The 72,089-nt window shown below is 51.7% G+C and overlaps 1 long non-coding RNA gene and 4 other non-coding genes across 6 annotated transcripts; 1 reads left to right on the forward strand and 4 right to left on the reverse strand.

Moving 5' to 3' along the window:
- Positions 1-4,297: 4,297 nt before the first annotated feature.
- Positions 4,298-36,068, reverse strand: LOC146839704 (uncharacterized). Of its 2 annotated transcripts, none has more exons than XR_014980701.1 (3): positions 35,978-36,068; positions 8,358-8,408; positions 4,298-4,814 (listed from the first exon to the last, which is right to left on the reverse strand). It is a non-coding gene; the product is annotated as an uncharacterized LOC146839704 (long non-coding RNA). The 2 variants fall into 2 exon arrangements; XR_014980700.1 differs by lacking the exon at positions 35,978-36,068 and adding an exon at positions 34,912-35,144.
- TRNAE-CUC (transfer RNA glutamic acid (anticodon CUC)) lies at positions 34,557-34,628 on the reverse strand. Its single transcript has one exon. It is a non-coding gene; the product is annotated as a tRNA-Glu (tRNA).
- Positions 36,069-36,475: 407 nt separating the features above from the next.
- TRNAF-GAA (transfer RNA phenylalanine (anticodon GAA)) lies at positions 36,476-36,548 on the reverse strand. Its single transcript has one exon. It is a non-coding gene; the product is annotated as a tRNA-Phe (tRNA).
- Positions 36,549-39,030: 2,482 nt separating this feature from the next.
- On the reverse strand, positions 39,031-39,102 carry TRNAE-UUC (transfer RNA glutamic acid (anticodon UUC)). Its single transcript has one exon. It is a non-coding gene; the product is annotated as a tRNA-Glu (tRNA).
- A 687-nt stretch (positions 39,103-39,789) lies between these two features.
- TRNAR-UCG (transfer RNA arginine (anticodon UCG)) lies at positions 39,790-39,862 on the forward strand. The gene has a single exon. It is a non-coding gene; the product is annotated as a tRNA-Arg (tRNA).
- The last annotated feature ends 32,227 nt before the right edge of the window (positions 39,863-72,089 follow it).

The raw sequence follows: 72,089 nt of genomic DNA on the forward strand, positions 1-72,089 counted from the left end.
CCTCCGTGCTCGGTCCCCACATGTCTCCTTCCTGCCAGGCACCGCACCCCCTGCCCCTGTCACCACTGCTGCGGTGAGTGCGGAGTCTGTGGACATCCTGAGGCAGTTGCAGGTTGGTCAGACTGCGATGCTAAATGTCCTCCATGCCCACACCCAGGTGCTGACCCAGATGGAGGCATACATGGAGGGCATGTCGGCTGCGCAGTCTGACCAACGGCAGTTGCTGAGGTCCATAGACTCCACACTGACTGCAGCACTGGATCTCCTGCAGCGCTGCGTAACACCCCCTACCCCTGCCCCATCCACAATTCCCACTCCCGTGCCTGTCCCACGCACATCCAGACGTCAGCGTGCACGCACCCCAACAGACACAGGCACCACACCACCAGGGAAGTCGAAGCGCACACCTCCTGTCACGCACACACAGGGTGAGGAAGGCACACCCACTGGGTCGGGGGGGAAACGTAGAACACGCAGCCACAGTGGGAGTCCGCATTCCACACAACCCACTCCCTCCAAATCCACTCCCCTTAGCTCTCCTGGCCAACAGTCAGTGACAGCATCATCCACTGCGAGTGTGCCCCCCAGCCCCAGGATGACACCACCCCGCAAGCGGTGGAGGCGGGACCCGGCCAGGGGAGTTGAGTCCCCCACCCTGTCCACACCCTCCCCCAGTGGCGCTGCGACCCATCCCTTTGCCCCCCCCCCCTCCTTGGGGCCTGTGGTTGGATTGGGTACGGGGGAGTCGCTGGGGGAACTTGCCGACGTGTGCAGCGCCATTCTGTCCTCCACCTTTGGCGCTGGCACCCCCCCTGTGGCAGATTCATCCCTCCCTGCACCCACAACACCTACCCTTTCCCCTCCTGTCCCTGCGGTGCCTGTTTCCACCCTCCCCCCTGATGCCCCCTCTTCTGTGGATGAAATGGACTTGTGAACTGTGCAGGCAAGCTAGGGGACACACGTCCCGATGTGTACCCCCCCCCCGGACATTGCTGCTGGGCTGGCCCATGGCCCTTGTACATAGTGGACATTTTCTCTGATATATTTTCCTGCTGAATAAAGCCTTTTCTTTTTGTTTTGCACACTGATGCTTTCCTGGACTTGCTGTTGGTGCTGGTGCTCCCTGCGTTGGGGTGGTGATAATGTGTTAGGGGTCTGTGAAATGTTGGAGTGTGCTGCTCATGGGGTGTACCCTGCCATCTGCGTGCCATCACAAAGGTCTCTGCAAATGGTATTTGGTCATGTTTGCTCTCACTGTATGGTGACATTGTCCCAAGGTGTGTTCCGTCCTCTGTGGCCCAGGCCATTTTTCCTGCAGGGTGTCTCCCAAATGCTGTGCTGTGCTGTGTCTACATTTCCTGGATGTGTGAGGGTTGCCTTTCAATATAGCCATGCTGGCTCAGCGATGGCTCCGCCTGCATCTGGGGTATCACCCTTGTAGGTCACTGAACTTGTTGATGGGGTATATTGTCCGATGTCTGGGCACTGCTGGGAGTGATAGGTACACACCCCTCCTGTGTCTGGGCACTGCTGGGAGTGATAGGCACACACCCCTCCTGTGTCTGGGCACTGCTGGGAGGACCCTGCACCCACCCCTCCTGTGTCTGGGCACTGCTGGGGGTGTTTTGCACACCCCATTCTTATAGCAGGTTCGGTGCGTACATGCACGGGTGGGGGTTTGGTGCGTACATACACGGGTGGGGGTTCGGTCCGTACATACACGGGTGGGGGTTCGGGGCGTACATACTCTGCTGGGGTGGGGGTTCGGTGCGTACATACACGGGTGGTGGTTCGGTGCGTACATACACGGCTGGGGTGGGGGTTTGGTGCGTACATACACGGCTGGTGTGGTGGTTTGGTGCGTACATACACGGGTGGGGGTTCGGTCCGTACATACACGGGTGGGGGTTCGGGGCGTACATACTCTGCTGGGGTGGGGGTTCGGTGCGTACATACACGGGTGGTGGTTCGGTGCGTACATACACGGCTGGGGTGGGGGTTTGGTGCGTACATACACGGCTGGTGTGGTGGTTTGGTGCGTACATACACGGGTGGGCGTTTGGTGCGTACATACACGGGTGGTGGTTTGGTGCGTACATACACGGCTGGGGTGGTGGTTTGGTGCGTACATACACGGGTGGGGGTTTGGTGCGTACATACACGGCTGGGGTGGGGGTTCGGTCCGTACATATACGGGTGGGGGTTCGGGGCGTACATACTCTGCTGGGGTGGGTGTTAGGTGCGTACATACACGGGTGGGGGTTTGGTGCGTACATACACGGCTGGGGGTTCGGGGCGTACATACTCTGCTGGGGTGGGGGTTCGGTCCGTACATACACGGGTGGTGGTTCGGTGCGTACATACACGGCTGGGGTGGGTGTTAGGTGCGTACATACACGGGTGGGGGTTTGGTGCGTACATACACGGCTGGGGGGGGTTCGGGGGCGTACATACACGGGTGGTGGTTCGGTGCGTACATACACGGGTGGTGGTTCGGTGCGTACATACACGGCTGGGGTGGGGGTTTGGTGCGTACATACACGGCTGGTGGTTCGGTGCGTACATACACGGCTGGGGTGGGGGTTTGGTGCGTACATACACGGCTGGTGGTTCGGTGCGTACATACACGGCTGGGGGGGGGTTCGGGGGCGTACATACACGGGTGGTGGTTTGGTGCGTACATACACGGCTGGGGTGGGGGTTTGGTGCGTACATACACGGGTGGGGGTTTGGTGCGTACATACACGGCTGGGGGTTCGGGGCGTACATACCAGGGTGGGGTGGGGGTTCGGGGCGTACATGCACGGGTGGCGCTTGGGTGCGTACATACACGGGTGGGGGTTCGGGGCGTACATACCAGGGTGGGGTGGGGGTTCGGGGCGTACATACACGGGTGGCGCTTGGGTGCGTACATACACGGGTGGCGGTTCGGGGCGTACATACACGGGTGGGGGTTCGGGGCGTACATACACGAGTGGGGGTTCGGGGCGTACATGCACGGGTGGGGGTACGGGCCGTACTTCCACGGGTGGGGGTACGGTCCGTACATACCCCTGCCCACGCTCTGCGTGCCTGGGTACGGGCCGTACCCATGCCTTTGGTGTGTGGGTACGGTGCGTCCCACCATTGTTGCGGGCCGTGGGGTCCGCACCGTACACAGGCCTTGGGGGCGTGGCTACGGGTCGTACCACGCGTACCCCTACATGACCCCAGCAATGCTGGTACGAGCTGTACCAAGGCCTTTCTGACGTGGGTACGGGCCGTACCGCTATTGTTGGAGTGACGTAGGGGGACGCGTGGTACGTTCCGTACCCACGCTCTTGCGGCCTGGGTAGGGTACGTACCGGTTCGCGTGACCATCCACTTCCGTTGTGGCGGACGCTTGCGTTGCTGGCCTTGCCCCCACCCCCTGGAAGTGACCAGGCCCTGATGGTCAGGTATGTCCAGGCCATGTGTGATTTGGTACCATGTGTTGGTGTTGTGTGTCCTGCCCCTGCCCCCCCCTTTGCCCCTGGTTGTTGTGCTGACCTTCTGCGGCGTCTGCGTCGGTTCCTGTACGCCAGGTGGACTGCTAGGAGGGCAGGGATGGCACGTAGGTTCGGGTCCATGTCTGTTCGTCGCGTCCAGCTGCTCCTTGCGTGTGTCGTCCTGATTTCCCGGCAGTTTTTGGCAGCCGGTAAATATTTTCCGTGCGGGATGACGTCGGTTCGAATCGTACTTCCTGGTTCGTGAAACGTAGGCTGGATGCGTACCGACGTCACGTCGGCTCCTTTCAGGATCGGAATTGTGTTTAGTTTCTGTTCGGTCGGTGTTTTGTTCGAATCGTACGGAAATGGTGTTTCCGTATGATTCGTACTTGCATTTTCGGATGGATTTCGCACCGGGTACGAGTCGGACGGAGAAAAGGCTCCGTCCGACGGTTCGTACCCGGTTTTTACCGGATCGGAATTGGCACCTAAATGTGCAAATAAAGAATTCTATAAAAGTATATATTGAAAGTGGTATATGGTGAGAAATAGGGTAGTGCCTTGGATATGCTGAATTAGAAGAAAGGTAATAAATATATTGATACATAAGTACATGGAAGGTATATATATGTATATATATATGCATAAGGAAGGTAATATATGTACATTAAAGATGCATTTAATAAACTTTGGCTTTCAAGTGTTGTTGTACTTTCAATTAATGTATTTGTTTTTATTTTTTGTAATTCAATAGTGAAGCAATTGTAGATCAATAGTTATGATAAAAGATTTACTTATTATGCAGTCACCTATATACATGTTCAAACATAATTATTATACACGTGTATACAAAGCAATACACATATGTTGGTATATATCTATAGTCCAAATAAACCATGGTTCCAGGGCTGTTTGCGTGAACAATTACTTACAGGATCTCACCCTCTGCGCGATTGCTGCTGCTACTGTGTGTGTTCAGGGAGGATGAAAAAAATTCTAGCTTTCGCGTCAAGAATTTTCAATTCTATTAAGGACACGGAGGAGAGGATTATGCTTCTCTTTTCTTTACTGACATGTACAGCAGCCAATGAAACTTTAAACTACATAACCCATCAGGCACAGTGTGCCCTGTCTCCACCAATCACCTCTCAACCCCCCGGGCATATAACTTGGTGTCCTCAGAGATCGTCCTCTTTCTTTGCGAACAGTCCAAACAGAACTATAACTTCAGAACCATTGGTCTCCTGACTGAACGTCGTCTTCTGGACCTTCAACAGAAGGAATCCTTGCCTTCTCAATAACAAGCAAATCAGGTGATCCAAACTCAGGTTGTCTTGTCCTCTGCATCTGAAAAGAAAATCAAGGCCATAATACCTCTTGACTTAAGGCTTACATTAACAAGGGTGGGTATCTGTAATCACTTTACACTTGTCAATTCTAAATCATGACATTTCAGCTACTTTTTAAAATTAAATATTTATAATAACATTTGTTTGGGTGGGATAATGCTCGCCTCCGTTTCCTTAATATATTTGATAATTCTTGACGCGTAAGCTAGAATTAATTTTATTCGATATCAGGAAACAAAGGCTTCTGATTATGCTAGTTTTAAAGTTTTTCCACCACATTAGTTGCCACATCCACAATAGGTTTATGATAAAATATTTTAAACGTTGAATCAGACGACCAATCCGCCGCAGTCATAATGTCCTCCAAACAAGAACCAGTCACAAAGGCTTTAGAAGCCATGGCTCCTCTCACTATATGAGCCCCAAAAACCGAGACATCAATCCCGGCCTCACTCAATAACCATTTGACCCATCTAGCCAAAGTCGCAGAAGAGACTGTTCGAAAAGGTTTCTGAAGAAAAATCAATAACTGACCTGCGGTTGTATGACATAATTTCGAAAGACAAAAATTCGACCTACAAAAATATCGCAACAAAAATATCGTGGTCAAGAATATCGACATCCTATCTACAACATGGTAAGTACAAAAATATCGATAATTTAATATCGATGTCAAAAATATCGTAATTCAAAAATATCGTTTTTTTTTAGTTTAAAAATATATGTAAAATAAACCAAATAATACTTATAAATCAAAGAAACATAATTAAATATATTTTATAATATGTAAAATTTATAATAAATATATATATTTAAATGAAACTTTAATTAAACATATATATATAATATATAACATATACACTTACTTAATAATTACTTTTAATAATAGTTTCTGTAACATATAAATTATTAAATATTTATTTAAATTACCAGTACATCTATACACATAAAACAATAACATTAATAAATATTAAATAATTACATATAGCAAATAATAATCAATATTTTTAATTTGAATAATTTTTATTATTAATTATATATTACAATAGCTAAAATATTACAAAACATATTAAATATCAGACACAATAAAACTACTAGTCCAACTTCAACAAAAACAACAGTAAGGAAAATGTTGGATAGCGTAGGGGTAAAAATAACTATTCCAACTCCCGAGAGTGCAACAGTAGGGAAAACATTGGATAGCGTAGGGGTAAAAATTACTATTCCAACTCCAAAGAGTGCAACAGTAGGGAAAGCGTTGGATAGCGTAGGGGTAAAAATTACTATTCCAACTCCAGAGAGTGCAACAGTAGGGAAAGTGTTGGTTAGCGTAATGGTAAAAATTACTATTCCCACTCCAGAGAGTGCAATAGTAGGGAAAGTGTTGGATAGCGTAAGGGTAAAAATTACTATTCCCACTCCAGACAGTGCAACAGTAGGGAAAACGTTGGATAGCGTAGGGGTACAAATAACTATTCCAACTCAAAAGAGTGCAACAGTAGTGAAAACGTTGGATAGCGTAGGGGTAACATTTACTATTCCCACTCCAGAGAGTGCAATAGTAGGGAAAGTGTTGGATAGCGTAAGGGTAAAAATTACTATTCCCACTCCAAACAGTGCAACAGTAGAGAAAACGTTGGATAGCGTAGGGGTAAAAATAACTATTCCAACTCCAAAGAGTGCAACAGTAGGGAAAACGTTGTATAGCGTAGGGGTAAAAATTACTATTCCAACTCCAGAGAGTGCAATAGTAGGGAAACTGTTGGATAGCGTAAGGGTAAAATTTACTATTCCCACTCCAGAGAATGCAATAGTAGGGAAAGTGTTGGATAGCGTAAGGGTAAAAATTACTATTCCAACTCCAGAGAGTGCAATAGTAGGGAAAGTGTTGGATAGCGTAAGGGTAAAATTTACTATTCCCACTCCAGACAGTGCAACAGTAGAGAAAAGGTTGGATAGCGTAGGGGTAAAAATTACTATTCCAACTCCAAAGAGTGCAACAGTAGGGAAAGCGCTGGATAGCGTAGGGGTAAAAATTACTATTCCAACTCCAGAGAGTGCAACAGTAGGGAAAGCGCTGGATAGCGTAGGGGTAAAAATTACTATTCCCACTCAAGATAGTAAAACAGTTGGGAAAGCACTAGATAGCATAGTGATTCTATGAACATTATAACCAATTCAATAATTTCTTATAAAAAATTGCATGTTAACAATGTTTTAAAAAAATAATTATTATTAAATACCAATTATGTAAACTAAATATTTAAATAAATAAATTTAAATTACATCCCACACTATTCCCCCTTTAACACACAACACACTACACATACAAAATACACAATAGATTTAAATATCAATTTATCTCTTATTTACAATTAATAATACATTCTTTATAATTAATATAGTTATTAATTGACTAATTAATACATATTAACTACGAAATTACAAATATTCACCTATTAATTATTAATTAACAATACATTAATTAGCAATAACAACAAATAAAATACAATAATCAATTATTTATATTCACTATATTTAACTAACTAATAACAATTAATTAATAATAATTACAAATAAATAAAATATATCATTATTTATTTTATTTTAATTACATCCCACCCTATTCCCCTATAAACCCACAACCCACTACACATAAAAATTCACATAATTAATTTAATTATGAATTAATCACTTAATAAAATTAAATCACCAATTAATTACTAATTACCAATTAATTAACTATAACAATAAATAAATATTATTAATAAACTAATTATAATGTATATAATTAACCAAATAATAAAATAATTTTACAATTAATAACTAATTAAAAATTAATTAATCTATTAATCAAATTAATTACCAATTATTAATTAATTACCAATTAATTAATCATAAATACCAATTAAACAATACATATTAATTCATTAATTATAATTACATTACTTCCCACCCTATTCCCCTATAAACCCACAACCCACTACACATAAAAATTCACATAATTAATTTAATTATGAATCAATCACTTAATAAAATTAAAGCACCAATTAATTACTAATTAACAATTCATTAATTAACAATAACAATAAATAAATATTAATAATGAACTAATTATAATGTATATAATTAACCAATTAATAAAATAATTTTACAATTAATAATTAATTAACAATTAATTAATCAATTAATTACCAATTAATAATTAATTACCAATTAATTAATCATAAATACCAATTAAACAATACATATTAATTCATTAATTATAATTAAATTACTTCCCACCCTATTCCCCTATAAACCCACAACCCGCTCTGATACTAAAACGCTAAATTAAATGTAAAATAATTATTAATCTCTAAACATTTATTTTTAAATGTATTAAAATACATTACAATAATCTTTAACATACAAATAAAATACATATTAAATGACATTACACTAAATAAATATCGATATTATTGACATCGATATTTTTACTTACGATATTACTTACATCGATATTAATTACTTCGATATTATTAACTTCGATATTACTTACCTTGGGATCGATATTCTGTCCATCGATATTCTTGACTTCGATATTCTGTACCTACGATATTAAAAACACGATATTATTGTAAGTCGAAATTTAAAACTCGATATTTTGGCTAAACACCCTGACCTGCAACATCACTTCTAAATTCACAAGTACAATCCTCGTAACATTTCAAACATTGTACAACGAACCATTTACTATGGTGTGGAAAAGCCGGATAACTTACACACTTGGAATTAGTTTTAGTTTGTTTAGAAATAGTGAAAGAAACTCCTGAAGGACTAAATACTCTACCTGCTAAATCCACAGCTCGTACGTCCAAGACGCGTCTACAGGAAATCAGGCATAATAACATGGTAAGCTTTGCTGACAACGGTTTTGGTCAAAGACCTTCATTTGCCGGCCAGCTTCTGATAAAACGAAGTACTACATCTACGTCTACGAGTAGAATATCTGCGCTCTGATGGTTTCACTAATCTTATACCTCTCAATAACTTATAAATCAAGGGATGCTCCCCAACCAGTTTCCCTTCAATGCGGGGGAGTCCTGCCGAAATTGCAGAATGGAAATTATTGACCGTCATATAGGCCATTCTCCGACTGGCAATATCGGAAAGAAAATTCACAATCAAGGTGCCAATTCCGATCCGGTAAAAAAATTCCCCGTCCGACTCGTATCCGGATTTTTTTCCGTCCGAATCGTCAAAGTAGCGTACAAACTGCCAAGTACGATTCGAACGGAAAAAAGTCCATACGAATCGCATTGGGAAGATTTCCCCACACGTCCTCGGGTCGGGAAAAGTCACCGACACGTCCCCGGTCGAAAAACACACCGTGCGGAAAAATAAAGTCCGACAGCGCAAGTACGATCCCTCCCGTCCTCCCCATTTCACAACCGTACGCAAAAAACACCGTCCGAACCGAACTCCCATAGCAACCATGGAGACATGTGCCCGCATACGCGCCGAACACCCCACCACCCCCCCGCCCGCGTATGTACGCACCGAACCCCCACCCCAGCAGTGCATGTACGCCCCGAACCCCCACCCGTGTATGTAGGCCCCGAACCCCCACCCCAGCAGTGTATGTATGCCCCGAACCCCCACCCGTGTATGTACGCACCCAACCACCACCCGTGTATGTACGCACCGAACCCCCACCTGTGTATGTACGCACCAAACCCCCACCCGTGAATGAATGGACCGAACCCCCCCCCCAGCCGTGTATGTACGCACTGAACCCCCCCCCAGCCGTGTATGTACGCACCGAACCACCACCCGTGTATGTACGCACCCAACCACCACCCGTGTATGTACGCCCCCGAACCCCCACCCGTGTATGTACGCACCGAACCCCCACCCGTGTATGTACGCCCCGAACCCCCACCCGTGTATGAATGGACCGAACCCCCACCCCAGCAGTGCATGTACGCCCCGAACCCCCACCCTTGTATGTACGCCCCCGAACCCCCACCCGTGTATGTACGCACCGAACCCCCACCCGTGTATGTAGGCCCCGAACCCCCACCCCAGCAGTGTATGTATGCCCCGAACCCCCACCCGTGTATGTACGCACCGAATCCCCACCCGTGTATGTACGCACCAAACCCCCCCCAGCCGTGTATGTACGCACCAAACCACCACCCGTGTATGTACGCCCCGAACCCCCACCCGTGTATGTACGCACCAAACCCCCACCCGTGAATGAACGGACCGAACCCCCCCCCAGCCGTGTATGTACGCACCGAACCCCCCCCCCCAGCCGTGTATGTACGCACCGAACCACCACCGGTGTATGTACGCACCCAACCACCACCCGTGTATGTATGCCCCCGAACCCCCACCCGTGTATGTACGCACCGAACCCCCACCCGTGTATGTACGCCCCGAACCCCCACCCGTGTATGAATGGACCGAACCCCCACCCCAGCAGTGCATGTACGCCCCGAACCCCCACCCGTGTATGTACGCCCCCGAACCCCCACCCGTGTATGTACGCACCGAACCCCCACCCGTGTATGTAGGCCCCGAACCCCCACCCCAGCAGTGTATGTACGCCCCGAACCCCCACCCGTGTATGTACGCACCGAATCCCCACCCGTGTATGTACGCACCAAACCCCCCCCCCAGCCGTGTATGTACGCACCAAACCACCACCCGTGTATGTACGCCCCGAACCCCCACCCGTGTATGTACGCACCAAACCCCCACCCGTGAATGAACGGACCGAACCCCCCCCCCAGCCGTGTATGTACGCACCGAACCCCCCCCAGCCGTGTATGTACGCACCGAACCACCACCCATGTATGTACACACCCAACCACCATCCGTGTATGTACGCACCGAACCCCCACCCGTGTATGTACGCACCAAACCCCCACCCATGTATGAACGGACCGAACCCCCTCCCAGCCGTGTATGTACGCACCGAACCCCCCCCCAGCCGTGTATGTACGCACCGAACCACCACCCGTGTATGTACGCACCCAACCACCACCCGTGTATGTACGCACCGAACCCCCCCCCCAGCCGTGTATGTACGCACCGAACCACCACCCGTGTATGTACGCACCCAACCACCACCCGTGTATGTACGCACCGAACCCCCACCCGTGTATGTACGCACCAAACCCCCACCCGTGAATGAACGGACCGAATCCCCCCCCAGCCATGTATGTACGCACCGAACCCCCCCCAGCCGTGTATGTACGCACCGAACCACCACCCGTGTATGTACGCACCCAACCACCACCCGTGTATGTACGCACCGAACCCCCCCCAGCCGTGTATGTACGCACCGAACCACCACCCGTGTATGTACGCACCCAACCACCACCCGTGTATGTACGCACCGAACCCCCACCCGTGTATGTACGCACCAAACCCCCACCCGTGTATGAACGGACCGAACCCCCCCCAGCCGTGTATGTACGCACCGAACCCCCCCCCCCCAGCCGTGTATGTACGCACCGAACCACCACCCGTGTATGTACGGCTGTACCCACACCCCACCAGGGAATGTACGGACCGTGCCCCCACCAGTGCATGTACGGACCGTACTGACGCGAAAAACACACGTACTGAACCAGGACAAACCCTATTTACACAAGGAGAGTCAATTAGAGTTTCCCCACACCACCAAACATGCCCAACAACCCCACAAACATCACATACACTGACCTGCAACTGCCAAACTGCCAAACAGAGGCCCAAAACTCAATCACTCCTCATAACACACCCACACAAATTTCAAACACAGCCACACCCACAAATGGACCAATAAAAATGGACCACACACACAAACCATGAGCCTTTGCAACAGACCCACTGCTGCCAGAGCCCACAGACGACCCACACCACCATACTTGAACCTCACACTTGCATACCTTCACACAACCACCTACACAAACACCCCCTCATCACATTCACACACACACCTCCACTACCACACCCACACACCCACAACCATCCACACCCACACCCCCACAACCATCCACACCCACACCCCCACAACCATCCACACCCACACCCCACGCCATGTCCACCACCAAGAATCCAAAGTTCACAAAGGAGGAGCTGGAGATCCTTGTCGACGAAATCCTCAGAGTCGAGCCACAGCTCTTCGGAACATTGGTCAGACAGACCAGCATAACCGAAAAAACGGCCATGTGGCAGAGGATTGTCGATTCTGTGAATGCTGTTGGGACCACCAGAAGGACCAGGCACGAGTGCCAATCCAGGTGGTACGATCTGCGGAGGACGGTCAAGAGGAAGATGACTGACAATCACAACCAGGGGAACATCACTGGAGGAGGGCCGCCCCCCAGACCGGTACAATACCATCCCTGGGAGGAGAAGGTGATGTCCACGCTGGCAGTGGAGGGACTACACGGACTCCCAGACCCTGGTGAGTACACAAACAACTCACCTCACATGGGGGGGGATGCCATACACAATCAATCATGCATGCCACCCCCCCCAAGCCACCACCGGACACAACAACACTCCACAAACACACACATGCCACTAGCGCCTCCATGCCCCATGCATCAATCAGGGCCATGCCAAGTCACAGGCCACACAAAACACCAACACAACACAGGATGTGGCCGATGCTGGGAGTGGGGGCATCAAAACTAACATTGAGCAACTCACAAGCACACCACAATGCCCTCAGCCCATATGGCCCAGGGCACAGCCATACAAACTGTGTGTACCCACACAGTACTGTCTTGCCTGCAAATGGTGGCTGCCATGCAGGATGACATGGGTCTGAAGGCACAATTTGCACATAACAGCAGACAATGAAGATGCATCGCTCTGATAGAGTCTCAGCACACACCGCCACAGCAGCAGCCTACACTCAGACACACTGCCCAATGGGTGCCCGGAGAACAGGAACTAACTCACATGAACAAGCCAATGGCCATTCAAAGACCGGCTAACTGTGTGTGCCCAGGAAGCTGGCCTGAGGTGACAGAGGGTGACAAATAGAGGGAGGGAGAGGGGGAATGAGAGGGAAGGAGACAGAGGGGGACACAGGGAGACAGACAGAGGGAGGGAGTAGGGTGACAGAGGGAGACCGACAGAGGGAGGAGGGTGACAGAGGGAGGGAGGAAGGGAGACACAGGGAGACTAAATCACCCTTGGGTGGTGTGGCCATGTCCACTCGTCAGCCGGTGGACTGTGTGCATGCAGACAAGGTCTGGCAGTGCCTCAACCCCCCCCCTACCGTAGATGAAGACCGTTCCATGTGTCAATATGTGCACGAGTCCATCCGTGCTGCAGGCACAGACCTAACCACACACCCAGTATACCCACCCACTGTGTCGGTAAGAACCCTGTCACAAATGCTTCAGTCACCTACCTGCAACATCAAATTGCCTTGGCAAAACACCATTTGGCCACGTACAGTGCAACACGTAAGGCGCCTCTGCATGGCTCGCTACGCCCGCACACCACACTGCTGACTGTGTACCCAAATAGATGCATCAACTAAGATTGTGTCACACATGCGTAAAGCCCTGACAGCTGTGGCCAAGGGACATACCCATGCACAAGTGCACTGTGAGAGGAATGCAAGACAGATCCAACTACCCAGAGGAAGAGTGCCAAATCAGAAATGCATGAAACATGGATGCCACATGTAACACTGTTAACATTGTCTCTCTCACACACAGGTCAACGTCGACGATCACCCCCCAACACTGGGGGGGAAGTCTCACAGGACCAGGCTCTGCGGGATGAGGACCCCACCGCCAGCGACGACTCTCACCACTCCCTTGATGACCCAGACCAACCTGGCCCCTCTGGTGTCCAACCACCTGCAGCACCTGCGTCAGGTTCAACTGTGCCAACCACCACCCCCATTCCTGCCACATCCCAGGAGACGTCCAGGAGCCCTGCCCGCACACGACCACCCAGCCAGTCTGCCCAGGAGGGACACGGTCCTCCGGGCACCCAGGAGGAGGCAGGCGGCAACGCAGATGCCATCCCTCAGGGGTCCCGGAGACCCGATGCGCCCACAACGGCAGGCCAGGTGCACGTGGGCAGGGGTGGCGGGAGTGGAGGACGGCGGAGGCGCGAACCTGACCAGGGAGCTCAGGACCCGGTAGTGTCCCAGGTCAGCAACATCCTGGATACATACCGGCGTGACACCAGGGGCATGGACCAGATTGCGTCCACCCTCAATGACATCAAGGGGACCCTCCAGGAGATGAAGACCCTGCAGGCCCAGCAACATGCCTGTCAACTGCAACACCAAGGAAGGATGGAGGATAGACAGGCTGAGCTCGTGGCGGTGCAAACCCAAATGACCGGTGTACTCCGTCGGATTGCCGACAACATGGGCAACCCTCCCTGTGGCACCAGGCGAAGGCCATTACCAGACACAGGGAGGGATCAGGAGGAGGAGGATTCATCCGACGGAGCGTCACAGACATCGTCACGGCCTGCTTCCGAGGGTCCCCGCAGGAAGGTGGGTCGTCCACGAAAAAGACTGTGAGAGTCAGCAGAACATCACCATCTCCCAGGTCACCTGGCCTGGCACCTGGCCCTCTGGCCCAATAGCAGCACATGACATCCTCTGCCACATGGACTTGCTGGTCACTGTCTGACCTATGTTGACGAAGACTGTGGCATGGACTCTGACATTTTGCTACGGCAAGGATACCAACTCCCCCAGTGAACTTTGGATTCTACACTCCCGCTGTGCACCTCTTGTCATCCCCACAAACCCGTACCCCACCACAAATAAATTAATCACACTTACAAGATGATGCCGTGATTCTGCATTATTACAATACATGTGTGTGTCGTAAAGTCAAAGCATGCCTGATCTCAGAATTAACTCCAACCATCCAAACCGTGGGGTCTCAGTCTTGCCCAGGACACACATAGGTCCCAATGTATCATCTGATACAGACATGGAGTACCATACTCACCTGTGCTGGGCCCAACCAGCTGAGTGGTTCCCGCACAACTGTGGCTACAGACACATTCAGGGGAGCAACAGTCATGCGCAGAGGTCAGGGATCATGTGGAGTGACCTGGCTTGCCGTTCCCAGGTATGTCTAGACATGTGTCCCTACCATGTCCTGCATGCTAGCGTCAGGCGGATGTTGAGAATGGTGGCTAGGCCAAGGTTGGATGCATGGAGATGCCAGAATGCAGTTTTGGATCACAGTGCCACATGGTTGTGTTGGGGTTGTGGGCTGCATCATGAGTGTGGGCGTGGATCGAGAAGGTCATCCTGCAGCTGGCTGTGAATCATTCCCCCCATCCCGTTTGGACGTTGATGTGGCCTGGTTGCCCAATGCAGTAGCAGAGCTGTGCAGATGCACTCCAGATATGGACAAGTATCATGGGAGTCGTAAGGCACATGTCCGTAGACTGCAGGGTAGGATTCGACACGGATGTTGTAGTTGCCCTGGGGGATGGTCTATCTTGCCTTGAGGTGGATGGAACTGTGCATCTTGTGCATAATACAGTTTCCACTCCCTGACAAACCGCTAGCATCTTGTCACTCTACACATAGACACATATGCACCACCTCTGAAAACTATGCCAGACATGCCGCACGCACAGTGGCAACAGGCCACCATTGACAGGGAAGAGGCAGCTTGGAGACAGAGGGACAAATTTATTAGTCATGTGTGTTGGAATGACAATGATACTCTGTCAACACATACACAGGTCATGTGGATGAGCATGTGGGAGCAACACTGGCACCCCCCATTGCAACACAGATGCTGGTATTCCATTGAACTGGCACACAAGTGACGGATAACAGCTAAACACCCCCTACTGCCACGGAGAGGCTGCTATACACCATTGAGGCCCTGATGGGGCAATCACACACCATGTGAACCCGGTGCAACCTGTATGTTTCCGAGGCCAGTGTTACACACATTGATGGCCTTATCACAATCCCCAATCCCCTGACACATGACAGTCACCAAGTCTGACCATGGCTCCAGGTGAAGCCTGCCCCATGTCATGTTCCCCATGTAGGATCCACATGTATGCAAATTGACCACACATGAACCGGAGAAGTGCACACAGACTACAAACAATTTACACACCCAAAACGCCGTGAGGCATCCCTTACCCTAAGGAGATTTCCAAACTTGCCCGTGCATGTGACGCAGAATCAGCACATGTTGCTGTGTTCATGAGGAGTAGCAGGAGCACAACAATGCCACCAGCAGACAGCATGCCCATGGAACTGTGGAAGAGAGACACACAAGGAGTCAGCCCAAAGGAGCACATCCGCAAGCATGTACTCAACACGTATCATGTTGTCAACATGACAGGTGACAATGATGACTCTCTGACAACATCCTTCCATTGCGCCATCACTCGAGTGACACTTCAATACACACCACTGACTCACTTGGCAGACATGCAGATGGACACACACATTGCAACACATGCCACACACGGCCCAATGCGTGCACACTCAGACACTGGAACTCACCACTAAGCAAAGAAGTTGCGTATGAGCCGACTCCGCATGTCCTCCACAGCCTCCTCCTCCTCCACATCACTTGCCCCGTCACCAAGGCCTTCATCCTCCACGGGTGGATGGTCCTGGTCATCTTGATCCAGTATGAGTGGAACAGCTTCCTCCACTGCCATGTTGTGCAGCATGCAGCAGACGATGATGATCTTGCACACCTTCACCGGGGCATATGGGAGTGCTCCGCCGGTCTTGTGGAGGCACCGGAATCGGCTCTTCAGAAGTCCAAACGTCCTCTCAATGACTCTCCTGGTCCGCCCATGGGCGTTGTTGTAGCGGTGCTCGGCAGCCGTGCTGGGGTTGCGGACAGGCGTCATCAGCCATGGCATGTTGGGATAGCCAGCGTCCCCTACAAGGAAACATCATGGACAGAAGTGTGTCAGCACAGGCAGTGAGATTGGAAGATGACGCCAAACACTGAACTGCCAGAGTCTAGCCACCAACAATACATGCTCGCTCGTTCCGCAGCTGCAGCATCATTTCAGGCAGCCTGCTACGCCTCATGATGAAGGCATCGTGTGCTGATCCTGGAAAGCGAACACAGACATGTGAAATCACCATGTTGGACAGACACACCACAAGGGCATTAATGGAGTGATAATGTTTGCGATTCCTATACACCACCTCCTGTGCCTGTGGTGGTACCAACGCAACATGTGTCCCATCTATGGACCCAATGACATGGGGCATCCCTCCCAGGGCATAGAACTCACGCTTGACATCTGTCAACTGCTCACGAATTGGGAATTTAATGTACTCATCCAGGTGAACCAACATGGCCTCTAAGAAATCATGCAGAACACGGCTGAACATCGTCTGGGACATGCCCCCGACGTCAGCAATGGTATGTTGGAACGTACCCGTGGCAAGGAAATGTAGGGCTGCCATCACCTTCAACTTGGGTGTCAGTGCACTGGGATACCTGTGGCGCGGGAGGAGTTGTGCTTCCAGCCGGCCAGTCAACTCATCAATCAACCGTTGGCTGAATCTGTAGCGGCGTATACAGTCCCGTCCATGCAGGGCTGCCATGTCTGGCATACGTCGAGGGAGAGGCGGAGCCCTGCAGTGAAATGGAAGGAACACCGAAGAGTGAGCACTGTACAACGACATTGACAATGCACTGAGCACATGTTAAACAGCCAATCCACAAATGGCACATTCTGAGTCAGGTCTGTGCCACATTTCCTGGACACGTACGCCAGTCAGGTGACACTCCTACCAAGGGACAGCCACTAACGGAGTGGGGCAAGCTCACGATGACATGGCATGAGACTAGCTGTGGGCCAGTGTAAGTGAACATGCACACGCATCACAGGATTCACAGACATCCACACATGTGCAGAAGTAGTATGCGTATGGTACAGACAGGTTGGTGGATGCGATATGCACTGGTCACATGTCATAGGAAAAGGACAGCCCACACACATTGCCTTGGAGGAGTACATGTCGAGACAGAACATACATAGAGAGCATGTGGATATGTACTTGTTTTGATACTCCGTGTAGTTGCATACATACACACCTCATGGCAGATCACATATGTGGGCTGGTGTGCGGAACAGTGTGCCATGGCCATCTACACACAGACACATGTTGGCAGCAGCAACTGCTGATGCATTGAACCACACACCTACAGCAAAATCATGGAAACACATGCCACACACATGACATGGTTGCAGCGTGCAACGCAGCCATACACATGTCATGTGTAATATTGCGTGTACCTGGCATCAGGGGACAGGTGCGGGTGTCCGTGACAGGGACATGCAAGTGACTCATGGCTCCACTAGTGTGTACGACATGCACACATGTCAAAGGAGTGCAGGGGATGTGTGGTACAATGCGCACCATCACACACGACATGTGTACACAGCTAATCGTACATATGCTTTGCCCACACCTCAGGGGTAAAGTGCCACATCACATCCTGACACACCTGTGTCACACACATGTGGTATTGCACAGACAATGCATTGGTGTCCACCCTTGGCAAAATCTGACCGCTCCATTCCTGTCTGTGTGCCGCCTGTCACCACTGACAGGTGTGAAACGCACCGTACATACGCTCTGAGTGCGTGTATAAGGTCCCTGGGCCAATATGGGCGCTGGCGTATGCGTACGCCACAGTAGTACGGACCGTACAAGCGCTTGTACGGTCCGGATCACAATATGGGCGCTGGCGTATGCGTACGCCACAGTAGTACGGACTGTACACGCGCTTGTACGGTCCGGATCACAATATGGGCGCTGGCGTATGCGTACGCCACAGTAGTACGGACTGTACACGCGCTTGTACGGTCCGGATCACAAAATGGGCGCTGGCGTATGCGTACGCCACAGTAGTACGGACCGTACAAGCGCGTGTACAGTCCGTACTACTGTGGCGTACGCATACGCCAGCGCCCATATTGTGATCCGGACCGTACAAGCGCGTGTACGGTCCGTATCACTGCTTGTGGGGTGCCCTAGGGCGTGGAACGCACCGTACCTGTGTGTAAATGTATGAAATCACATAGGGGACACATGAGGGACAAGTATAAGGGCCTAAATGCATGATGGTTGCCATGGAGACTGAGTTAGAATTTTGAATTTGAGCACCAGGTGCCCAGCAGAAGTCAGTTTGAAAGAATCTACATTGTTGCAAAGTGGATGTTGACTTGACATCATCATCAAAACTGAAACCATGCAAAGCCACACACTGGGGTAGGTTTGAAGGGATTGGATGAAACGTAGGATGCAAATGTGACTGACCAATCAATCTGTACTCCTGTACATGAACAGGCCAGCCAGGCATATATAAGGCAGCCAGGTCCCATGAGAGAGCACTTGCCTGCACATCCATTCATCCATGACCACTGCTGCTGATAGTGATTCCTCTGGCACCATGTCCAGGACTGTGGAGAGGTCACAGCCATTCACCCAGGAGGAGAACCTTGCCCTGATAGATGTGATCCTCCCACAGTTCCAGAGCCTGTATGGTCGACCAGGGGTTCAGGTGAGTGCAGACTCCACTAGCTTACACTGTGCCCCTTTTGTGTGACAGTGAATTCTGGCATTGTGTCCATGTGTGACAGACATGCACTGTTGTTTAGAGTGGGTCCCAGGGTGTGGAAGGCCTCATGTCACCCATGCAGAGCATGCTGTGTTTCCTGTGTGCACTTCTCACTTGCATAGTGCCTACTGTGACAATGAATGCATGGTGCATGCCACATTCTGCCTGCATACTCCTCCTGGGGATGTTGTTTCCACAGTCCTGATGTGATCCTGTGTTCCCCCCAGTGTGACAGGTGACAGTACCCATGGATGTGTGTTTGTTCAGTGTACCTGTGCTGTGAGTGTCCAAAGGCCGTGTTCGTCCCCTGCACATTGGTGTGTGTGTAAGTCCCCTGTCATGTGGGTGAGTGCATATGGGGAGTGTTGCACACAAGCAGCATGAGGGATGGATATAGCCTGGCCATCCGATGTGAGCAGGGAGCAGTGCTGTGTGCATGCCGTGCTGAGCCAGCCCCACACCTGTGACACCCCCCGTCTACTGGCACATGGGCAGAGTGAGGTGTGTACCCACAGTTGGCAATGCCATGTGATTGTCATGTACCTGTGTGTGTCTGTGTACTCTGCTGAGGTAGCATCAGTGTGCTGGGGCAGGTGACTGCTGTGAGGTGCTGTACATAATCCTGGTGTAGCCTGTGAGGCACAGTGTGATCCCTGGTCAGTGAGTGTGTGGTGCCCCTCATGCCACCCGTGTACTTTCAATGACACGTAGTGCATTTGGCCTTCCACAGTGGATAATGTCCCTATGACAAAGGTGCAATGAGTTGCATGCATACCATGGCCTGTTCATAATGAGGATTGTACTATATGTGTGTCTCTGTGTCTTTGCTCATGTGGATTAATGTATTCTCACTTTTGCATCCTCACAGGTAGGCGCCATTGCCAAGGGCGAGATCTGGAGGGAAGCCGTCAGTGCCGTGAGGGGTACAGAGGGTCGGAGGCGGAGCCTGTCTCAGGTGAGGAAACGCTGGCAGGACATCCGGTGCTGGACGAGGAGGATTGCACGGCTCCTGCTGGGGGACTCACCTGAGAGCCGTAAGAACCGTGGGCGCCGTCGTCTGACCCACATCCAGAAGCGTGTGCTGGCGGTGGTCTTCCCCGATATGGACAGGCGCCTACAGGAGAAGCAGCAGCAGGAAGGGGGTAGGTACATGTGTGTCAGTTGTGTGTCCCCAGTCAATGTAAGTGCGCAGTTGCATGGATACACTGCCAGGGTTTGATTGTGCAGTGCGTCAACTTCTCCCCAAAGTAGCCCGGTGCTGTTCTCACTCCCTCCCTTCCCCTCCTTGCCATGTGTTCCCTGGTCTGTGTGTAGCCACTCTTGCACAAGGTTATTTAGGCAGGCTGTTTATGCTGGTGCCCAATGCTAGCAGCATCATGTGTGGGGGTGATGTGTCACAGGTCTGGGGACCTTGTGTGTGCCATGGCCAATTTCTGTCATTGTGGGGTCCATGTCACTTGGCAATGATTGTGAATCACGACATAGGGGTGTGTCTCCAAAGTGTACAGCCTTCCAGCATGCATGTCCAATTGTGTGCCCTCTGACATGATGTGCCTGAGTGGGAGGCCTGCTAAGTGCAGGGACGGTTGCTTAATTTGCAGTCATGTCCATCCTGGACCATGGAGGAGTGTGGGCACTACTGTGCCCTGGGGCACCTCTTCCTAGGTATCATGTGCGTCATCAAACAATATGGACATTCACTGTGTCTTCGCCAGGGGTTGGGTAGGGTGGCATTGAACCCTGGGCTCAACTGTTATGACCTACAGGTTGCTACATGTGTCCACTGTACAGGGGGACCCATTTTGCTTGTGCATACTCACAGTGGGCATTACCTGTGTGTGTTTTTAAGACAATCTGATGATGTTTGCTTGTCAATGATGTGTGGACAGGCGCACGAGGGGCAGTGTGTGTACAGTCATGAATTAGTGGAGGCCATGTGTTTTCATCCCAGAGTAAGGGGTGTACATACTTTCTCCGTCTCCATGAGATTGTCTCAGGTGTGGGTGGTTTGTGCGTACAAGGCCTACATGTCAAGAGCTCCATCCTCCTTGCTGGGTTTGGCCTGTGTGTGATGTTTGACTGGACATACGCTCAAGGTGCAGTGACCCAGTCATGTTTGGCATGGTTTCATGTATTGCCTTTGCAGCATGTGCCAAGAGTAAATGGATATGATTCCTGCTCATCCCTTTTTGACGACGCAGTGTGGTGCAGATGCTGTGCACATTTGTCCCCAGAGGCTGGCTCCTCTGTAAAATTTGAAGTGAAGTGATTTGCTGTTGTGTCATGCTCTCCATTGTTTCTCAGTGGCATGGTGGGTCGACAAACTGTGTGTTCCATTGCCTACATGTGTACATTGTTTTGTAGGTGTAACTCCTGTTGCTTTTCAGGCTATGCAATGTGACCTATGTATATTTGACTCATGTGACATATGTGTACAGGTGTCTGATTATCTCCTGTCTCTTCACCTTGCCCACAGCATCGCCGGGGGACACGGAAGGAGACACTAGCAAGGACCGGGAGGAAGGATTGAGCACCAGTGCCAGCAGTGCTGTCCTGTCTGGCACATGGAGTGGCACGGAGGCCGAGGGGAGTGAGGCAGAGGACCTGTTGACTGCCAACACAGACTATGACGCAGACGGGTCCGAGGCTGAGCTCCCAGAGGTGGCGGAGTCTGCCCACCCAGCTGAAGGCAGCCCTCCACATCCCCCCGCCACCTCAGTTTCCATCACCGGCCTCCCACCTGCTCGTGGCCCTTCCCTCCGTGCTCGGTCCCCACATGTCTCCTTCCTGCCAGGCACCGCACCCCCTGCCCCTGTCACCACTGCTGCGGTGAGTGCGGAGTCTGTGGACATCCTGAGGCAGTTGCAGGTTGGTCAGACTGCGATGCTAAATGTCCTCCATGCCCACACCCAGGTGCTGACCCAGATGGAGGCATACATGGAGGGCATGTCGGCTGCGCAGTCTGACCAACGGCAGTTGCTGAGGTCCATAGACTCCACACTGACTGCAGGACTGGATCTCCTGCAGCGCTGCCTACCCCCCCCTACCCCTGCCCCATCCACAATTCCCACTCCCGTGCCTGTCCCACGCACATCCAGACGTCAGCGTGCACGCACCCCAACAGACACAGGCACCACACCACCAGGGAAGTCGAAGCGCACACCTCCTGTCACGCACACACAGGGTGATGTAGGCACAACCACTGGGTCGGGGGGGAAACGTACAACACGCAGCCACAGTGGGAGTCCGCAGTCCACACAACCCACTCCCTCCAAATCCACTCCCCTTAGCTCTCCTGGCCAACAGTCGGTGACAGCATCATCCACTGCAAGTGTGCCCCCCAGCCCCAGGATGACACCACCCCGCAAGCGGTGGAGGCGGGACCCGGCCAGGGGAGTTCAGTCCCCCACCCTGTCCACACCCTCCCCCAGTGGCGCTGCGACCCATCCCTCTGCCCCCCCCCCTCCCTGGGGCCTGTGGTTCGATTGGGTGCGGGGGAGTCGCTGGGGGAACTTGCCGACGTGTGCAGCGCCATTCTGTCCTCCACCTTTGGCGCTGGCACCCCCCCTGTGGCAGGATCATCCCTCCCTGCACCCACAACACCTACCCTTGCCCCTCCTGTCCCTGCGGTGCCTGTTTCCACCTTCCCCCCTGATGCCCCCTCTTCTGTGGATGAAATGGACATGTGAACTGTGCAGGCAAGCTAGGGGACACACGTCCCGATGTGTAACCCCCCCGGACTTTGCTGCTGGCCAGGCCCATGGCCCTTGTACATAGTGGACATTTTCTCAGAGATATTTTCCTGCTGAATAAAGCCTTTTCTTTTGGTTTTGCACACTAATGCTTTCCTGGACTTGCTGTTGGTGCTGGTGCTCCCTGAGTTGGGGTGGTGATAATGTGTTAGGGGTCTGTGAAATGTTGGAGTGTGCTGCTCATGGGGTGTACCCTGCCATCTGCGTGCCATCACAAAGGTCTCTGCCAATGGTATTTGGTCATGTTTGCTCTCACTGTATGGTGACATTGTCCCAAGGTGTGTTCCATCCTCTGTGGAGCAGGCCATTTTCCCTGCAGGGTGTCTCCCAAATGCTGTGCTGTGCTGTGTCTACATTTCCTGGATGTGTGAGGGTTGCCTTTCAATATAGCCATGCTGGCTCAGCGAAGGCTCCACCTGCATCTGGGGTATCACCCTTGTTGGTCACTGAACTTGTTGATGGGGTATATTGTCCTATGTCTGGCCACTGCTGGGAGGACTCTGCTGCACACACCCCTCCTGTCTCTGGCCACTGCTGGGAGGACTCTGCACCCACCCCTCCTGTGTCTGGGCACTGCTGGGAGGACTCTGCACCCACCCCTCCTGTCTCTGGGCACTGCTGGGAGGACTCTGCACCCACCCCTCCTGTGTCTGGGCACTGCTGGGAGGACTCTGCACCCACCCCTCCTGTGTCTGGGCACTGCTGGGAGGACTCTGCACCCACCCCTCCTGTCTCTGGGCACTGCTGGGAGGACTCTGCACCCACCCCTCCTGTGTCTGGGCACTGCTGGGAGGACTCTGCACCCACCCCTCCTGTCTCTGGGCACTGCTGGGAGGACTCTGCACCCACCCCTCCTGTCTCTGGGCACTGCTGGGAGGACTCTGCACACACCCCTCCTGTCTCTGGGCACTGCTGGGGGTGTTAGGCACACACCATTCTTATTGCAGGTTAGGTGCGTACATACACGGGTGGTGGTTCGGTGCGTACATACACGGGTGGTGGTTGGGTGCGTACATACACGGGTGGGGGTTCGGGGCGTACATACACGGGTGGGGGTTCGGGGCGTACATACACTGCTGGGGTGGGGATTCGGTGCGTACATACACGGGTGGGGGTTCGGGGCGTACATACACGGGTGGGGGTTCGGGGCGTACATACACTGCTGGGGTGGGGTTCGGGGCCTACATACACGGGTGGGGGTTCGGTGCGTACATACACGGGTGGGGGTTCGGGGCATACATACACGGGTGGGGGTTCGGGGCGTACATACACTGCTGGGGTGGGGGTTAGATGCGTACATACACGGGTGGGGGTTCGGGGCGTACATACACGGGTGGGGGTTCGGGGCGTACATACACTGCTGGGGTGGTGGTTCGGTGCGTACATACACGGGTGGGGGTTCGGTGCGTACATACACGGGTGGGGTGGTGGTTCGGTGCGTACATACACGGGTGGGGGTTCGGTGCGTACATACACTGCTGGGGGGGGGTTCGGTGCGTACATACACGGGTGGGGGTTCGGTGCGTACATACACGGGTGGGGTTTCGGGGCGTACATACACTGCTGGGGTGGGGGTTAGATGCGTACATACACGGGTGGGGGTTCGGGGCGTACATACACGGGTGGGGGTTCGGGGCGTACATACACTGCTGGGGTGGTGGTTCGGTGCGTACATACACGGGTGGGGGTTCGGTGCGTACATACACGGGTGGGGTGGTGGTTCGGTGCGTACATACACGGGTGGGGGTTCGGGGCGTACATACACTGCTGGGGGGGGTTCGGTGCGTACATACACGGGTGGGGGTTCGGTGCGTACATACACGGGTGGGGTTTCGGGGCGTACATGCACTGCTGGGGTGGGGGTTCGGGGCCTACATACACGGGTGGGGGTTCGGTGCGTACATACACGGGTGGGGGTTCGGGGCATACATACACGGGTGGGGGTTCGGGGCGTACATACACGGGTGGGGTGGTGGTTCGGTGCGTACATACACGGGTGGGGGTTCGGGGCGTACATACACTGCTGGGGGGGGTTCGGTGCGTACATACACGGGTGGGGGTTCGGTGCGTACATACACGGGTGGGGTTTCGGGGCGTACATGCACTGCTGGGGTGGGGGTTCGGGGCCTACATACACGGGTGGGGGTTCGGTGCGTACATACACGGGTGGGGGTTCGGGGCGTACATACACGGGTGGGGGTTAGATGCGTACATACACGGGTGGGGGTTCGGGGCGTACATACACGGGTGGGGGTTCGGGGCGTACATACACTGCTGGGGTGGTGGTTCGGTGCGTACATACACGGGTGGGGGTTCGGTGCGTACATACACGGGTGGGGTGGTGGTTCGGTGCGTACATACACGGGTGGGGGTTCGGTGCGTACATACACTGCTGGGGGGGGTTCGGTGCGTACATACACGGGTGGGGTTCGGTGCGTACATACACGGGTGGGGTTTCGGGGCATACATACACTGCTGGGGTGGGGGTTAGATGCGTACATACACGGGTGGGGGTTCGGGGCGTACATACACAGGTGGGGGTTCGGGGCGTACATACACTGCTGGGGTGGTGGTTCGGTGCGTACATACACGGGTGGGGGTTCGGTGCGTACATACACGGGTGGGGTGGTGGTTCGGTGCGTACATACACGGGTGGGGGTTCGGGGCGTACATACACTGCTGGGGGGGGTTCGGTGCGTACATACACGGGTGGGGTTTCGGGGCGTACATGCACTGCTGGGGTGGGGATTCGGTGCGTACATACACGGGTGGGGGTTCGGGCGTACATACACGGGTGGGGGTTCGGGGCATACATACACTGCTGGGGTGGGGGTTAGATGCGTACATACACGGGTGGGGGTTCGGGGCGTACATACACGGGTGGGGGTTTGGGGCGTACATACACTGCTGGGGTGGTGGTTCGGTGCATACATACACGGGTGGGGGTTCGGGGCGTACATACACTGCTGGGGTGGTGGTTCGGTGCGTACATACACAGGTGGGGGTACGGGCCGTACTTCCACGGGTGGGGGTACGGTCCGTACATACCCCTACCCACGCTCTGCGTGCCTGGGTACGGCCCGTACCCATGCCTTTGGTGGGTGGGTACGGTGCGTCCCCCCATTGTTGCGGTGCCGTGGGGTCCGCACCGTACACAGGCCTTGGGGGCGTGGCTACGGGTCGTACCACGCGTACCCCTACATGACCCCAGCAATGCTGTTACGAGCCGTACCAAGGCCTTTCTGACGTGGGTACGGGCCGTACCCACATTGTTGGATTGACGTAGGGGGACGCGTGGTACGTTCCGTACCCACGCTCTTGCGGCCTGGGTAGGGTACGTACCGGTTCACGTGACCATCCACTTCCGTTGTGGCGGACGCTTGCGTTGCTGGCCTCGCCCCCACCCCCTGGAAGTGACCAGGCCCTGATGGTCAGGTATGTCCAGGCCATGTGTGATTTGGTACCATGTGTTGGTGTTGTGTGTCCTGCCCCTGCCCCCCCTTTGCCCCTGGTTGTTGTGCTGACCTTCTGCGGCGTCTGCGTCGGTTCCTGTACGCCAGGTGGACTGCTAGGAGGGCAGGGATGGCACGTAGGTTCGGGTCCATGTCTGTTCGTCGCGTCCAGCTGCTCCTTGCGTGTGTCGTCCTGATTTCCCGGCAGTTTTTGGCAGGCGGTAAATATTTTCCGTGCGGGATGACGTCGGTTCGATTCGTACTTCCTGGTTCGTGAAACGTAGGCTGGATGCGTACCGACGTCAGGTCGGCGCCTTTCAGGATCGGAATTGTGTTTAGATTCTGTTCGGTCGGTGTTTTGTTCGATTCGTACGGAAATGGTGTTTCCGTGCGAATCGTACTTGCATTTTCGGATGGATTTCGCACCGGGTACGAGTCGGACGGAGAAAAGGCTCCGTCCGACGGTTCGTACCAGGTTTTTACCGGATCGGAATTGGCACCCATATGTATACTGGATCCCATGGGTTCCACTTGTCGTTCACCACACCAACAAATCCATCTACGCCAAGCCGAATCATATTGTTTGTGCATAGCGGGAGCCCATAGATTGTGACAGGAAAAACAGTGCGCCTTGCGAAACTTCCAGCACTTGCCAGCGTCTTCAGAAAGTCTCCAAGCCATGAGAGGCCCTGCATCACCAAGGGAGGTGGACACCCCACCGGATCCTGTAATATCTCTGGAAATGACAGAAGACCTACCGGGGGAGCACAAGTCAATGTCAACGTTACCGGAAACGATGATGGTGCTTTCCAATACTGGGTGATAAATATTCATTATGCCCCATGTCGGCAGACTTGTGCCAACACCCTCTGAATCATGGCGAATGGGGGAAAGGCATACATTGTGCCCGTCGTTAATGTTTGTAAAAATGTGTTTGAGTTGAGCGTTTGAGGATCCGGTCGCCAACTGTAAACTGGGGCAACTGCGTATTCAGGAGTGACGGAAATATATCTTTTGAGCATGGAACCCATTTCTGATTCAATTGCTGAAACACGTTGGGATGCAGTCTCCAATCGCTGGAATCCCAAAGAAATCAGGAGTTCCAATCCACTATCACATTGGAGCTGCCCGGAATATATTCCACCATCACAGAGATCTGGTGCTGAGTACAGTAATGCCAAAAATCTATGGCTATCTCCGCCAACAGGCATGATCTCGTGCCCCCCAATCGATTGATGTATCTCACCACTGACACATTGTCTATGCGCAGGTGAATGCAACAACTCGATATCTGAGGTGACAGAGTCCGATTTGCAAAGGAAATCGCTAGGAGCTCCAGACAATTAATATGTAATTGTAGATCTGCTGGGGAAAATCTGCTTCCCGTTTTCATTGATCCGCATCGGGCTCCCCAGCCCCAGTGGCTGGCATCCGATTCTATCACCACCTCCGGGCATGATGCAAAAATGGCCTGCCGTTCCAAGCATCCATGTGCAGCAGCCCCCAGGAAATTTCTGTTCTGGCTTCGTCTGATAGTGAAATCTGTTCTGAGTAACTCAGACCCTTGCGCAGATGCATGATCTTTAGTGCTGCAGGAGCCCTGGAAAAATTGCCTGAATAGATGATGCTAGGAGACCTGCTAGGTGAGCCAACATCCTCAATTAAATAGTCTGAGAGGCAAGCACTCTCCTCAACTCCTTCTTGATAGCCACCCTCTTTTTCAGGGGAAGAGTAATTGCGTGAATATCGAATTTACCTGAAAACCCAGAAATTCCATCGATTGCACTGGAATCAGGATCGCTTTGTCTGAATTGATGACGAAACCCAGGTCCTGAAGGAGCTGTCTCGTCTAAGGTAAATGAAGTAGCACCAGGTCTTGGCTCTGTGCCATAATCATGACATCGTCCAAATAGATGATCAGGTGAACCCATCTCTCTCTCAGAAATTGTATCATTGGTTTCAGTAACATGGTGAAACACCAAGGGGCGGAGGAGAGACCGAAGGGCATGGTTCTGAACTCGAGCCATCGTTGTCGCCATTGGAACTGGAGAAACCTCCGATGAGGAGGAAAAATAGGTACTGCTAAGTACGCTTCTTTTAAATCGAGACGCACCATCCAATCTTTTTCCAATAACAGGACCCTCAACAAATGTCTGCCCTCCATTTTGAAGCGCCGATACACTATCCAAGTGTGGAATTCTCTGAGGTTAAGGACCAAACGGAAGCCCTCATCTTACTTGACACCAGAAAAAAAGTGCTGACATAACCGTGTGGGAGAGGACTTACATGCGCCCCTTCTTTCAATAAAGCCGTCACCTCGTCGTCTTTGAAAGAACTCTCTGTTATGGAAAAATTTAGAGGATGAGGGTGACCATTTTGTTTTGGGAAGGGGTAAACATCTCGCTGGCATTGTTGTTGTTACCGCCTCGATAACCTCCTCGATTTTTTTCTACCTCTCCTAGCTCTGTTGCGAGTGGGATAGATGTTTGAACTGGTCTGACCCCCTCGACCCCTGTTGTCGGAACTTCAGGAGGCTTGGTAGTATCCTCAGCCAGCCACTAGACTCCTTAAGCGTCCAGCCCGGTAAAAAGGCCAGTATGGAACACCTTTTTGACTGAAGTTTGGTCCTTATCTAGGGCTGAAAAGGTAGCTACATACTTTCCTAAGTCATGGACCAACTTGTGGCCGAACAAAAGCCCATTAGCTAAGGGCCCTGCCTTCGTAGAAGCCAGCTGTACCAATTGAGGATCAATACTCATCAAAAAGGATTCCCTGCGTTCGGTAGATGGAGCGCAGTTGGCATTGCCAAGGAAGCATAAAGCTCTCTGTGCCCACTCCAGAATCTCCGTTGGGTCCAAATTAGCACTTGATTCCTTAGCCCTCACTGCCAAATCTAAAATCTTTGTTAGTGGTCCTGTCACGCCTGTCTTGGCACCCTTTCCAAGCTCTATCTAAACCCTTCTTTGGGTCCTTTGTGACCTTCTTTATAAAAGTTGCATATTCGGATCTAACTCTGGGGTATCAGTAACCTTTCCCAGTACGGAAGGTCTAGGGCATTCCGATCCTAGAGTGTGCCCCTCGCGCTCATTTTACTTGAACATAAGTGCTACCTCCACACATGGCACCCACTCAGTGGACCTTGGGTGTAGAATATTCTTCAGGTCGAATAACAGGTTTTTATTAGTGGTGTCTGGATTAAGGATATGGGACTTCTTCTTGCGTTTTGGCGCCGAACCCGCTTTCTCTGTGTCTTTATCGGAGTCTGATGTGTCATGTGCTGATGAGGGAGTGTCATCTACAGCTCCCAGACTAGACTGAGAAGTACTGTCCCGAGAACCCGATGGGAATGAACTCCCATATCCGTGGTTCATAAAGACCGATGACGCAACCTGTATTAACACCTCTGTTGACGAGCTGAAAGCAGGCCTCTCTCTTGCCAGGCTCTGATCACCCAGACGCACACTCTGGGCTGGGGACTCTCCCCTTGGGATTCTCAGTGCATGTTTCCCATAGTTCTTCAGGGGTTTCATAAAGGGTTGTAAAGCCCTAATAAATGCCCTATTGACTGAGTCTTGAACATGATTGTCAAGGGCCTCCACAAACCGCTCCTCCATTTGGTGCTCATAAGGCAAAGAATCTCTCTCTGAATGGCTATCCGCCCATGCGCAAGCCGGGTAGAAATAGAAAGGGGACGCTTTCTTGAAGACTTGATCCCTCGTCCGTCCCGCTCCCGCTCCACACCAGGGAATTGACTCTTGCACCCCTACACGCCCACAAACATGCAAATCCACAATCAATACGGCTTACAATCAGCACAATACCAACAATCACTGCTTTAAAACATTGCGTAACCAGTAAATAATGTAAATGAAGATGTACTTGCCTTGCTGCTGCAGCAAAGAAAGAGGACGATCTCTGAGGACACGGAGTTATATGCAAGGCTGCCCGGGGGGTTGCGCAGCAGCCCCCTAACAGGGCGGCCGCCTTAGTGCCGCATGAAGGCACTGGGGGCAGCCGGTCTAGTCCCTGGGCTCAGCCAGGGAAGATGTCCGGCAAATAGTTCCTTCCGGCGGAGGGGGCAGGGGTATTTAGGCTGTCCCCGCCCCTTCCTCGCCCTCTTGTCCCTCTCGTCTCGCCTTGCTCGGTCCTGTCCCCAGGAGCTGCCTTATCTTGCGGTGAGTGATCTCCCCCCCCCCACCTCGGCTGGGGTTGCTCAGCCCGGCTTCGGGTTGGCGGCGGCCCGCCAGTGAGGGGGGAAGGGGGCAGCTCCGGGAAGGCTATGGCAGCGGCACCCCCTCCGTTCAGTGCCAGCACTGTGCGGACTGGGTAGGGGGCAATGAGGGGGAGGTATGCGGTGTGCTCCGCGGCTCGGACTTGCGGTCCGACGGGAGAGGATGTGGATGCGCTGCTGACTTATGGTGCTGGAACCAGGGTTCGAGCCTCGTGGTCGCGACCACATCCTGTGTTTTGGGCACACTAGTTAGTCATCCCCCCATCCCGGAACATGTATGTATTTTGGTGCGCTTACACAGCGCTCCAGTCGAGTTCGCGCTAATTTTAAGATGCAAATATAATATTATGGTGGGCCCACAAGCCATGTGGGCCGATTGTGTTTGGCCCCGGAGGTGCTAGTTGTGAAGATTTAGAGGCCTCGAAGCACAGTGTAGGATATGAGAAGGCAGACGTAATCCCCACAAAGCGTAGAGTAATGAAGATGATGTACGCCCCTGCACTGCCTGGTAAATGAAACTATTCCCCTCCACTCGTACTCACTCCGTGCCAGGATTTGGCACTGAGCGATGGAAGGTGGCAGAGGGCGCCTCGGGGCTTGGTATCGGAGAGTGGCATCTAAGATGGCTGGTGCATGAGATGTCTAGCAATAAAAATAGCTGTAATTATTGTCAGTTTGTAGTAAATCGCTCGTATGCAAAGGCGCATGCGCCTGGGCTGCCTCTCAGTGCTTTTTTGTAAAAGCATGAAAAAACACCTCGGAGATAATAAGGACAACTGTAGTATCTATATACACTGAAGTCGGTTAGCACATAGAGTGCGAAAAGACTTCAGAACGATGTTGAGTTTGAGATGTATAGCAGTATTTCCCGGTAGTGAGTCGTGTAAGGTGTTCTAAACTGATGATTTACTGCAGTCTAGGCCAGGCGCTCTGCATCTGTCGTGTTAGCAGCAGAGCAGCGCTGGCCGGTGTTTACACAACACACTGGATGCCTGTGATCCGGATAAGTGTGCATTGCGAATACGTTTGCCCGGCGTTGCAGAAACAGAGCCCAGACCTGCAGGCCCCCCCACAGATTGCCGCAATCAATGCGGGGTGACCGTCACAGTCCCCGCGTGGTCGGGTCCACATCCTGTGATTCTGGGCAAACTAGTTGTTACCTCGGGGGGGGGGGGGCACCCCTGAATATGTAATTTATACGGTGCTTGTGGCGGCGCATTGGAACAGGCGTACTTATGGTCTCGCTACTCGCGGCTAGGCCCGACCGGCAGCCCGGGCATCTGGGCGCGTAATAGCCCCCCCCCCCCACGGAACCCCGGCGGAGATGTCTGTGACGCTGTGGAACCAGGGGTGTGTGTCACTTAGCGGGCCCACAGCTATAGGTAGTGTGTAAAGTTCTGCACTTTTGCCACAGCGTGGCTCGTTTACCGCGAGAGTGAGTTGCATTTTATACTCTGGAGTCGCTTTCAACGCACAGCAGGTACGATGCGCAGCAGAGCGTGTCTGCTGCTTTATGAACTAACTTCTTTCGTGTTATGCGCACGATTGTTGTCCTCGTCGACGCGCTTTACTCGCAGCCGGCTCCTCATGTACTTGGACGTTCAGGGTCCTGCTTTTAAGTCAAGCAAGGTTGGGCCTGGTTAGTACTTGGATGGGAGGCCTGTATTGGGACTACAGGATGCTGAAGCCTTGCAACGAGCTCAAGGCAATTTTTGGGGCAAAATAGGAGCTTAGGCAGGCAGCAATGTATTAGTGGGCTTTCACCTAAAAATTGCGAATTTTTGCAATTTTAGCGAATTGTGAAAGCAAAGTTATTTACTTGTATTATAGTGACGCCATTGCATGTGCTAGTTGCGTGTCGGGCAGATATAGGACATAGGGTGATGGACTAGTGCTCTTTGCGCTGCAAGCGACGAAGCTTGGCGCGCTGCGGTTGCCTTGGCAACATATTAACATGCTCTGCCAGTGAGGGCACAGTCAGTGCGGCTGATACAATAAGGGTAATAGGCTACCCATATACGATGTTTGCCATGGCAGAGCAGCACTGGCTTGGCCAGTTCCTAACGAGGAACATTAGGGAATCGTTACCACTTTTTAACTTAGCATGCCCCTTTCGGCTCCGACATGAGGATTAAGGGACACTTCTCGGAAGGTAGGGGATCGGCAATGGAAAGCGTTCTGGGTCCGGGGATGTAGTCAGTCTCCTCGGTATATTGGTCAGCTGTTATGTGTCAGTATTGGTTCAGTTGCATCGCATTTTTCCACTCAGAGGGGGGGGCAACAGCTATGTGCAGTTAACGGCTGCCATGCAGGTGTTTGGTTCCGGCCCCAGGATTTTACTTTGAGCCAGCTTGAGTCGGGCATTGCAGCTGTGTGTCTGTTAGTCAGGCGCCGCGGGCCGTGTAATTCCCAGTTTCGTGCATTCCGGTGGCGTTAGATGCAATAAGTCTTTCCTTTTCCAACTTGGGCATTAGGGCCATGGCAGGGTCTTGGCATACAATTTGGGTAATGTTCATACTGGCACTATTCTATGGTGGCTACACAACTCCGGGGGAAATGTTATTACTAAGTACAGACACATTCCCCCCCCCCCTTTGTTTTGCACCCGAGTTTCCATTCCTTATGCGCGATTTGGTGGGCGCTCACACTCGCGGTAAGGGCCTGAGTTTGGGGCAGTGGTACTGCTATGGGGGGGGGGGGAGACCTTCATAGGGATGTTTGGTACATGTTTCACTTGGGTCCACATGGCGCAGGTGACTCGAGCAACAAAGGATCTAGGGGAGCCGAGTGATGTGTCATGGCATTTGCCTGGATGGGGGGGCACTGTGGGACGACACAGGCTGGGGGGACTGGGGCATCACGTGTGTTTTGGAGCCGATGCACAGGTTGTTCACAAGCAAACAAAGATCCAGTACTTTACGTTCCAAGTGAATTGATTTCTCGGGGTGAGGCCTTTCTATTGTGTGCTTTGTCACATTAGGGCTGTCAGCTAGGTGTGTCGACGGTGGCTCGCGTTTGGGAATTGACTCTTGCACCCCTACACGCCCACAAACATGCAAATCCACAATCAATACGGCTTACAATCAGCACAATACCAACAATCACTGCTTTAAAACATTGCGTATCCAGTAAATAATGTAAATGAAGATGTACTTGCCTTGCTGCTGCAGCAAAGAAAGAGGACGATCTCTGAGGACAGGAGTTATATGCCCTAGGGGGGTGAGAGGTGATTGGTGAAGACAGGGCACGCTGTGCCTGATGGGTTATGTAGTTTAAAGTTTCATTTGCTGCTGTAAATGTCAGAAAAGAAAAGAGAAGCATAATCAGAAGCCTCCGTTTCCTGGCATAGAATTGTTTCTGTCTTGCTCTGGTTAAACAGCTCCATGTTTGCCTGATTTTCAATGAGGTGCCCATTTATGTGGTGTTTCGCTAAGCAAAGCCCACAATTGAAAAGAAAGATACCACCTACATTTGAAGGGATTATTCCAAATGGTAGGACATCTGTTGTGAAGAATAAGCTTTGTGAACCAGCAGTCACTTTTTTATCAGTGCTTACTGTGTCACCTAAAGGAAAAATGTATCTAATAAAATACTTCTGATTTTAAAAAAACAAATAATAATGACAATTCGAGAAAATAGTTAGGATATGATCAAAATAAAAAACAAACATACACTAAAAGACAGAAAAATAACTCCTTCCCTGACCGGGAATCGAACCCGGGCCGCGGCGGTGAGAGCGCCGAATCCTAACCACTAGACCACCAGGGAATGCATATACTGCGTACAAGCAGGTTCGTTATGACACAGTGTGACGATGCATGCTGGTATAGGTTCTGTGTACTAAGAATACATATCATGCTAACACTCTCAAGCTAGTATTTACTAAACTTAAGAAAACAGACACAGAAAACACACTACTTTGAGGCACACCATGAAGAACGGAATTTAAATACACAGAAATCTGTTAGAGTTTCTAAATGCCGAAGATGTACGAGACCGTCATAACACACAACTGGAGAGGAAAAACAGCAAGAGGGAAAAAAACAATTACCATTCTAGGAGGCCCTGCAGGTGGGCAGCAGACCTTCTCAGCGACCCCTGCAGCTCGTCCAAGGGCTGGACAAAGCTCTCAAGTGAGCCCAGATCCGAGCACCGGCACTTCACCCAACCCAGGTTTTTTTTTGCTTTGGATGCTGGGTCCCCTCGTCCTCAGTTTAGAGAGTTAGAAACGGGACTACAAGTCCCAGAATACACTGTTATAATCGGACCTGGCAGTAATGCCTGGGCCTTGGTAATAATATAATATCTCTCATGAGGACGGCGGGGCGGACACTTCCGGGTCGGTGGTAGTTTTACTTCCACAATGCGCCTGTAAGTTGTAAACCATTAAGTTTATAAAGATAACAAAGTTTCACTTTCATATTAAACACTCTGTCAGAGCCCGCCCCATCATTTCATTTATTTAGCGTGAAAAAAACATGTTTAGATACATTTTATTTATTGCATAGAAACTTTGTTTTTTATGTAAATAATAACCCTCCATTACACGTTTCTGTTTGTCAAGAAAGTACACAGAAGCTTAAAATGAAAAGGCTGCAATCCTTCCCTAAAAGTCTCTCAGTTAAAAATTGCCCGTCATCGATCTTAAAATGTATGTGATTGCATTAGAAAATCTTTTAGTTATAGGAGATGATGTCTTTAATGAAAAGCGTCAGTACTCAATAGCAGGAGTGTCACGTTATAGATGACATTTAAAATAAATGACCCCCTCGTCATACTTTCAACATATAGGCGGAATATAAAAAGTTCAGCCTCCCCGTCGGGGAATTGAACCCCCGTCTCCCGCGTGACAGGCGGGGATACTGACCACTATACTAACGAGGATTCGCTGCGCTGCCTTGTGCTGAGCAGCTCCTTGACGTGTCCTTCAACCCGCACTGTCCTGCTTGTGACTGATCTATTTCTTTTCCCAGCTCCTTCACACCAACACAGGGGGCCAGAGGCTCAACAAACACAAACTCTCCCTCCCTCAAAAGACACACAAACATACACACTCCCTCTCACCAACCTTCTCACCTCCTAGCAGACGCTCTCAGCAGCGCTCTCAGCAGCATTACCTGATGCCAGAGTCTCCACAACCAGCTCCCAGGGCTGCTTCAGAGGGGGCCCGGCCTGGATCTTCAGCACCACCCCCCCCCCCCCGCCCCCAGTAGGAGGAGGGAGCTGGGGTGTAAAGTTGAGGAGAGGAGGCAGGAAAAGCCCAGGTGTGCGAGTGTCCGAGAAAGAGGCGCTTTCTATTTGGACCAGCGACCTAAGGATGTCCGTCATTCCTCTACAGTCCTCCGCTCCACCAACTGAGCTATCGAAGGCTCGGCTGAGGGGAGCGGGAGCTGCGTGGAATGAAGAGTGGCACTGGCAGGGAGGGGGGGAGCTGGGGAATATTTTTTAAATTGTAAGATTTACAGTGAGTAGGATTGCGAGAAACGTGTGTCAATAAAGAAAATAAGGAACCTGGAAGAAATCGCGATTGATGTTGTGTTATTTTACCAAGTTTTAGAGGGTTTAAAATTTAACTATGCAGGTGTGATTGTAATATGTTTCAAACAAAAGGTATCTGCCGAAACCCGGGATCGAACCAGGGACCTTTAGATCTTCAGTCTAACGCTCTCCCATCTGAGCTATTTCGGCGCTTCTGTTCCCAGCGTGTGTCCGCTGTGGCTCCAGAGACCCTGGTGGTTTCCTGCATTATTGGCGAGTTTACAGGGGTTATTACCAGGCGTCCAGGGCTCTCATCACCGCCGCCCTCACACTGAGAGAAGCCTCGCTGGGGGGCGCTGCTGTCCTCCCAGCACTGAAGACCAGACACGGAGCTGGCATTTTAAGCAGTGACGTCATCGACGCCGTGACTCTTCCCTAAACTCAACCACATCCAGGCAGGTAAAACTGCCCCCACCCTAAGGAGCCATCGAGCGTCACTGGCACCGGGACCCGCCTGTGATGGGTGGATGTTGTGAGCAATGGGTCTGTTGGGCGGCTGCTCCGAACTCACACCCAGAGGCACGTGCCTCCCTGGACCATGAATCACAGAACACACACATGACCACAAACAGGATCCTGCTCCTGCAGGGGGAAGTGGGGCGGGAGTCCATCACTTTACAGAATACCCTACATCAAGCTGCTTTTTTATTTTCAAAATAGGTTTATTTCCAGCGTAAAAACGTATAAACCATCCAAGGATAAAGTGTTAAACATTAAAAACACAATTCAGTTTATTCCACATCTTCCATGATATCCATTAAACCCTCCTCACATCACTGCGGACCCCCCATCATTGGGACTCTTCCAATCAGACATCACTTCACTCTTGGTGACAATGTACAACTTTTGTATAATTGTGAATAATGATAATATCTTGTTAATTTCAGTGCTGGACAGGCAGAAAATACGTTTTTTCAGCACGAGCAGCACATGGCTGTGCAGGACTGTATGTATGCAGCGTATTTCCACTATTTGCATGTTCCCGAAGCGCTATGGAACCTGAGTGCCCTTTCTAGCTCAGGGGTTCATGTTTATCAATCAATCAGGAGATTTGTAAAGCGCTACTTGGCGCCCGTGGGGGTTTCCAGGCGCTGGCAGGGACCAGAGTGGGCCCTTGATACAGAGGCGCAACTAGAGCCAAATTTCGGGGGGGGCTGAGCAAAAATTTCGGGGGGGGCTGAACTTTAAGCAATAGGCAGAGTGGAGCTGCAGGGGCTCTTAGAAGGGGTGAAACACCAGCGAGGCCCCATTAACATGCAAATGGTCTTTTAAAGACCTGTGAAGTGCTCGGGTGCGGCTGCTTTTTTGCCCGGAAAGGTGTCTCATCCCGGCTGCCACACACGACGGGGGGGGCTGAAGCCCTGTGAGTCCAATGGGTGTTGCGCGCCTGCCTTGATATATGCATTTTCATTGCCTCTCACATTGTCTACACGTGAGTCTGGGCCGGGTAAGGTTCCATCACACCATCACTCTTCTAAACCCACTTTCTACCCTATCACACTGTCCTCAAGAGGATTTTTATCAATTTAAAGACGAGTATCTTGAACTGTTCAAGCCCAGAGGATTCTCCCACTGCCCCTGGACTCCCACAAACCCTCGAGGACACGTTTGTAGAGTGGAGAATACTTGATTTTACCGCCATCTTCATGTGTAACATACTACGCGCCTTTTTCACTTCACCCTTGAGCGCTATATTGGTGGCATCGCCTGTGCACCTTCACCTGTGTCATAGTCCCATTATGGCACCAGGCCCCACCCTTACCACAACAGAGTATGCATGCATAAATCAATACACAACACAACTTTTGTTTGGGAAAAATATTGCTGCAGGTTTATTTCATACAAAAGTATGCAATATGGTGGGTTATCTTACGGGCGATCCAAGGGCAGGCAGCTGTATAAACCTATGCTGCCCTGCCCGCCTGATGAGCCACGCACTGTGGAGAAACCCATCAGCGCTACCCTTATGGGTTCCCCCTTGAGCGCTATGTTGGTGGCATTGCCTGTGCACCTTCACCTGTGTCATTTCTAGTTTTCCTGTCCCCCAAAATGCAATAAGTATATATACATTATTGATTTTCAATTTCTGATCCCACATTCTCCTCGCTTGTCGGATCTATAATTTTCTGATTGAATTGCTGCTTGTGTTAATTGTTTTCGTCATTTCCTGTAAATCTTCGGGGTCACTTAGCTGCGATCAACATCCCCCAATATCTTAGAGGTCTGAAGGTTCCACAAACCATCACAATAAACACAGACCAGGCCCCTCTGTGAATACTATTGTGTGAGACGTGACAGGGCCCTTCTTTCATGCCACTAAAAAGAGACTTTTCACCCTTGTCGTGGCCTGCGCGGTGCCTTCTTTGGATGGGTGATGGAGGGTAGAAGACAAACCTCAAGGCGCTTCTGGGAGGAAGAAGTGATCAGCGGCTCCTCTTGTGAAACACTCGTTCACTTTTACACTTACAACAGTGCAGGAAAGGGGTGTGGAGATCAGTTAGGTTTATAGGCGGTGGTTTCTGGGTAATATGCCGAAGGTATAAACATACAGAGTGAAGGAAGTGGAAATAAAATAAAGTAAAATGTGTGTAAACCTTTTGTATTCTTAAAAATGTAACAGTAAAAATTCATCTTCCCATACCGGGAGTCGAACCCGGGCCGCCTGGGTGAAAACCAGGAATCCTAACCGCTAGACCATATGGGAGGCGTGTCGGTGTTCGTTGGGCTCGGAGTATTTGTAGTGCAAATGACCGTATCCTCTCGTAGTGTGTTTCTCAGTGTTGAATGCACCACGACTTTCTAAATAAAGAAAATAGCAAAGAATAGAGATAAACTCAGCTGGTCTGGGTCAGGGTGTGTGGGATCAGCTTGGTCATTTCCGCTCTGTACAGGAATAAAACACGCAGACTGCTGCAGGAACACGCGCCTCGGAGGAAGGAAACACCAAAGATAGAGGGTCAGCGAGGGAGGAATCTAAACAGAGGCGACGAGCACCTAAACCACTGAGGCTGAAAAGAAGAATAAGATAGGAAGAGAAAAGAATGAGAAAAACACAGACTTAGAAGAAAAGAATAGAGACAAAACGGATACACTGGAGAGCGGAAGTCAACAATCTGCCCTTGTGATCTTGATCACACGCGAGGATGAGCCCCATTCAGAAATACTACACACACTACAAGGACGGGTTATCAAAACGTAACCTCTGATCCTCTAGGAGCGGGGGACAGTACGCACCGGTGTGGAGCGGACACACATAGCGCCTGTACACAAGTACTTGTGAGTAGAAGGTGCAGCGCCCAGAGAGTCCTCTCTCCGTACTCCATGGACAGTTACCAAGGGCCGAGGATGCTCCCAGCAGCGAAGAGTAGCACTTGCGGCGTGTCACCATAGTGACCGCGTGGCCTAATGGATAAGGCGTCTGACTTCGAATCAGAAGATTGAGGGTTCGAGTCCCTTCGTGGTCGGGCTCTTTTACCTACTACTGAAAGGACATTTTATGAAATCTACAATCCTGCGCACATTTAAATGTTTTTGTTTTTAAATCTATGCAGGATGCTACCAAGGAGGTGGTGATTCTAATAAATGCCCACAAAACCTCGCTTAATAAATATACTTTCTGCAAATTCCTAAATTGTGACTCTTTTTCACAACACGCACAGTGTCTCTCACTAAATCACTGCACAGTGTCTCTCACTTAATCACAGCACAGTGTCCCTCACTAAAGCATTGTACAGCGTCCCTCTCTACAGCACTGCACAGCGTCCCTCTCTACAGCACTGCACAGCGTCCCTCTCTAAAGCACTGCAGTGTCCCTCACTAAAGCACTGCAGAGTCCCTCACTAAAGCACTGCAGAGTCCCTCACCAAAGCACTGCAGAGTCCCTCACTAAAGCACAGCACCGTGTCCCTCACCAAAGCACTGCAGCGTCCCTCACTAAAGCACTGCACAGAGTCCCTCACTAAAGCACTGCCCAGAGGCGTTGAAACAATCTGCGCATAGCGGGGGTGGCCAAGTCCAACAATACCGGCTCCATGGAAACCTATGTTGAACGTTCATTGGGAGACACCTTTGGCAGAGATTGTTTCTCAACTCCGTTTGCGGTGGAGCGGACTCTTCGGTCCCTGGCCCCCAGATCTGCTCCTGGCGCCCCCCCTCGTCTCATCATCGCGCGCCTGCTGAATTATCATGATAGAGATGTCGCGTTGAGAAAGGCTAGGGAAGTGGAAAATCTGCAGTACCAAGGAATGACTCTTTCTCTAGACCCAGACTTCACGGCACTGGTGCATAAGGCCCGGCGCAAGCTTCAAGATATAACAAGCATTGGCGAAGCCAATAGGTCTCGCTTTTGGGACCTTATAAGTATTTAGTTATGCAGCACAATATCCTATAACTGTTGCATGGCCAAACACTTATAAGGTTCCAAAGGCGAGACCTATTGGCTATGCCAATGCTTGTTATTGCCTTGGAAACGTTTCCACTTCCAGGAAACCAAAGATGCCGAGCTAAAATCAACATTTTTGTCTGCAGTTTTGGGAATATGTCCGCGTCAGTTTTTTTTTCCGTATAATTGTTTTACTTTCTTCTTTCTCTGCTATTTGGTGCGCAGCAGGCGGGCAACTAGGGCCAAATATCGGGGGGGGGGGGGGGGGGGAGGCTGAAAAAGATTTCGGGTGGGGGGGCTAATTCTTCAGAGGCAGAGTGGCTCTAAGAAGAGGTGAAAACACAAAAAAGCCTCATTAACACGTAGTGTTCTTTTAAAGACCTGTGAAGCACTCGGATGCGGCTGCAATTAGACGGTCGCAAGCCCGTGAAGCTGTCTCAGCCCAGGCGGACATGCACGATGGGGGTGGGGCTGAAGCCTGGGTGTTGTGCGCCTGGTGAGCAGTGTGATGGGTTGAAGATTCCTAGTGCCGCTGTCAAGCGTGAGGTGACCGCCCATCACCCTTTGCTTTTGTCAGGCTGTTTAACCTGCCTGATGGGTTTGCCGGACTGACACTCTGCAGCCTCATCAAACGGCGATTAATAAAACTCCCAGAACAAGTTACGCTGGCCAATGCAGTCTTCTGAGTAAAGTTGCAAATTATTGCTGTTATTTACGGGTTACAGAACAGGACCCATAATTTAGCCCACTAAAGCTAGCTCGCACGGGCAGGGCACCTATAACAGCGAAGTGAGGAAGGGGGGGCTCTGGCAGTGACGGGGGCCTCCCCAGAGCTGTGGCAGAGTTAAAGGGCGATCTGGAGGCAGAAGGGTACAGTAAGGGTACCTCTGCGACAGTCGGTACAGTAAGGGTACCCCTGTCCGGCACAGTAAGGGTGCCCGAGCCAAGGTCCGGGAGCCGAAGGAGGTTCTGGGAAGACCACGACGGCGCCCCGTTAGTCCTTCGGGCGGTTGGGGGGCCTGACCAACCGGGGGTGTGCCATAACACGCTCCGCCCCCGTTAAAAGGGGCGGGAGTATTAGACAGATCACGTAATCCAAAGGAGGATCTGAAAAATGTGCTGCACTGCCGGGCATCGACCCACCGTGCGTGCTGGCTCGCAAGGCGGGCGGAGCAGCGAGGGGCTGCTTGCCCTGGATCGCCCGTAAGATAACCCACTCTATCGTCATACTTATGTTGTATGAAATAAACCTGCAGCAGTTCTTCACCCATAACTAATGTGTCAGTGTAATCATTGGGTGATGTCTGTGCATACGTGTTGAGTGGAGCGGATGACGGTGTGGTCACTATGGGTAAACTTCAAGGGAACAAGGGTAGGCGTGTTAGTGACGGAATTGAGTTCTGTACATGTTATTATTTACGCAACCCGTGTACGTTGAAGAGCCGTAATTTCTAAATGGGTTACAAAGACGAGGAAGTGACTTTTGAGTATGTTTAGAAGCGCAGCATAGGGGTCTGTTGCCAGCGGGTAATGCTAATTTGCTGAATGGCGCAGGCTTTTGCCCTCCTTCACTGCTCATTTGTTAACTCAACCTGGTGACTCTGGGCTCATGCCGGCAGCTAACAGCTTTGTTCTTTTGTGGCACTCCGGCTTTAGCTGTGAACATCGGAAGCTAAATCACAGGTTCCGCAATTGCTTAAAATGTAAAGAAGTAGGAAAAAAATGTGTTTCTATTTTTTTACTTTTTGAGCAATCACGGCACCCTCGCTTTAGTTTACGATGGTGCTACGATTGTAACAAAAGTGCTTGAGTCACATAGAAGACATTTTGTAACTTGCAAGGCGTTATCACCAGCGCATGGAGGCTGACAAAGAGAGAAGCACCGATATGAAGGATCTGCCCCCATTTCCTAGAAAGAGAATGTCCTGCACCCTTTCGGCGCTGGTGCCAGTAAATGCACAAACTGCAAGTCCCCGTCCGCTGTTTTTATGGCTGAGAGTGAAAAGGCTAGAAGTACAGTGAGCACAAATAGTTTTATTTATTGAAGAAAAAGACACGCACACTTTAAAGCTTTTCAGCAAGCAGGAAGGGGGTGGCAAATGGTGTGCACTTTCACGGCCGCTTTGATGTCCTCAGTGGCCGCATGGCTCACTGAGGACATCAAAGCGGCCGTGAGTGAAAGTGATCACGCAGTGCTTTTCAGGCTGCCAAATAGTGCGCGCGCCCGGCGCACATGCACTGTATTTGGAGGCCTGAAAAGCACTCGTTTGCACTTCCAGATCCCCCTTTAACAAAAGCTCTCGCGAGAGCAGCTCTAAAGCGGTGTCTCAGGCGAGACCTAAAAAAGACGCTGCGTAACGAGAATATGCGCTATTCCATGTTGTACCCGGCACGCCTCGGTGTGCAACTCAACGGTAAAACTACTATCTTTGACACACCGGCGGAGGCAGCTGACTTCTTGAAACGACATAAATCGGACAGAGCGGCTTTCCCTGCAAAGTAGAACCCTGGTCACTGGGAGCATGAACTCACTGTACTGGTGCATATAGTACTCTCGGAGAGGCTCGGACACTGATGCCCTCTCAGGGTTCTTTGCAGCTTTCAACGCTGGAGTGCTCTCCCTCTCTCCCCATTGGTGTGGGAGTTCTTTCTTCTTGTTTCCCCCCTTTTAGCTCTATCATTCACTTAAAAAAAAAGACATGCTTACATATCGATATCTTTCTGAGCTCAGCTTCATATAAATGATGTAGACTTATTATTATAATCGTGGTATGCTTGGGGCGTTGTTGCCCCCCTTGGAGATCTCCTCTTATTCACAATAGGTATGGGGATTGTTTTTCTTGTTCTTTAATCCTATTTAGGTACACTATGTTGGGATTCACCGGATACAGGTTGGGTGGTTATCCGATGTGGGTGGGGGGGCTGGGTTCTTTGGCTAATGATGGGTTTTTTTGCGCCCAGGCCTTGGAACATGGCAATGGTTAGCTATTTGACTGCAATCATTTTATCACATTGCACCTACGGTAATGTCAAAGGAAGGGCGGTCCAGGGGCCTTGAATTACGTTGCATAACGTGGTACGTCAGGGGGTTGTCCAATCCGCGCAAGGGGCGATAAGTACTTGCCTATTTACCCAGACACAAGATACAGGTGGCGCTACTACAGGAGACTCATTACGCTCCGAAATCAGATAATAGCTTTGTAGCCACTTGTGGTAGTAACAGATTTTCTGCAGGGTATAGCAGATATTCTAGGGGGGGTTTGTATCCTGATTCGTAAATCGTTACCCTTTAGTACGCAGACTATGATCAGGGACCCGGAGGGTCGCTACTTACTGGTGGCGGGCTCTGTGGGAGCGCAGCGACTACTTTTCATAAACGTTTACACTCCTAATATAGACACCCGTGGTTTCTTCGCTAATATTTCAGCTCATATTGCTGGCTTATCAATTGATTCTATCATGATTGGGGGTGACTACAATCTCACATTACAGCCTGGCTTAGACACAACGGGCACAGGACACAATACTAAACCATGCTCCACTAGGGAACTATTGGCATAGACAAGCACACACCTTATCACAGACGTCTGTAAGGTTGGGGCGTGGCTTGTAGCCCAGTATGGTGGTTGGTTGAGCGACGTGCTACGGGCCAGGGTAGCTAATGCGTCCAAAATCCGATATTTCCTGACGCATCAGGATACTGGTGAATACATAAGGGATTATCTGCCCGCAGAGGGGATGCTAATGCAAAGGTTCCGAATGGCTGGGATGGCCGAGAGATCGAGTTTTTTGTTGCGATGGAGTCCGGAGCAGCGTGAGGCCTAAGCGGTGGGTGGAGACTACAAGGCAGCGACCTGTCCTACGTTGTGGCAGGGCCGGAGTAGCTTGAAGACGGCTGGCATACTAACGTGAGTCCCCGGCCTGGACTCGCTACACGGAGAAGACCCCTCTGAGCTGAATTTCAACCTGTATTGCTCGAAGTGACCGGGGCGTCCTTCCGGCATCCAGGTACACCCAGGGAGGCATTGCCAGTGGGACCGCCCTGATGAGAATTAGCGGGGGCCACTGATTAGGTGCAGTCTGCCCGTGCTTCCTGCTTCTCCCCTCTTCCTCTCACCAACTGTTCCTTGGCGCGGCGGCCAGGAGTACGCTGCTGTCGACCGGGGACCCAGGGTACAGAGTCTGGAGCGCGGACCTGCTGAAGGTGCCCGACTGTGCACCCAGGGCCGGACTGGCCGTAGCGGGCACCGGGCAATCCCCTGGTGGGCCACAAGGCTCGGGGCCGGTTTTGGGCCCCCGGGGGCCGCTTTTGTTACAGGGCCTTTTTTTGCAGCATAGTTGCAAAATCGGCCCTGTAACAAAATCGGCTGAAAACCGGCCCTGGCAAAGAGCTCAGCCGCACCCCCAACCCCTGGGGGGGGGGGGCGAGCACTTTGCCAGGGCCGGTTTTGGTTCCCAGTCCGGCCCTCCGTGCACCGCCCTGATCAGGGCCCGGAGTATCCTACGCTGCCCCTGATAAGGCTGCGGTGGCACTGTGGATATTTCCCCCTTTCCTTCCTGTCTCCCCTGTAGAGTGTGTGGCTTGGAGGTGGCAGGGAGCCTCCGGTCGGTGACCGCAAAGGCGGCTGAGGACCTGGCTGCGAAGGGGGCCCAGAAGACGACAGATCGTGGTGCTGCAGAAGGGCCTTTCCCCGATACAACCTTGTCACGCACCCGCAGGCTCGAGTAGTTGACATTTATCTTGGGGGCCGTTGGATCTTTTTCACTTGCGCCACCTGGGGGCCCCCCCTTCCCACGGCGGTAGTTGGACACCAGCGCAACTACCATTCTCACTGCAGACTGTGAGTACATTTCCTCTATGTGGAGCTCATTGTTTGAGACAAGGCGGGAAACTCGGTTGGCTTCCTGCTGAGGCCTTGTACTGATATTGAGTGATATATTGACCATTGGCTCCATTTGGCATCATTGACTCCATTTTCTGTGCTGACTCCATCTTGTGCAACAGACTCCATTTTCTGTGCTCGCACGTAGCTGCAAAGTGGGGAGGGCATGTTTATGCTCTTCACTTGTTTTTCGCTCCCCACCGTTCAGAGTGAACTGGAACATGTTGTGTGGGATGCATGCTTGGTACCTTTCAGGGAATGTGTGGAATGTAAAGCTCTGTCTCGGAGTCAAAATACGGGAGCCTGAACAGCCTCCATCTTGAACTTGACACAGACCAGTACAGCCAGCTTGTTTTTTTCCAATAGAAGGGGGTGAGGTTTCTAGAATCTTCGCCTCACGTTGAGTAAAGGTATTAAAGCTGGGGACCTTCAGGGGTGCGGTTAGAAGCTCACCACTGAGTAGATGTACTGCTGTGGAAGTGACAGAATTTGGGTCCCGATCGAAATCCTTCCTGGGCTGTCGAAGGACTTCTCCAGCTTGAGTTGGCAAGGATGTTGCATGATTGATCGGTGAGGTGTTCCTTATTTTATGTACATAATTTTTAAGTTTCTTAGCTTTTTTGCTACATGTATATATACTGCATTTTATTCTGGTTTTGCACTTGAACTATTTGATATCTGGGAGTCTGCATTAACTGATATATATATATTTTGCCTTCCTTTCTAAAATATTGAATTAATAAACATGTGTGTGTCACTTTAAATGCACCTGAATATGTCTTCTTGCCTTGTCTCTTGGGAGAGCTGTTTAACGTGTGTGTTGTTTAAAGGTGCAGTAGTGCATTTTCCTCCTCTTGGGAGTGCAGGATCCCAGGTGTGTCCTATTGTTTCACTACAGGCCCCGGACAATAATATCGGTGGAAGGGGCCGACAGGGGGCGCAGTGCGGCGTGAGCCCAGAGACATAATTAAGTGAGAACAGGATCTGCTTGTGGAGGGTTCGCTTTGCAGCTGTCGAGACATAATAATGTTCATATGTGACTCAAGAGGCTAATGCGGCTTGCAAAAGCAGTCAAGAACGCTAGACATTGAAAGCTTTGGCAGTTTGTTGTGCCCGACTTGATGGCTACAGTGGACAGAGCGACACAGCTGAGGCACTATTCGTCTAGGGAGATCTCACTGCGCAGAGCTGACGTGGTTCATTCTGGATCCCCAGCGATGCCTTGCATCAGCGTGAGTTAAATAGCAGCCTCTCCATTTGGTAAGAAACACTGTTTTCCCTTTCATTGGTGCTCAATATATGCCAAGGCCCCACTGGACCGTACACTGAGCAAATAACAGGTAGGCAATCTGGACTACCCAATCGTATACTCGAATATCACCCAGTCACCCAAGTTAGAGGTAATCATCGGCAGAGGAAAGCCGAGGATGACCTCCAGATCCGGGAGGGCGGGATCTCTCTCACCGACCTCGGAGCGCTCACCCGGAAGTTCACAGCAAGTACAGGACAGAGCGGTCTCTAACCCCCCAGTGGATAAATTGGATTTGATAATGAAGGAGATAAGAGACTCGAGATCTGCGTTAGAAAATCAGCTGGGCACGATTTCTGTGGACCTTAACTTACTCAAGGATGACCACAGAAAATTAGCTGATAAGGTTAAAACTACAGAACAAACACTGGAAACATTAGTGCCACAAGTGAACACCCATGAAGAACAGCTAAGTCAAATGCGACAGCAAATCAAATCCCTACAGACTCGCACGGACGATGCAGAAGGCCGGGCCCGGCGAAACAACATCAGCATAGTCGGATTCCCGGAGGGGTCGGAGGGCCCCAACCCGATGACCTTCATAGAAAACTGGTTGCAAACTAGTGTTGCCCTATGGGTTTGTCCGCGTATTTTACTGTCAAACGTGCTCATCGAGTCCCCACACGACAGCCTGTACCCAATATTGGCTAGGATTCAGAACTATAGAGACCGTGACCATTTATTGCAGGCGGTGAGGGACAATGGCCTGCTACAGGTGGATAATGCTAAAATCTCAATCTTTCCTGACTACACACTAGCAGTGCAGCGGAAATGTTTTTCATTCATGGAAGTTAAGGCTCGATTCCGGCACGCGGACCTCACATTTGCATTACTGTTTCCTGCGAAACTGAAAATCATATATAACCAGTGTTTTGTCTTTTTTGACAGGCCGGACAGTGCCTGGGATTGGCTGGACAGAAATTTCCCAGACACACTACCTGCCAGACGGTTGGACTCTGCACAATCACAAAGTGCTCCCTGGAGACACAGAAGGGGTCTCCTCACGCAGAGTACAGGATCCAGTCCTCCGCCTCATCAACAAGTGATGGGTGGTAGACAGGAGGCCCTCCGAACTGCCAAGGCTCTCCGTGTACCTTGTCCACCTATCAGCACAAGTCCTTCCGAGGAGGTTAATTCGGACTCGGACTCGGGCGGCAGTGTCGCACTGTTCCCATTGGAGCTTACGCAGCTCAGCAATGATCCCTTGGGGTGACCTGTTTGTGTATAAGTTGAAATATGGTACCCAAATAATTAAAATGTGAAATGAACACATAGCGTATAATTTGTAATGCTGATTCCTAAATTTGTATTGGCCAGTATGTACGTCATTACGTAGTATAATGATAATGTTTTCCGAACACATGAAATGGAAGGATTTGTAAGCTCTTTGGCCCGGCCTGTTCTGGGCGTTTTCATTCCTAGGTCACTGTTTTTGATGGGAATGCTATATGCAACCGCCCCCGAATGCGACTGCAATTATTTAAAGTGTATTCTGTTGATGTTTAGTACACAGTTTGGTCGTGCGAAGTTGGATTGTTGGACCCAGTACTGGGATGAAGTTGTATTGTTGGTATTATTGCCGCACAATCCTTTGTTGGGATGAGGGGGCGGGGTTTTTGTGGGCACGATGGGGGGGGGGTGGGTCCTAATTAATGTGCCCTGATGATGTTGACTGCCAAATCTTTTACTATTGTATCCTGGAATGTTCGGGGAATGGGCATGATGCGCAAGCGGCATAGAATAGCTGCGCAATTACATCGCCGTAAAGCCCAAATAGTCTATCTCCAGAAGACACACCTAGTGCCCTCAGAAACTATGAAATTGCAGAGACGGTGGAGGGGGCAACTTTACGCAACAGCCTATTCTGCCTTTTCTGGAGGAACTGCAATTTGGATACGGGCGGGAATCCCCTTCTCCCTTAGTGAGAGTAATATAGATGACCAAGGAAGATATGTATTTATACGAGGAGCATTGGATGGGAGGCAGGTGGTTTTGGGTTGCATTTATGCTCCAAATGTGGAAAAAGAGGCCTTTTTATCACGAGTCTCCCGGGCACTCTCGGACTGGTTGCAGTATCCATGGATGTTAGGAGGGGACCAAAATGCAGTGCTTGATGTAGGACTAGATCGCTCTCATCCCCCCTTACTGAACACGACGGTTCACTCACAAGCGGCCGCTTTAACGCGATGTGTGCAGGGATGGGAATTACTGGATATCTGGAGGTCCCTGCATGTCAACATGTGAGAATATTCCTTTTATTCCTACCCGCACAAGGTACATACCCATCTAGACCACTTCTTATGTACACCTGACTTGTCCCCGACCATTAAGCAATGTAATTATTTGGGCAAGACTATATCGGACCATAATCCCATAGAATTAGTGCTAAATTGGGATCGCTCCCCCGCACCTATCTCCACATGGCGATTGCAACCAATACATTTGGAAGAACAGGTGTTCCGAGCCACACTGACTACAGCCATTACCACATTTTTATGGAGAATGAGGGCACAGTCACGACCAGATTATTAGAATGGGAGGCCTTTAAGGTCACGATGTGGGGTGTCGCCATAGGGTCCCTGGTGGGAATTAGGAGTGAGACGGTTAGAGATATAGCGGAACTAGAAGGCGTTCTGCAAGCGAAAGAGATAGCAGCCCAAATAAGTGAGGAGGGGGCAGATGGCGTACAAGAGGCCAGGATACAGTATGCAGGATTGTTGGAACGGTTAAGGACGATTGACTTGCAAGAGTACACACTTCGCACACATGCAGGAGCTGCTAGAGCTAGCACATTTTTAGCGCGATTGATTAAACCTCAAATAACCCCCATACTGGCGATAACTAATGCCCAACGAACATTGGCCACCTCCCAAGCTGGTATTTATCACACATTCCGAGAATACTACACTAACCCGTACACTGCTTCCCCTCTAGACATGTCAGAAGCAATCACTCGCTTTCTGGCAGAGGTCGAACTTCCTACTATTTCAGACTCACATGCTGAGGAGCTGGAGGCTCCACTCACTTCAGTGGAGATCCGTGTGGCCATAAAGGCATTGGTCTGCAATAAAGCTCCGGGCTCAGATGGGCTTCTTGTTGAATTTTATTTAACATTTGCAGAAACATTAGTTCCCAAGTTGCTACAGCTCTATACGACCTCCCTCACGGAAGGTTCCTTGCCTCCCACCACTAGGGAAGCACTGGTCACATCCTTGTGAAAGCCTGTCAAAGTCCCTACTGAACTTACGTGCTATAGTCCCCTATCAATCCTTAACACTGAATACAAAATACTTAGTAAACTTTTGGCATCTAGATTACTCCCCCTACTTCCAACACTAGTGCACATAGATCAATGTGGGTTCATACTCAACCGTAGCACCTCACTAAATATTCGGCGTCTACATGCTGTGATCCATGCGGCTTCGTCATCAGCACCATTCGCTGGGTGTCTATCATTAGATGTACGCCAAGCATTCGATACTTTGAGCTGGCCATAAATGTTAGCCGTGTTGGCTAAATTTGGGCTTCCCTCATTATACTGCAATTGGATAAAATTGCTTTACACTAACCCTATAGCCCGTGCCAAGACTGGGCTCACTATCTCACCAATGTATTATGTTTATCGTGGTACGCGCCAAGGATGCCCCTTGTCGCCCTTATTGTTTGTGCTAGCATTGGAGCCTCTAGCTCAACGTCTGCATCAAATTGTGGCCCCATATAGTATACCGCTGGCTGGAACAGTCCATTCTGTGTCCCTCTCTGCAGATGACATGTTGTTATATTTTAAAGATTTGAACGAAAATATGCATGAAACAGCAGCAAAGTTTTCACGGTTCGGGGAAATATCCAGATTATCCCTTAACGTCTAAAAATCGGTGGCATACTCCTTTTATGACACATATAATAGACCTCATGTTAGACGGACCGGGAAGGTCGGCCGAGGACAAGGGGAGAGGTCTACGGGGAGAGCCGTCTCCAGCGATCGTACAGACGAGTAACTTCCCCCCCACAGATGTACACCACACAAAGATAAGGTTTAACGTTCTTTATAAGCAATCTTTAGGTACGATAGAATGATACAGGGAGGTCAGGACTCAGGGGTCCCCTCGATTCTAGTCTCTTGGTTGGGAAAGGGGGTAGCGGGACAGTCTTATTACCAATCTGGTAGATGCGATGATATGATGGATAGCTCACAATCCTCGAGCTCGGTGTTCTAGCTGGACGGGCCGCGGCAGCGCCAGCAGGTCCCGGTGAAGGTGGTCGTTACACGGTCCGCGGCAGCGCCAGCAGGTCCCGATGAAGGTGGTGGTTACAATGGTCCGCGGCAGCGCCAGCAGGTCCCAACGAAGGGGGTAGTTACAACGGTCCGCGGCAGCGCCAGCAGGTCCCAATGAAGGTGGTAGTTACAACGGTCCGCGGCAGCGCCAGCAGGTCCCGACGAGGATGGAGGATGCAGAAGGCTGCGGCAGCGCCAGCAGGCAGGATGATAGTTCACAAGGCAGGGCTACGGCAGCGCCGGTAGTCCGTCAAGGATGAGTTCTTCTCGGTGTCTCTCGACTCCAGGATACAACTGCCTTCCTGCTCTGGAGCTGCCCCAGTTATAGGTCTGGCGCCCTTTGATGTCCGGACCCTCGCACTTGGAGGTCGGGAGGTCCGGGATGAGGGAGTCCAGACACCCAGCAGGGGGGTGGAGCCAGCGCCCGGGGGAGCTGGGGGGCGATCGGCACCTGGCGGGGGAGAGCCATCGACACTTCTTTCTCCCATCGACCTGCCAAGTGGTCCGTTCACCTCCTGGGTGGATGGTGGTGCCGGGATGTCGGGGCCTGGCCAGGCCCAGGGTTAGGGTCGAGCTGAGGCCACGCGGCCTCGTGGTGCAGTGTCCAAGATGGCGGCCGGGCCGGGCGAGGGAGCCGGTAGTGGTTCGGCCCCATGATACAGAGATGTCCGGGGGCAGGAGTCCCGTCTGGAGACGGGGTGCGGGTTGTTTCTGTGGGTAACACCTGGAGGGCCGGGGCTCAGGCCCTGTCATGCGGGGAGGGAGCAAGCCCTTCATGTGGCCTGTCCAACATGCGTCCCCCCCAGCTGAAGGCGGGGAGAGTCACCCATCCTCTTGGGGACTCTCCTCGTCGAGGCGGAAAAAGCGTGACAGGCCATCTGCGTTGGCGTGGTCTTGGCCCGGTCGATGTTCCACAGTGAAGTCCATCCCCTGCAGGGAGATGGACCAACGCAATAGTTTGGGGTTTTCCCCCCGCATCTGCATTAGCCACTGCAGGGGTCGATGATCTGTTTGCACCCGGAAGTGGGTACCGAAGAGATAGGGCCGGAGCTTTTTGATGGCCCACACCACTGCGAAGGCCTCCCTCTCGATGGTGCTCCAGCGCTGTTCTCGGGCCAGGAGGCGTCTGCTGATGAAGGCCACCGGTTGGTCAAGTCCCTCGGAGTTCAGCTGGGAGAGGACCGCCCCGATGCCATGGTCGGAGGCATCTGTTTGTACGATGAATTCCCGACTGTAGTCGGGGGCCTGGAGCACAGGGGCAGTGCACATGGCGGCTTTCAGCTTCTCGAAGGCCGTTTGACAGTCTGGGGTCCAGTTGATCTTCTTCGGGTGGTTTTTGGATGTGAGTCCCGTGAGGGGCCCCACAATGCTGCCATAGTCCCTCACGAACCGCCGGTAGTAGCCGGTGAGCCCCAAGAAGGCTCGGACCTCGGTCTGCGTGACTGGGGGCTGCCAGGACTGGATGGCAGCGATTTTGAGTTGCAGAGGGGCAACCAGACCGCTTCCCACCTGGTGTCCGAGATAGGTCACGGACCCCTGACCAATTTGGCACTTGCTGGCCTTGATTGTGAGGCCGGCCCGTTGGAGGGCCTGCAGGACCTCTCGGAGGTGGTGGAGGTGGTCGGACCAGTGGCGGCTGTACACAGCGATATCGTCCAGGTAGGCGGCGCTGAACTCCTCGAGCCCCGCCAAGACCTGGTTCACCAGTCGCTGAAAAGTAGCTGGGGCATTCTTCATGCCGAAGGGCATGACTTTGAAGTGGTAGTGGCCATCGGGGGTAGAAAAGGCGGATCGTTCTTGGGCCCGGGGTGTGAGACCGATCTGCCAGTAGCCCGCTGTCAGGTCGAAGATACTGAGGTAGCGGGCAGCCCCCATGCGGTCGATCAGTTCATCCGCTCGGGGGATGGGATGAGCGTCGGTTCTGGTAACAGCATTCAAGCCCCGATAGTCGACGCAGAATCGGAGCTCAGGAGTGGTGCCGGGGGCAGCAGCTTTGGGGACCAGCACGACCGGGCTGGCCCAGGGGCTGTCCGAGGGCTCGATGACCCCGAGCGTGAGCATCTTTGATACCTCCTCTTGGATGCAGGCCCGTACCCGATCTGGTACGCGGTACGCCCGGTGTCTGATAGGGGGACTGTCCCCAGTGTCTACGTCGTGCAAGCACCAGGGGGTGACCCCTGGGGTGAGGGAAAACAAGGTAGCAAACTGCAGCAGGAGGTCCCGGCAGCCTTGGCGCTGTTCCGGGGTGAGGGCATCGGAGAGCCGGACCCCGTCCACGGAACCATCTTTTTCACGAGTCTTCAGGAGATCAGGGAGAGGCTCGGAGTCTTCTTCCGCTCCACTGTCTGTAGACATCAGGAGGCTGAGCTCCGAGCGCACAAAGTGGGGTTTGAGTCTGTTGGTGTGGAGGACCCGGAGGGGGTTCCGTGGAGATTCCATATCGATGAGATAGGTGACGGGTGTTGGAAACAGCCCACTCCCACTCCGCAGGGTGGTGATGGACTCCCCGAACACACTGGGGTAGCTCGGCTCGAGTGGTCAGGAATCAGGCTCCGTGCTAAGCATACAACATACCCAAACAATAACCATGCGTGCATCCGTTCCAAAAACGACTCTACACCGTAAAAATTATGAAAATATTCTTCTTTATCTTTTTCTCTTAGTTGCTGATTGGGAAAAATAAATAACAATCACAATATACAATTTTAAATAGTGCAGGTTAAATAAATATTATCTGTAGATTCAATAAATAGGGGTGATCATAACTACAAGGGACATAAATATCAGTGCAGGTAATACAGGCAATTAAGTATTCTGAGGCAATAACTACTGTACCAATAAATATTGTACACCATCAAGTCCTGTGGACCTATAAATATAGTGAAGCAATAAATAGGTAAAAACTCAATAAATACAGTACCCCCAATAAATAATTAAAAGTATACAGCAACACTCATGTAATCAGTTGACATTTCAATTCCTAAGGGCTGATTTGGCCCAGGCACAGCTTGTAGGGTTGTGGAAGGCTTGAGGGGGGCTACTCCCTGGCTGAGACAAGGCTGAGGCCTAAACTGAGGTAGGTCAAAGGGGGGAATACCAGTGCCCTGGCTGTCTCTCTCCACACCACCTCTCTAGGTTAGTCCCAGTTCACCCCAGGCACAGTCAGGTTGGTTTCAGCACCTCCCTAGCCCCTTAGAGCAGTCTCTCAGGTCTCCACAGGGCCTTAGGCGCCCTCTACTCCACTTACTGCCCTTTTTCTGATGTTCCGACGCCGCTGGAGTCGTGTCGACGCCGTGAGGCGGTTCCGGTTCGGTCTCGGCGGCCTCGGCACAATGTCAGTTCTTTGACGACGCCGGTAGGCGGTTCCGGTCCGATGTCGGCGGCCTCGGTTCAATCTCGACCTCCGATTCGACGGCGTCGGCAGTCTCTACTCGGTGTCGACTTCGGGCGGCTCCGGTCCGATGGCGCCCTCGGCTTCGATGACGTCGGCCGACCTGGCCTGGATGTCGACTTCCGGCGACTCCGGGGTGCGATCCTCACCCCCGACCTCCGGTGCTCCTCCTCTCAGGTTCCGGGCGACTCCGGAGTGCGATCCTCACTCCCGACCTCCGGTTCACCTCTACCTCGGTCTCCGACGACTCCGGAGGGCGGACTTCACTCCTCCGATGACGCCGCTCGCTCGACCTCGGTTCACTTCCTCCTCGACCTCTGGAATTCCTCACGACCTCCGGCGGCGCCCTCTCACGACCTCAGGCGGCTCCGGGTACGACGTCTGCTACTTCAGTCAGCGCCGCTTCTCCACCTCGGGCTCCAGGTCTCAGGCTACTCGACGCCGGACTCCAGGGAAACCAGTTTCCAGGTCAGGATCTTGCTGCTCTCTGCTTCTAAGGCCTGTTCCTGCTGTTCAGGTCCTTAGGATGAGTTTTTCTGTCTTCTTCCCACACAGGGCTATAGGCTGGGATCCATCAGTAGGGACAAGTATCAAGGGTGGGTTTATGGACCCCACTCCAGGCACAAGTTTCCACCCCTGCTGCTTCACTCCTTCCTCCTTCACTGTTGTGCTCCTCTCTCTTCACCAGTCAGGTGCCAACTGCCAGCTCCAACTGCCAACACTCTCTCTTAACCTCCCAACATTCCAAACCGCCTCCAACTGTCACAGGGTTCTGGAATCTCCTGGAATGTTCTGGAAGGTGCTGGTAGGTTCCAGTGGATGCTGGTGATGTCACAGGTGGCCACCATCTTGTGCTCCAGGCCCTCAGACAGAAGTTTCAGGGGTAGCTAAAATGGCTCCCTGAATCTGTAGCAACACTACAAAAAGTCTGGTGGTTCCCAAAAAGGAAAAATTCACACAGGGTTTGAGGCAAAAGTGGGACAAAATAAATAATGATGAGGAGGGACCACCCAAAGGGCTGACAGGTCTAACACGCGTCCCCCCCAGCTGAAAGTGGGGAGAGCTACCCAACCCCTTGGGAGTTCTCATCACTAAGGCGGAAATACCTTGAGAGACCGTCTGCATTGGCGTGGTCCACTCCAGGCCGATGTTCCACCTGAAAGTCCATCCCCTGTAGGGAAATAGACCACCTCAACAACTTGGGATTCTCCCCCTTCATCTGCATCAGCCAACGAAGGGGTCTGTGGTCGGTCTGAACCAGGAAGTGCGAGCCAAACAGGTATGGTCGCAACTTCTTCAGAGCCCATACCACTGCAAAGGCTTCACGCTCTATTGCACTCCACTTCTGTTCCCTGGGAAGCAGTCTCCGGGATAGGAAGACCACGGGTTGATCCAGACCCTCTTCGTTGAGTTGCGATAACACTGCCCCAATGCCATGTTCTGATGCATCTGTCTGGACAATGAACTCCTTGGAAAAGTCTGGGGCCCTTAAGACCGGGGCCTCGCACATGGCTTTCTTCAATCTCTCAAAGGCTTGCTGACAAGCCTCCGTCCAGACTACCCGTCGAGGTTGTTTCTTGGACGTGAGCTCCGTGAGGGGGGCTACGATGGTACCGTACCCCTTCACGAAGCGGCGGTAGTATCCCGTGAGGCCCAAAAATGCTCGGACCTCAGTCTGTGTCTTGGGGGGTTCCCAGGCCATGATGGCCACGATCTTCGCCTGGAGGGGTTGCACCGCTCCCCTACCCACCAAGTGTCCAAGGTACACTACCGACCCCTGCCCGATCTGGCACTTGCTGGCCTTGATCGTCAATCCAGCTTGTCTCAGGGCCTGGAGAACAGCTTGCAGGTGACGCAAGTGATCCTCCCAGCTGTTACTGAAGACGGCTATGTCATCCAGATAAGCAGCAGAGAAACTCTCCATTCCGGAGAGGATCTGGTTTACCAGGCGCTGAAATGTGGCAGGGGCGTTCTTGAGCCCAAAGGGCATCACACAGAACTGGTAGTGGCCATTGGGCGTGGAGAAGGCTGACCTTTCCCTTGCTCCATCAGTCAAAGAGATCTGCCAGTACCCAGAAGTAAGGTCAAAGGTACTTAGATATTGGGCAGCTCCCAGCCGGTCAATCAATTCATCCGCCCTAGGGATCGGATGAGCATCAGTTTTGGTCACTGAATTCAGTCCCCGATAGTCCACACAGAACCTCAGTTCTGGTTGGGCACCCGGTGGTGCAGCTTTTGGTACTAACACCACCGGACTAGACCAGGGGCTGCTAGAAGGTTCAATCACTCCTAGCTCCAGCATCTTAGTGACCTCACTATGAATGCTGGCCTTCACCTTGTCTGACATCCGGTAGATCTTGGACTTCACAGGTGGGCTGTCTCCTGTGTCCACGTCATGGACGCACAGGTGAGTCCTACCCGGGACAAGGGAGAACAACGAAGAGTACTGCCCCAGGACCTGGCGACAGTCCTCCTGCTGTTCAGGAGTTAGAGATGGGGAGAGAATCACTCCCTCCACCGACCCATCCTTTTCTTGAGACGCAAACAGATCAGGGAGAGGCTCGCTTTCCACGTCCTCTCCTCCGTCAGTCACCATCATCAAGATGACTTCGGGCCTCTCGTGGTGGGGTTTGAGGCGGTTGGCATGCAGCACCCGCAGGGGCTGACGAGGGGTCTTCAGGTCCACCAAGTAGGTAGCCTTACCCTTCTTCTCCAACACCTCAAAGGGTCCTGACCAGCGATCCTGGAGGGCACTAAGCTCTCCTGGTTCGATCACCCACACCTTCTGGCCAGGCTCCAACTCCACCGGGTGAGAATTGTGGTCATACCACGCCTTCATTACTGCTTGGCTGGCTTCCAAGTTGTCAGAAGCTTGCTTCCACAACTTAGCCATTTGGCTCCGGAAGGCCAGCATGTAGCTCACCACATCCTGGGGAAGCTTTCTGGGAGTTCTTTCCCATCCGTCTCTCACCAGGTTGAGAGGTCCACGTACAGGGTGCCCATACAGAAGCTCGAAGGGGCTGAAGCCCACTCCCTTCTGTGGCACTTCCCTGTAGGAAAAAAGTAAGCAGGGTAGGAGGACGTCCCATTTCCTCCGCAGGCTTTCAGGCAGACTTCTGATCATGCCCTTCAAGGTTTTATTAAACCTCTCCACCAGACCATTTGTCTGGGGGTGGTAAGGAGTGGTGAACCGGTATGTCACTCCACACTCCTTCCACATCGCCCGCATATACGCTGACATGAAGTTGGTCCCCCTGTCGGACACAACTTCCTTGGGAAAACCCACTCGGGTAAAGATTCCCATCAGGGCCCTTGCCACAACAGGTGCTGTTATGGTCCTCAGAGGTATTGCCTCTGGGTACCGTGTGGCATGATCCACCAGGACCAGGATAAACCTGTGACCAGCTGATGTTGGCGGATCTAACGGACCCACAATGTCGATGCCCACCCTTTCAAAGGGGGTGCTAACGACAGGAAGTGGTTCCAGGGGAGCTTTCAGCTTCACCCCTGTTTTCCCACTGGCTTGGCATGACACACATGTCCGGCAGTAGGTATCGGACGACACTTTCATCTGAGGCCAATAAAAGTGTGGGACAAGACGGGCGAAGGTCTTGTCTTGCCCTAGGTGTCCTGCCAATGGTATCTCGTGAGCCAACTCCAGAAGGAAGGCTCGATAACGTTGAGGAACTACCAAGGCTCGTGACGATCCATGTAGGGGTGCCTTGGGTTCACTGTAGAGGAGGCCATCCTCCCAGTAAACACTGTAGTTCCCTTCAACGTTCCCTGCTGCCTGGGCTTCGGCCTGTCTCCTCAGCCCCTCAAGGGTAGGGCACTCCCTCTGGCCCTGGCAGAATTCCTCCCTGGACGGGCCTCCCTCCACGTGCCACTCGGCCGGGATGGGTAGGTCCTCCAGGTTGGTAACGTCCTCCTCCGCAGACTCCTGGTCCACCACCTCCGGTGGCCTATCCGTCCTACGGGGTGGGGACGCCGAGGCAGGCTCCTCCTGTCCTCGGTTCTTCCCTTGACTGGCAGCTGGCTGGGCCTTTGTTCCAGGCTCCAGCCGAAATGAACTCCCTCTTCGGGTAGTCGTGGACCTTGTGCTAACACAGGCCCAGTCAGGTGTACCCAGCATCTCGGTGTGAGTCCGGTATTCCACCTCCTTCCAAGCGTTGTGCTCCATATCATTCCCCAGCAGACAATCGACTGGCACGGCAGGGCTTACGGCAACTCGAAGTGAACCTGCAACCCCCCCCCATTCAAAGGGAACCTCGGCCACGGGATAGTGACCTGTTCTGCCGTCAGCCATCGCGGCTGGGTGGAGTACATCGGGAATTACCTGCTCTGGAGACACCAGTTGACTACGCACCATAGTCATACTGGCTCCTGTGTCTCTCAGAGCCTCCCCTCTTTGGCCGTTGATGGTGACCCACTGCCCATACTTTGCGGTATTTGCGGGCACCTGGATCTTAGGAACCATCTCCCGTTCTCCCAGGGACACTAAAGTGACACCCGCCCACTCCCTTCCCTTAATTAAAGGCATCTCCTCCCCGAGCACTACACTAGCTACTCCGGGGGTCTTTCTTCCAGTGGGAGGGGGTGGTCGTTTCTGGCACTTCGGATCTCCTTTATAGTGTCCAACGCCACCGCACTCGTAGCAATGGACAACCCTTGGCTGCTGACTCTGGCCAGGATTAGGGTTTCTGGGTGGGTTAGCCTTGGAGGTGAATCCTGTTCCCTTCCCTTGGAAGTTATTTTGGGGGCCTTTGGAGAACTCCTTTTTCTTTTCCCCTCCCTCTTTCTTCTGGGGGGCGCCCTGTCCGGCCTTTTGAGTATCCCCTCCAGTCCCCCTTGTGGACACCCGGGTACTAGCCCAAATGTCCGCCTCCTCAGCAAGCTTTCTCGGCGTGCCTCCCCCCAAGCCCTTAAGCTGGTTTGGAGTGCACCCTTCTTTGCTCCTGGGGGACAGTACACCCCCTCCCGCTGGCAAAACTCCCTGAGTTGGGCCACAGTGTAGGTTTCTAGATTTTCTAGTACAAACTCCATCTTGCCCACTCAGGTTAGAGTACAGGTTTTGTGCAGTAACAATGCAGGGGGGTACCTTTAATAATACCTCCTCCCACCACCAGAGTAAATTTGGAAAAAACAAAAACCCACAATTAGGAAGGCCGCTTTGAGAAAACTCCCGGTGTAGGCCTATGGACTACCCACAGTTATTGTTGAGTATGCGTAGGCACAGCTCTATCCCACCACTGAACACCAATTTATGTTGGAAACAGCCCACTCCCACTCCGCAGGGTGGTGATGGACTCCCCGAACACACTGGGGTAGCTCGGCTCGAGTGGTCAGGAATCAGGCTCCGTGCTAAGCATACAACATACCCAAACAATAACCATGCGTGCATCCGTTCCAAAAACGACTCTACACCGTAAAAATTATGAAAATATTCTTCTTTATCTTTTTCTCTTAGTTGCTGATTGGGAAAAATAAATAACAATCACAATATACAATTTTAAATAGTGCAGGTTAAATAAATATTATCTGTAGATTCAATAAATAGGGGTGATCATAACTACAAGGGACATAAATATCAGTGCAGGTAATACAGGCAATTAAGTATTCTGAGGCAATAACTACTGTACCAATAAATATTGTACACCATCAAGTCCTGTGGACCTATAAATATAGTGAAGCAATAAATAGGTAAAAACTCAATAAATACAGTACCCCCAATAAATAATTAAAAGTATACAGCAACACTCATGTAATCAGTTGACATTTCAATTCCTAAGGGCTGATTTGGCCCAGGCACAGCTTGTAGGGTTGTGGAAGGCTTGAGGGGGGCTACTCCCTGGCTGAGACAAGGCTGAGGCCTAAACTGAGGTAGGTCAAAGGGGGGAATACCAGTGCCCTGGCTGTCTCTCTCCACACCACCTCTCTAGGTTAGTCCCAGTTCACCCCAGGCACAGTCAGGTTGGTTTCAGCACCTCCCTAGCCCCTTAGAGCAGTCTCTCAGGTCTCCACAGGGCCTTAGGCGCCCTCTACTCCACTTACTGCCCTTTTTCTGATGTTCCGACGCCGCTGGAGTCGTGTCGACGCCGTGAGGCGGTTCCGGTTCGGTCTCGGCGGCCTCGGCACAATGTCAGTTCTTTGACGACGCCGGTAGGCGGTTCCGGTCCGATGTCGGCGGCCTCGGTTCAATCTCGACCTCCGATTCGACGGCGTCGGCAGTCTCTACTCGGTGTCGACTTCGGGCGGCTCCGGTCCGATGGCGCCCTCGGCTTCGATGACGTCGGCCGACCTGGCCTGGATGTCGACTTCCGGCGACTCCGGGGTGCGATCCTCACCCCCGACCTCCGGTGCTCCTCCTCTCAGGTTCCGGGCGACTCCGGAGTGCGATCCTCACTCCCGACCTCCGGTTCACCTCTACCTCGGTCTCCGACGACTCCGGAGGGCGGACTTCACTCCTCCGATGACGCCGCTCGCTCGACCTCGGTTCACTTCCTCCTCGACCTCTGGAATTCCTCACGACCTCCGGCGGCGCCCTCTCACGACCTCAGGCGGCTCCGGGTACGACGTCTGCTACTTCAGTCAGCGCCGCTTCTCCACCTCGGGCTCCAGGTCTCAGGCTACTCGACGCCGGACTCCAGGGAAACCAGTTTCCAGGTCAGGATCTTGCTGCTCTCTGCTTCTAAGGCCTGTTCCTGCTGTTCAGGTCCTTAGGATGAGTTTTTCTGTCTTCTTCCCACACAGGGCTATAGGCTGGGATCCATCAGTAGGGACAAGTATCAAGGGTGGGTTTATGGACCCCACTCCAGGCACAAGTTTCCACCCCTGCTGCTTCACTCCTTCCTCCTTCACTGTTGTGCTCCTCTCTCTTCACCAGTCAGGTGCCAACTGCCAGCTCCAACTGCCAACACTCTCTCTTAACCTCCCAACATTCCAAACCGCCTCCAACTGTCACAGGGTTCTGGAATCTCCTGGAATGTTCTGGAAGGTGCTGGTAGGTTCCAGTGGATGCTGGTGATGTCACAGGTGGCCACCATCTTGTGCTCCAGGCCCTCAGACAGAAGTTTCAGGGGTAGCTAAAATGGCTCCCTGAATCTGTAGCAACACTACAAAAAGTCTGGTGGTTCCCAAAAAGGAAAAATTCACACAGGGTTTGAGGCAAAAGTGGGACAAAATAAATAATGATGAGGAGGGACCACCCAAAGGGCTGACAGGTCTAACAACGGGGCTCTTGCGTTCGACCACTTTGAAGGGCCCCGTCTACTTGTCCTGCAAGGCACATGGTTCGGTGGGGGACATCACCCACACTTGTTGGCCAGGTTCGAATTCGATGGAGGAGGCATTTTGATCGTACCATTTTTTCATGTCCTCCTGACTGGCCTCAAGGTTCGCTTTCGCCATTTCTCTGAATTGCCTGGTCTGATTGCGTAGGGTCAGGAGGTACTTGAAGACGTCTGGAGGGGTCTTTAGGGGGGCCATCTCCCAACCTTCTTTGACTAGGCTGAGGGGCCCTCGCACAGGGTGCCCGTACAAGAGTTCGAAAGGGCTAAAGCCGAGGGACTTCTGGGGGACTTCTCGATAGGCGAAGAGGAGGCACGGAAGTAGTACATCCCACTGGCGACGGAGGGGCTCTTCCAACCCCCCAATCATTCCCTTGAGCGTGCGGTTGAACCGCTCGACTAGTCCGTTTCCTTGAGGGTGATAGGGGGTCGTGAATCGGTAGGTGACCCCGCACTGTTGCCAGAGGGACTTCATATACTTCGAAATAAAGTTTGTGCCTCTGTCGCTGACGACTTCTCGGGGGAAGCCCACCCGGGAGAAGATCCCCATTAAGGCACGGCCGACCACCGGGGCTGTTACAGTTCGCAGGGGCACAGCCTCGGGGCAGCGGGTGGTGTGGTCCACCAGTACCAGGATGAACCGATGTCCTTGTGCTGTACGGGGGTCCAGGGGCCCCACAATGTCTATTCCCACCCTCTCGAACGGGGTGGTGACAACTGGGAAGGGTTGCAGAGGTGCTTTGAGTTTGCGGCCGCTCTTCCCGCTGGCCTGGCACGTGGGGCAGGACCGGCAGTGGTTGAGGACGTTGTTTCTCATCTTTGGCCAGAAAAAGTGGGTCACCAGGCGACTGTAGGTTTTGTCCTGGCCCAGGTGTCCAGCCAGAGGGACATCGTGGGCCAAATTTAACAGGAAGTCTCTAAAACGGAGGGGCACCACCAGCACTCGACTGGCCCCTAACTCCGCGATTCTCTGTTCACTGTACAATAGTTCGTTGTCCCAATAGATCCAATGGGCTCCGGTGGTGTCCCCTGCGCTCTGGGCGAGGGCTTGCTGGCGGAGTCCCTCGAGGGAGGGACAGGTCTTCTGTTCTTGACGGAACTGTTCCTGGGTGGGACCCCCCTTCTTGACGCCACTGAGCCAGGTTGGGAAGGTCCTGGGGCTGAGTGAGCCCTTCGGGGGTTTGCTCTGGGGGGTCGGTATGGTCGGTGTCCTCTACTGGAGCGATCGGGGGAGGAGGTGCTGGCCATTCTGGTTCTTCTGGTCGGGGGATGGCACGGGCGGCCATGGACCGGGTGGTTACGCACGCCCAGTCCGGGAGGCCCAACATCCCCAGGTGCTCTCTTCTTTCTACGGCGGCCCACGGGGAACTCTCAAGATCATTCCCCAGGAGACAGTCCACGGGGGCATCATCTCGGACCGTCACCTTCAACATGCCGGAGACTCCTCCCCATTTGAAGGGGACGCAGGCCATCCGACATAGACTCTCCGAATTGTCGGCTGAACGGACGGGGCAGAGAATGTTCGGCAGGATCTGCTCTGGTTTTACCAGGTGACAGCGGACGGCCGTCACACTGGCCCCCGTGTCACGTGGTGCTTCGGCCCGGCGTCCATTAATGTTCACCCACTGACTATATTTTCTGGTGTTGGCGGGTAGGGGAGCCCGCGGGACCATGTCTCTTCCCCCTAGGCACGCTAGAACCATGGCAGCCGGTTCCCACTCTTGTTGTCCCTGCTCGTATTCTTCCTGTTCTTCGGAGATTTGTTCTCCCCCCAGGGCGGCGGCAGCTACCTGGCGGGGTCTCGGAGTTTGGTTCTGTGGACAGTTCGGGTCATTGGCGTAGTGGCCGACTCGCTGGCATCGGTGACACGTGACATTGGCTCGGAACCCCGGGCGCATCGGGGGGTTGCCCCGGCTGGCCGGGGGCGGGGTGCTGGCAGCGGGAGCGGCCGGGACGGTGTCTCTTCCTCGTCCCTGGCCTCCTCCTCCTCCTCGGGGACGGTGCTGACCTTGGTTGTTCCGGTTCTGTTCGTGCGGCCCTCTCCGGCCCACTCGGGTGCTTTCCCACCGGTCAGCTTCGGCGGCGAGTTGCCGTGGGTCAGTCAATTTACTGTCGAGGAGGTGCTGCCTGAGCTCGACGAAGCAGTTGTTAGAGAGGTGCTCCCACACCATGAGATTAAAAAGTTGCTCGTAGGTCGTTACGTGGCTTCCCTTGATCCAACCCTCGAAGGCTCGGCTGAAATACTTGACATATTCCACCCAAGTTGTACCCGGGATCCGGGTGCAGTCTCGGAACCTCTGGCGGTACATTTCGGGTGTGAGCCCATATCGGGTGAGGAGGGCAGCCTTCATGTGGTCATAGGATGACATCAGATGGTCTGGGAGCTGTAACAGGGCATCGCGGCCTTCATTGACGAACCTCCCCCATAGACCGGCTCCCCAGTCACTTCGATCGATCCGGTGGGAGGTCATGGCGATCTCGTAGGCCTTGAACCACTGTTGTATGTCGTCCTCTCGGACATACTCTCGAACGACATCCTTGGGGATGTGGACTTTCTTTTCTGTCGCTCCCGGGGTGCGCGGTCGCTCGGGCACCTCCAGTTCTTTGTTCTGCTTCCGTAGGTCTATCTCTGCCAGTTTGCGCTCGTGTTCGTATGCTAATCTCTTTTCTTCGAGCTCTCTCTGCCTCTGTTTTTCTTCCCGTTCTTCTCGGAGCCGCAGATGCTCTAGGTTCAGTTTTTGTTCGGCTAATTTTAGTTCACCGTCCATTTTGAGCCGTGCCATTTCTAACTCATGTAGTCTGTTTTTTTCTCTCTCTTGGATCTCTTCCTGCGAGAGGCCCGTTCTTCGCTCTTCGGGAGCCGTGGTGTTCCTCTCTGATGCTGCAATGTTTTGGTCCGGGGATCTGGCGGCCCCGGTTTCTGCCCACGACTCAATGGCGTGCTTGAAATCGTCTTTGGTACTCAGGCCGGTGGTAGCAATGCCTAGTTCAATGCAGAATTGTTTCAATTCACGATGGCTGTACTCTTCCAATTTCTCCATCTGGAATTTCTCGGTGGATCCGCTCTCTTTGGTTGACATTGTGGTTTCGTCGTGGGGTGAGCTACTCTCTGTACGATTACGCGTTGATTCGGATCGCGCCGCTGGCCACCAATGTTAGACGGACCGGGAGGGTCGGCCGAGGACAAGGGGAGAGGTCTCCGGGGAGAGCCGTCTCCAGCGATCGTACAGATGAGTAACTTCCCCCCCACAGATGTACACCACACAAAGATAAGGTTTAACGTTCTTTATAAGCAATCTTTAGGTACGATAGAATGATACAGGGAGGTCAGGACTCAGGGGTCCCCTCGATTCTAGTCTCTTGGTTGGGAAAGGGGGTAGCGGGACAGTCTTATTACCAATCTGGTAGATGCGATGATATGATGGATAGCTCACAATCCTCGAGCTCGGTGTTCTAGCTGGACGGGCCGCGGCAGCGCCAGCAGGTCCCGGTGAAGGTGGTCGTTACACGGTCCGCGGCAGCGCCAGCAGGTCCCGATGAAGGTGGTGGTTACAATGGTCCGCGGCAGCGCCAGCAGGTCCCAACGAAGTGGGTAGTTACAACGGTCCGCGGCAGCGCCAGCAGGTCCCAATGAAGGTGGTAGTTACAACGGTCCGCGGCAGCGCCAGCAGGTCCCGACGAGGATGGAGGATGCAGAAGGCCGCGGCAGCGCCAGCAGGCAGGATGATAGTTCAAAAGGCAGGGCTACGGCAGCGCCGGTAGTCCGTCAAGGATGAGTTCTTCTCGGTGTCTCTCGACTCCAGGATACAACTGCCTTCCTGCTCTGGAGCTGCCCCAGTTATAGGTCTGGCGCCCTTTGATGTCCGGACCCTCGCACTTGAAGGTCGGGAGGTCCGGGATGAGGGAGTCCAGACACCCAGCACGGGGGTGGAGCCAGCGCCCGGGGGAGCTGGGGGGCGATCGGCACCTGGCGGGGGAGAGCCATCGACACTTCTTTCTCCCATCGACCTGCCAAGTGGTCCGTTCACCTCCTGGGTGGATGGTGGTGCCGGGATGTCGGGGCCTGGCCAGGCCCAGGGTTAGGGTCGAGCTGAGGCCACGCGGCCTCGTGGTGCAGTGTCCAAGATGGCGGCCGGGCCGGGCGAGGGAGCCGGTAGTGGTTCGGCCCCATGATACAGAGATGTCCGGGGGCAGGAGTCCCGTCTGGAGACGGAGTGCGGGTTGTTTCTGTGGGTAACACCTGGAGGGCCGGGGCTCGGGCCCTGTCATGCGGGGAGGGAGCAAGCCCTTCATGTGGCCTGTCCAACACCTCACTTACAGTTTGGTCAGCTACAATTTAAGGTGGAACCCACAACTTTTAAATACCTAGGGATACAAGTTTACAGGACCAGTGCGGACATTATAGATGGGAATGTGGTTAGAACTATTAAGTCACTCCGTTCCCAGATCTCTTTTTGGAATAAATTACCGTTAACAGTGGCGGGTCATTTGGCCGTGTCTAAAATGGTCATGTTACCTAGACTCCTATATCACTTTGTGAACCTCCCGGTCATTCTCCCGGCATGGATTTTTAAAACAGTCGTAACCCTGTTAGTGTCCTTTCTGTGGGGAAAGTGTAGACATAGGCTAGCATTGGCCAAAAATGCAGTTGCCGACTGTCGCAGGCGGGAGGGGGGCTACCGATTTAAAGGCCTACTTTATATCTGGGGCAACTACAATGGCTAGCATATTGGTTGGCGGGCCATAACTTATTTGAGATAGGATATACCCCGGTCCGTTTGCAATGCTGTATCCTACAGGCACAACTATGTCCTGGGGTCGAGAAACTGAGTGATCCCCTCTTTCTCTTGTATGTAGCCATGCATTATTGGAAACAGGCACAAAAGCATGCAAAATTACCTTTCCATATGCCCCAAATATCCCGCTTTGTGGCCTACCCACTAGACGAGGAATAGAGTTGGACCCAGAACGCTACAGGGACGGTTGAAGATTTATGCTTGGATGGCACCCTGATGATTCATGATGAATTTGTACATACTAATGCAGTACCAGCAACCCTCTTTCTCACACATGCAGCAATCACACAATTCATCTGGAAATACTGGTTGGTGGATCAGAAAGAACCCCCCACCTTTCAATTGTTGAAGTCTATTCATATAATGGGGCATGGCTGCCATCTTGTTAGATGGCTATACCGGGGGCTCGGGAATATTTGGGCACTCCACTACTGTCTCTACGACATAAATGGGAAACAGCCCTAGTAAGGGAATTGTATGATGGGGAATGGGCCTTAATGTTTGAACACCCTCGACGGGTCTCCAGTAATTTCCGCCTAAAAACAATACAAATATTCATACTACATAGGGCTTATCTCACCCCACGGGTAATCCAGAAAATGTTTCCTACTGCCTCTTCTGGCTGTCCAAGATCTCCTAATCCGAATGCTGATTTTATTCACATGTTGTGGTCCTGTCCCGTGTTGGGAGGATTTTGGTTGGAGGTTACGCAGAGCCTTTCAATCTTAACGGATCATTCCCCTTGGAATACTATAGACGCCTGCCTTCTGGGCCTATTCCCTCCCCCCAAGAAGGCGAAGCTACTGCACCACTTTGCGGGATTAGCCTTGATGCTTGCCAAAAAATTGATTACTCAGCGCTGGAAATCCCGCACGGCACAGCGCAAAGGTAAATGGAGGGAGGAATTTCTTAGATGAGCTGTGGCGGAGAGGGAGGCGCTTCATCTTGAGGAATATAGAGGGCTGAGAAAACGACCAATCTCCCTGGAATGGGTGCAACTAGTAGAACATTTCAAAGCAAACACAGGGGGGTGTTGGAGGATTCCCAGGACACACTGGAGGACCTGACGGATGATCACTGATTATAAATGCTACGACTATTTCAGTTTTCGGGGTTGCCTCCGTCCCTTACCCCAACTGCCCCCCCACTTCCCCCTCCACCTCCCTTGTGCCCCCCTCCTCCCTCTCCTTCCCATCGATATCTGATATGTCTACCTCGTAGTGTAATATACTAATGTTGGGGTATCTACAGCACAGCGGCAGAGTTCATTTGTTCCTTGTTAAGAGGGTTGTTATTTAGGGGTGGGTTGGGGGTAGTTATAAAGTGATAAGCAACACACTGATAATGCTTGATATTCTTTGTCTGATACGTAAGCGCATTATTAACATAAGTACCACTGATAAATGTCAATGCAGCATAAAGAAATGTAACACTATGTTTGGAACAACAGAAAGACATGTAAACTAAGTCGTAAGAATGTGAGAAAAACCAAAAAAGGAGCTCAGATACTTGTAATGCATTTGAATGATTTGCCGAGCTTAGTAAAATCTATGTTAAAAATACAAATGACAGACGTCTGGCGACACCAGCACCCGCCTGTTCCTGGTTACTCCTTTTATTCGGCTCCACATGGTAGCTGGTCCCGGGTAGCCCGATGGTATGTTACCCGTGATCTGCTCCTCAACATACTAGAGGTGGATCATCTGCCGCGCACTCTATCAGACCACTCACCGGAATTGCTGTTACGTGTTCTACCTGCTGTTGTGCGTCCATCTGCGTCTTGGCGTTTCCCTACAGAGGCCTTACTTGACACTGTTTTTAAGAGCAAAATACAAGATGCAATAGTAGAGTATATTCAGATTAATACAGGTTCTGTACTGCGATATGCAACACTGTGGGAGGCTTTTAAAGTGTATATTAGGGGAGTTTGTATCTCTAAGCAGGCAGGGGTTCTCCATACAATATGCCGTGAGCTTGATGCCACTGAGCGGGAGTTGCAAGAACTGGACGCCCGGACACTGGCGGGTGCTGCACTCTCTCCACTGCCTCAGCGTTCTAAACTCCTGGGAGGGTTCCAGGAGTTGACACAACGGGAGACAGCGTACTCAGGGAAATACACCCGTGCTAGTGTATACGGGGAAGGAGAAAGACCGGGGCGCACATTTGCTCGAATGCTTACTCCTAGACACCAAGCTACATATATCACACAGCTTTAAGCTGCGGAGGGTACGCATGTTACGGATGGCGCTGCTATTCAGTCGAGCTTCTTGTCATCCTCTAATACCCTTTATAGTATAATAAAATACCTTACCCATGTTCTCTTCTGTCGCAAGTTTCGCAGACAGAGCACCGCACATCTGAACGGGCATACGTGTTTACAAGCACAAAAAGTAATTGTTTTAGTAGAGTTTCCTTATGATGCACATGGTATTTTGCTGTGTCACAATGTGCCATAACAATCTTTACTTCTATTGAAGGCTTTACAGACAGTGCTACATATAACTTTGGAAGGGCAGGGCAGGGAACAGAAAAATCAAGGTAATTACACTCTGCGGTTTGCCGGCGATGCCTCAGTACTATGTGACAGATTGCATCCATGAGCATAGTCATCAACCTAAGCCATGTTCATTATTTTACAGGCTTTGTGGCACAGCCAGTTAAAACCGTCTGGCCCGAAAATGTTCAAGCACAAATCTGTAACTTCGGGAGAGTGCGGTGCTTCACCACAAAGGAAGAAATGGTGCCTTGTATTCAAGGAAGAGTGGATGAAAGAAATTGTGGAGGCTTAGACACAGAAATCACGAAGCAAGATTCGTGTGTAACTCGGGGAACTATTTAAATACAGTCCAGAGGTGGGCTTGATTTGCAAAGCATGTGCCGAAGCCAAGATTGCTGGGGACTTTTCTGCAGGTAAGAAATGGAGTGATGGCTGGAACTGGATTATATGACACGCCATCTAATTAGCAAAGTTGACGAGTCTGCCTTGGTGACATTAGTAACAGAAGTGCTTCTGGCAGGTTTGGTTATGGAGTGCGGAGAAACTGCCACCAACAAAGCAAGCAGAATGGAAGTGGTTGAACGACAAAGACCCCGGCCTGAGGAGATAAAGATTCTCATCAAAAACGTGTTGCTGGCGCTCAAGTTGAATACTTCAATGTTGTCTGTCCAAGACATCCATGACCACATAGCTTTGTATGTGAAGAAACCAGACAAATGGAGGAGCAAGAATTATGCCTTTGAGTTCCATTGAGGCCATCAATACCGTGATACACTGTGAAGCGATGGGAGAACTTCGTAACGCTTTGTATCACACATTGATAATTAATAACCGCACAGATATTTCTGTTATAAAAAAATGCTCATCCTGTACTTCAAGTTCGGACCTATAACATCAACAAACCACAAAACACTGTTAGGGGGCATAGTGAAGCTGACTAGTTGTAATGCTGAGGCTATAACTACTGCTGTGCCAGAATTATACGCTGCCAATGAACTAGACCTTAAGAAAATGGTCATGTTCACATCTGATGGTGGGTCTGTGATGCTGGATAATAATAATGGTGTTGCTACTCGTCTTAAACAATCCATTCCACATCTAGTTGAGCAGCATTGTGTCGCCCATCGAGAAGATTTGGGAGTTGATGATGCCTGGAAAAGGGTTCCAATGACTGAAGAGATGGAAACATTTTTGAGGACTGTCTACACTATGTTCTCCAGATCTCCTGCAAGGAAGTCCAAGCTGGATGAAATCGCATCGGTCATAGTATGTGAAGTGGTCTCCCTTTGACCATTGACTGAAGTCTGATGGCTTTCAAGGAATTTTTCAGTTGGTGCACTAATTCATAATTACGAGGCTGTTCTAAGTACTTGAGCATGAGAAAGTTGAGGAGAATGATCCAGTTGCCAAATATTATTACAAAAAGCTATTGGACTCAAACTACCATATTTTCCTTGCAGTACTTAATGACATTCTGGGCGAATTTGCATCTTTCTGTAAACTGTTCCAAATAAGTTCTTGGACTACTGTTGACGCTGTACAGTATGCAAGAGCAAAGATTAGCCAAATTAAGGAACAGTACTTGGGGGATAATGACTTTTGGAGCAGCACGGTAAGAGATCTGATGGTGTTGTACAAGGCAGGGCAAGAGTTCGACACTGGGCCTATTCTGTCTTTTGTTTCCCTTCTTTGTGAGCACATGCAAAAAACGTTCCCTGAAGATGAACTGAAAGAATGGGCAAGTTTTGAATTCCAGGCAATAGCAACACAATCACATTTTGTTTTTTGGGACTGAGAATGTATAAAGACTTGTTGAAAAGTATAAAAATGTCTTGGTCCTGGGTGACTGTGAAAAGATGTTGTTCAATAATACACAGAATATAAATATGTGGTGGCAGAACATGTAAAGGGTGGGTTATTTACCACCTTTTAAGAGATGGTGAATTTCCCTGAACGCAATGCTGCTCAGTATAGTGTGGTGTTGATGTCTGCGCGACATTTCAAGCATCTAGTGCAGATTATGAACGAGAATTTAGCCTCATGAACACTATCAAGAGTAAATTGAGAAATAGACTAAAGTAGAAGCATTTGGATATGCTCATGACGACAAAGGCATGTCTCCTGAATGGGAAAATTGACCTCCATAGAGTTTATCAGCACTGGAGAAATGGCAAAGGTAGACGTGAGAAGCAACCATGTCACCATCTAGTGATGGCACTTGACTTGTGTGAACGGCCCTCTCCCACAGAGCATGTTTGCCTGGATGTCACACATTTCCCAAGCTATCTCTCAGGAAGGATATCCAGACATTACTCAGTAGCTTGCACATCAAATTATAAATTTGGTATGTTATTGTGTAACTTATTGTGTATGTGTGATTTTCTAAAGGCTCCCAACATTTCCCCACCCTATGAACAGTGCTCCGGTTGAGAATTTTTTGTAAAATCTTATAACGGTACCACTGTTTAAGCCCTGTGCTTTTCTAAACCTGAAGTGTACTGGCCTGTGTAACCAGTTCATGTCATGGCGTGTGCATCTAAATTGCAAACCTGCCTTATGACCCTTCATGTGGTGCTGTATGTGAAAATGCACCGTCTTTACACTTTTTAAAGAAAATGTTTGGAGTGATATTTGCATTGATATTTGGCGCTGCACCCACACGCCCCATCTGGTTTCTGGTGCACATAGCCTTGGCTGCAGCACACATAGACCTTACACTGCCGCACACAGAGGAAAAAAATTTGAGGGAACATTGCTCGCAGTGCTACCATCTCCCTCAGAGTCTTTACCGAGGTCTTATGTAGCTTGACCCCCTCAGTTTGATCTGGTGGGTTCTCAGCCTCTTCATGAACCTCCACAGTTTGGCTTGTCC

Source organism: Triturus cristatus, chromosome 4_1 (assembly GCF_964204655.1).
Source record: "Triturus cristatus chromosome 4_1, aTriCri1.1, whole genome shotgun sequence".
NCBI lineage: Eukaryota > Metazoa > Chordata > Amphibia > Caudata > Salamandridae > Triturus > Triturus cristatus.